Raw genomic sequence first — 66259 nt, forward strand, 5'->3', positions numbered from 1 at the left:
GCTCCTATATAAGTAGATCCATCTAGTAGCTCTTTCCTTGGGTTTTGTTTAGATTAAAAGTTCGCCATAGCTGTAACTTCGCGTACTTCGTTTGTGTTCAACGACCAGACCAAGACGCCACATAACCCCATCTTGATCAATAAAGATTTCATTTTATATTCGCAATATCCAGATTGCAACCTCAGTTTGTTACTTGTTTTTCGTTTGCTCGCAGGAAATAGACCCTCGTGGTCAGGTTGATCGTGCTCCGGTGTGGTCAATAACCTCTCGGAGTTGGTTTAGCGATTGCTAAGGCGCGACGTCCTCGCACGTACGTAGTCGGATCATTTGAGTCTACTCCTCCAAAACAATAATCACCATCTCATCGAAAGATGGGACACATTTGCCTCTATCAAGTGGTATCAGTTTTTAGGTTGCTCGGTGAGAATTTCCAGTTTTCCCTAGATTAGATTTATTTTCTTACCTATTGTCCAAGAAAAGCCACAAAAAAAGTTAGATCTATTCGTCCATTGTCCTAGCCAGTCTGAGCCTTTGCAATTTTCTTGTCATTGTTTGCATTGTTGAATTATCGGTTGCATCGCCGTGTCGAGTTGCTGGTCTTAGTGTCTAGTTCCTTTAGAGTTTCGAGTTCTGTTCACATTAGTCACGCCGCCGCTGCATCGTTATCCCTTCCGCTGTCCACCATCACATCCATCAATTTCCACCACGTGCTATACACTGTTCATTGTCATAATCATAGTTGAGGTCGTTCACATCTTCGCTTGATCCAATCCGCATCTTATCTAGTTTGTCTAGGAAAGAGGGAGAGAGAAAAAAAGGCAGAGAGAAAAAAAGAGAAAAAGGTTAAAAAAATTCAGAGAAAAAAATGATAGAAAGAAAAAGAAAAAAGTGAGAGAGAAAAAAGAGAAGAAAAAAACACAAAATTCAGATCTATCTAGACTCAATCTCGTACCTGAATTCGGATTGGAATCTGTTTTGTGCAGTGTTCAATAAAACAGGCATCTTTTTCATACGAAGCCGATTTGGCTCCGCAAATACTCAAACTAAAGCTAGCGACAAGCCGCATCTAAATAGTTGCACAAGCACGTTCAATATTTGACAGCTCAAAATCGGCTTCTAAATAGGTCTTTTTGCCCTCTGAAGTTCCCGAACATAGCTTGTTCTAGTTTTTCAAGCCAGTTTTAGAATTTTTTGACTCCTCATATCAACTCAGAATTTAGTGATTCTTTTTGCGTTTGAAATCTTGAGTCAGTGCCATTATTTTGTAAAATTATCAAAAAATTGGAACAAACTTTACAGATGAAAGTTGGAGAGAAAGTTGTTGATATATCCTGCTTGGCAGTTATTTCACATCATTATCTTTACTGCTATTGTGATATTCACTTTTATCTTGCTGCCCAGAGCTACTTCATATCATTTATTGATGCTAGTTGTGCTACACCGTGACCTCATTAGTGTTCTAGGCTCGCGTTCTAGTCTGGTCTAGCCTAGGACCAGCACAGTACCGTCGTTGAGCGTTTATTCAACATTGCATCTCTAAATTGATTATTGCTAATCTTTTGCTACCATATATAGCCAACCCAGTGCCACATATTTCTACAACGTGTATACTTACGTTCTCCTGGCAATCGCTTTACTCAATCTTCAGAGTTATTTGACACAGTTGGTTGCCTGTCACCACCTGCTGCATGGTAAGAACTTGTAAGATATTGATATTTGCTATATACTGTAAGCGTTTTACCACCACATCCTAGTAGTTCATAGGAACATTATTCTCGGATTTTGTTTCTTGTTTTCTACTAACTATGGCAGGTTTCGGAGTTGTTAGTTCTTGGGCTTCATCGATCGTGGAAGATTTGCCACCACCTAAGAAAATACAACAACCGTCACAAGAGGGGCAACAACATCAGAATGCACATAATCAGGTTAATGTTTTCATGCCACCATTTATTGGTCATTTTAGGCCTGATTTATATATTGAATGGGAATACGAAATAAATGCTATATTTGCTTCCCATAGTTTCGATGAGCGTGGAAAATTTCAAGCTGCGGTTAGTACTTTCAGTAGCTTTGCTTTAGTTTGGTGGAGTGAATATTGTCAGTTAAACCCTGATTTTATACCTACTACTTGGGATGATTTAAAACTTGTCATGAGAGATAGATTCGTTGATGTTTATTATACTCATGACATGATTAAAAAATTAAAACATTTAAAACAAGGCACTGACACGGTAAAAAATATTATGAAGATTTACAAACTCCATTGTTGCACTCATTTTTAGAAGAAAGTGAAGAAGATTTTATGGATAGATTTTGGGGAGGATTAACCCGTGATATTCAAGAGATACTAATTGATGAAGAGCGTTATCCTATGGACCATTTGTTTCATCTTGCTTGCAAAGCTGAACAGGAAATAAAACAATGTGTTGCCACAATGAGAACAAGCACACGGTGCACATTCCAAGTGTTGATACAGATGTTTCTTCAACTACTAGGCGTACTATGACAACCACATCCGTTGTTGCGAGGACTACATCATCTCCACCATGTGACACATTAACACCGAGAGTGCCTACATCATCTGAGTTGATCATAAGAGGTAATGACAAAGGTATAGATTTTCCACTTTCACATGAGAATGATGCATGCCTAGTTAACTTGAATACATCATGTGTTGATTTACCTATTGATTTTGGCACACCACCTATTTTAGAGAATTGTGTTACTGTCATGAATGCGTCATGTGATCAAACAACTAAAATACCAACAATTCTGAGTGCACCCATTGAATTAACTTTTGATGCAAAAGAACCAATGTTTAATCATTTTGATATGACCTCTAATCTTGGTGATGATTCTGTGACTAATGACTTATTGCATGTTTGCTTATTTAAGCATGTTGTAGCATTTAAATTTGATACAAGTAAGGTTTATTCACCAATGTTAGGATACTTTAATGATGAACATTGTGAACCTTTTGAAATGAATAAGAATTTCGCTTATATGTGCAAACTGAGTTGCAATATTTTTATGCCGTCTACTTCTTGTGATAATATTTTGGATTAGATTTTATGAACTATGAAGGTTACTCATGTATACGTGTGTCATGTGTGCAAAAACCAAGGGAAGTAAAAATGGATGACATATACATATACAACATGTACACCTTGTCTCTTTTGTTAGCCACATTTCAGATTAAGCAACGTCGACGACGGCTTTGTTTTCAATAAGGGGAGGATGATGAGGACATGACTACCTTGGTGAAAGCACAAGTGCTCCCTGGGTGGTTTTGGTAATTAATGTCAACATATCTCGTGTTGGACTAACACTTTTACCTAGTATGTTTCAGATAAGTTCAATAATGAAGTGGCATGGACTAAAGGATGTGGAACCCCTTCAAGATGCTAAGGACAAAGGATTGGCTCAAGCTTCAAGCACAAGACTCTACATTTTCTTTTTAGTGATCCAAGATCACATTGAGTCTATAGGAAAAGCCAATACTATCAAGAGGGGATGAGGTGTTGCTTAATGGCTTACTTGCTCAAAGTGCTTAGTGATATGCTCCAAAGCCCTCAACTACTTTCTCACATCCACATATGTCCTAAACCAAAAGTCTAACTCGGCCCCACCGATTCTTTCTATCCGGCGCCACCGAGTTCAGATGTCTTAGCCACTGCCACAAACCCTAGGCAAATCGGTCTCACCGATAGGGATCTCGGTCTCACAGAGATGGGATTGTAATCTCTCTTTTTATGTCCATTACAAAAATCGGTCTCACCGAGTTTGAGCAATCGGTACTACCGAGATTACAATGCAAACTCTCTGGTTAACTTATTACCAAAATCGGTCCCACCGAGTTTGTGTAATCGGTCCTACCGAGTTTGCCTGACCAACTCTCTAGTTAGCTTATTACCAAAATCGGTCTTACCGAGTTTGTGTAATCGGTCTCACCGAGATTACATTATGCCCTAACCCTAACCATATCGGTCCTACCGAGTTGCATGTCGGTCCCACCGAAAATCCTAACGGTCACTAGATTTGCTGAATCGGTCAGACCGAGTTTCTCAATTCGGTCCCACCGAGATTGGTAAATTGTGTGTAATGGTTAGATTTTGTGTGGAGTCTATATATACCCCTCCACCTCCTCTTCATTCATGGAGAGAGCCATCAGAACGAACCTACACTTGCAACTTACAGTTTTTGAGAGAGAACCACCTACTCATGTGTTGAGACCAAGATATTCCATTCCTACCATATGAATCTTGATCTCTAGCCTTCCCCAAGTTGCTTTCCACTCAAATCTTCTTTCCACCAAATCCAAATCCTGTGAGAGAGAGTTGAGTGTTGGGGAGACTATCATTTGAAGCACAAGAGCAAGGAGTTCATCATCAACACACCATTTGTTACTTCTTGGAGAGTGGTGTCTCCTAGATTGGCAAGGTGTCACTTGGGAGCCTCCAACAAGATTGTGGAGTTGAACCAAGGAGTTTGTAAGGGCAAGGAGATCGCCTACTTCGTGAAGATCTATCGCTAGTGAGGCAAGTCCTTCGTGGGCGATGGACATGGTGGGATAGACAAGGTTGCTTCTTCGTGGACCCTTCTTGGGTGGAGCCCTCAGTGGACTTGCGTAGCCGTTACCCTTCGTGGGTTGAAGTCTCCATCAACGTGGATGTACGATAGCACCACCTATCGGAACCACGGCTCAAAAATCACCGTGTCTCCAAATTGTGTTTGATCTCTACAAACCCTTCCCTTTAAATTCTTGCAAGTTGCATGCTTTACTTACCGCTGCTCATATACTCTTTGCATGCTTGCTTGATATGTATTGTGATTGTTAAACTTGTGCCAAAACTCCACTTAAACTTAAAGAATTTAAAAACTACTACTTTTAGCACCTAGTGTCTAATCACCCCCCTCCCTCTAGACACCTCTTTTCGATCCTTTCAATTGGTATCAGAGCTTTGGTCTCTATTGCTTTGGTTTAATCACCATTGGAGGAAGATGGATGAGTCTACTTTGGGGAGTCTTAGACATAGAGTGCCTATACTTGATGGGGAGCATTTTCATCAGTGGAAAAATGAGATGCTTGTGATTTTCAATCAATATCATTTGAACAAGTACATCGCTAGCCCTTGTGCACCTCATATTGATCCTATGCATCCTACCCTTGATGAGTCAATTGACATGATCACAAATCTTAGAACTGTTAATCTTATCACTAGAGGCTTTCCTAGAAACTTGACTAGAAACTTGCCTACTCTTGAGTGTGCCTACACTATATGAAAATTTCTTGAGGAACGATTTCCGGACTATTCCTTAAAAAATCTAGATGAAATTCTCCACAAGTCTATTGCCTTGAGTAAGATGAATTCCAGTGATCCTATGTTTGGTGATTGTCTATTTGAACTTACAAATCTTATGCGTGCCAAACGAAATGTTGGAATCATTAGCGATATTATTTCCAAAGCTATTAAAATTCATAAACAAGACCATTGTCAAACTCACTCTAACGAATCACCCTCTCTAGGATTTGATCCACCACATGACAATGATGAACATGGATACTATGATGAGGATGATGATAGTGACTTTGATCTTGATGATGCAATGAGACACTTTGGTCTTATGGCAAATCTTCGGGGATATATGGCAGGAGGAAAGGAATCGGTTCTTGATAGTGGGTGTACCAATCACATGACCGGAGATAAAGACATGTTTTGTGAGCTTGCTGAAAACGATGGTCCTCAAAAGTATGTCATTTTCGGTGACAACTCAAAGGGTAAGGTGGTTGGCCTCGGTAAGTTGGCCATCTCACATGATAGCTCCATTCAAAATGTTATGCTCGTTGAATCTCTTGGCTACAACTTACTTTCAGTATCTAGACTTGCTGATTTTGGTTTCAATGTCCTATTCACTGAAGTAGATTGCCAAGTGTTTCGTAGAGATAATCATAAAATGGTCTTTACCGGTATACATAGAGGTGATCTTTACATTGTTGATTTCACTAAAAAGGCTCAACCTAGAACTTGCTTTATTGCTAAATCTTCTAAAGGTTGGTTATGGCATAGACGATTAGGTCATGTTGGTATGTGAAACCTTGACAAGATTATTAAAGGAAATCATATCCTTGGTGTTAACAATGTCATATTTGATAAGGATAGACTTTGCAACGCTTGTCAAGCAGGTAAGCAGGTTGGAGGAAGGCATCCCGTGAAGAACATCATGACCACAAGGAGGCCACTCGAGCTATTTCACATAGATCTTTTTGGTCCAACACTTACAAGAGTCTCGGTGGAAATTGTTTTGGTCTAGTTATAGTTGATGATTTTTCAAGATTTACGTGGGTGTTATTTCTTGATGACAAATTGCAGGTCCAAAAGATCTTCAAAAACTTCGCTAGGAAGGCCCAAAATCAATTTGAAGTGAAGATCAAGAAGGTTCGCAGCGACAACGGAACGGAGTTCAAGAACGCAAATGTGGACACCTTTCTTGACAAAGAAGGGATTTCACATGAGTTCTCGGCTACGTACACACCTCAACAAAATGGAGTTGTTGAGAGGAAGAACCGGACGCTCATCGAAATGGCGTGAACGATGCTTGATGAGTACAAGACGCCGAAGCACTTTTGGGCAGAAGCGGTTGAGACAGCTTGTCATGCAACAAATCGCTTGTATCTTCACAAGCTACTCGGCAAGACGGCATACGAGCTCCTCACCGGTAACAAACCCCAAGTTGGATACTTTCGAGTATTCGGCTCAAAGTGCTACATTCTTGATAAGCATCGTCGTTCTAAATTTGCTCCTAAGTCTCATGAAGGTTTCCTACTTGGTTATGGCTCAAACTCTCACACTTACCGTGTCTACAACAATTTTACCCGAAAGGTTGAAGAGATGGTAGATGTGAAGTTTGATGAATCTAACGGCTCGCAAGTAGAGCAATTGCCAATTGATGTAGGAGACAAAGACCCCTCAGAAGCAATCCAAGACTTGTCTATTGGCACGTCCAACGGAGGTGAAGGAGAGTACCTCGTCCGTCCAAGTGGAAGCTTCTACCTCACGACAAGGTGAACCAAGAATTGACATGGAAGCATCCACAAGTGGGACACACCAAGATGAAGAAAACGAGGAATTACACCAAGAACGTCAACAACCTCCTTATCCACCGCGACAAGAGAACGACAACACCAACAATGAAGAAGGCCAAGAAGAAGAACAAGATGAAGAAGATGTTCAACCAAGACCCAAGCAAAAGCTTTCACGAGTTCGAGCAAGAATTGCTAAAGACCATCCCGTCGAGCAAATTTACAATGATATCCAAACCGGGAGAATCACTCGCTCAAAAATGCGTTTAGCTAACTTTTGTGAACACTATTCATTCATCTCTAGCATTGAACCTATGAAGGTTGAAGAAGCATTGGAAGATCCGGATTGGATAAATGCTATGCATGAAGAGCTACACAACTTTGAGAGAAATCAAGTGTGGACATTGGTTGAGAAGCCCGACAACAACCACAACATCATCGGTACCAAATGGGTGTTTCGCAACAAGCAAGATGAAGATGGACAAGTAGTTCGCAACAAAGCACGTCTCGTCGCCCAAGGCTACACACAAGTCGAAGGTATGGACTATGGTGAGACTTATGCTCCCGTTGCTAGACTTGAGTCCATTCGCATCTTACTTGCCTATGCTAATCACCATGATATCACCTTATACCAAATGGACATTAAAAGTGCTTTTCTGAATGGTGAAATAGAGGAGGAAGTTTATGTCAAACAACCTCCCGGCTTTGTTAATCCTAAGAAACCTAATCATGTTTACAAACTGCACAAAGCTCTTTATGGTCTTAAACAAGCTCCTAGAGCTTGGTATAAATGCTTAACCAAGTTCCTTATTGAAAAAGGCTTTGAAATTGGAAAAATTGATTATACACTTTTTACTAAGAGGGTCAATGGAGAACTATTTGTATGCCAAATTTATGTCCATGATATTTTATTTGGATCAACTAACCCTCATTTTAGTGAGAAGTTTGGAAAGCTAATGTCGGAGAAATTTGAGATGTCTATGATGAGTGAACTCAAATTCTTTTTGGTTTGCAAATCAAGCAAACTAAGGAAGGTACCTTCGTTTCTCAAACAAAGTACACCAAGGACTTATTCAAGAAGTTCAATATGCAAGAATGCAAAGGTATGACTACACCCATGCCTACTAGTGGACATCTTGATTTGACAAAAGATGGTGAACCGGTCGATCAAACGGTTTATCGCTCTGTGATTGGTTCCTTGTTATATCTATGTGCTTCACGTCTCAATATCATGCTAAGTGTGTGCATGTGTGCACGATATCAAGCTGCTCCTAAAGAATGTCATCTTAAGGCCGTGAAAAGGATAGTGAGATACTTAATTCATACACCAAATTTTGGCATTTGGTATCCTAAGAGGGCCTCTTTCGATCTTGTTGGCTACTCCGACTCGGACTATGCCGGTGACAAGGTTGATAGAAAGTCCACTTCGGGCACTTGTCAATTCCTTGGTAGATCTCTTGTGTCTTGGTCTTCCAAGAAACAAAACTCGGTATCCTTATCCACTGCCGAAGCGGAATACATTGCCGCTGGTTCATGTTGTGCTCAATTACTTTGGATGACCCAAACTCTTAAAGACTATGGGATATATGTGAAACATGTTCCATTACTTTGTGACAATGAGAGTGCTATCAAGATTGCTCACAATCCCGTGCAACATTCTCGAACTAAGCATATTGAAGTTCGTCATCATTTCATTCGAGATCATGTTGCCAAAGGGGACATTAATCTTAAGCATGTTCGCACCGAAAAGCAATTAGCGGATATATTCACTAAACCACTTGATGAGAAAGTGTGTTGCAGGTTAAGAGGTGAATTGAACATCATTGATGCTTCAAACTTGGAGTAGGAACTCCATTTGATACATGCAAGGCATGAGCCTATGACTAATCCTTGACATTTCTCTTATGATGACTATCTTATGTCTTGGATATATTTGCACCTTGCATGTTATCTAACCCTTGTAGGTACTTGGATGAATCTAAGTCTATGAGATTGCAACTCACTCACATCTTGAGCAATCTCTACATCACCAAGTCTCTACACAACGGTGGTTGAATACAAGGAAGCATGGAACCATTCAAATATATCCTTTGACAAATTCTATGTTGAAATTCATGATTGTTATTTTGGATACATAAGTGCTCTTCCTTGCAAAAACTAACCCATGTAGGTAGATGAACTCAAATTCCAAGTGGTGCTCCCAAATCTTGATGAGCTACATCAACCTTGAGCAACCCACACAAGTTCAACTACATGATCATGATCAACACCACCACCCAAGGTATGTTATTCCATCTTAGAGAAGCTTTACTCCAAGACATGAGTCAAAGCAACTCGACAAGATGTGAATACATCAAGAAGCTTAAACGAAAAATGGTAACCCCATTTTGAGCTTAAACTATGAGTATGACCTATGATCAAGTGATCTCACTTGACTCCTAAGTCAATATACTCTAACATAGGTGACTTTGTCGTCGACCATTTCTAGATGAAGTTCTCTTGTGTTCTTTTCTGTGCTCTTGCATTTGTCTCATGCATATACATTTCCCCTTTCAAAAAAAATTCATCTAGATTTCATTTCTTTTCTTTTTTGTTCTGCATTCCCTACATCAAATTCATTGCAAATCATTCGGTTAATTCCTTGCAAATCCTTGTGAGATCTTACTTGTCTAGTGAGCTGAGGTGACAGGTGTTTTCTTTGTGATGAACTCGGTCACACCAGTTTATTGTTTTCGGACCAACCGAATTCCTTCGGTGCAACCGAAGCATACTACTCGGTGCCACCGATTTCACTACAAGAAAGACATTTTGCCATTTATTCCTGTATTACTTTTGATCCAGCTCCACTTAATGCATCTTGTCCTCTACCAGCATCACAGTTTTCTTGCTGCTTTGATCTATGACTCGAGGACCAAACCCATGTGACAACAAATCCAGAAGACCCTTCTTGGAAATTGATGTCAAAGGGGGAGAGAGATCACATCAAAACTTTATCTATAGAGAGAGATCACATCAATACTTTATCATATCTCTAGGGGGAGAGAATACTCAAAAGGGAGAGTAATTTTCAAGGATCCCAGATGTTTAGTGTTCAAGAGGAGAGATGTTACATGTCTTCTAAATGGGAAAGACATGTTCATATGTGCTCATTTGCATTAGCTGATTTTCTGTTCCGTATCTTCTCCCAATATCCCATGCCAGATTCAGGGGGAGCAAGACTTCTAAGGGAAAGAATCTTTAAATTCATTGCACATCTGTACCTTTGGGGACATGTCGATATCCAATGTGGTACTCAGTACTCATTCTCTACATGTCATCCCAGTCTTGGTACTCTTGTGGTTGCTTTCGTTTGCTCTGGCTAGTAGGTGTATCTGTGTTGTCTAACCTTATTTTCATAGGTTCATCCCATCCTAAGCCAACTCAAGACCACAAAGTAAGTATATGCATCACAATCATGTGTATGAGGAATTCTTGCTGATGTACATACTGTTTGCAAGAAGGACTCATGAGCATAAAGGTACATTTCCCATATTCACGCCTTTTGGCTCTGATGCATATAGCCAAGATACATGTAACTCATTGCCTACTCTATCATGGTTATGCTCTCACATGCTTCTATATTCCATATTCACATGATTGCATACATGTAGTGGGAGCCTATGCATGTTACATATCTTTCCAAAGCTTTACTTGCTATTCTCTATATCTCTATCTAAAGATTTGATGTATGTTGTCATCAATTACCAAAAAGGGGGAGATTGAAAGCAGAAGTGCTCCCTGGGTGGTTTTGGTAATTAATGTCAACATATCTCGTGTTGGACTAACACTTTTACCTAGTATGTTTCAGATAAGTTCAACAATGAAGTGGCATGGACTAAAGGATGTGGAACCCCTTCAAGATGCTAAGGACAAAGGATTGGCTCAAGCTTCAAGCACAAGACTCTACATTTTCTATTTTAGTGATCCAAGATCACATTGAGTCTATAGGAAAAGCCAATACTATCAAGAGGGGATGAGGTGTTGCTTAATGGCTTACTTGCTCAAAGTGCTTAGTGATATGCTCCAAAGCCCTCAACTACTTTCTCACATCCACATATGTCCTAAACCAAAAGTCTAACTCGGCCCCACCGATTCTTTCCATCTGGCGCCACCAAGTTCAGATGTCTTAGCCACTGCCACATACCCTAGGCAAATCGGTCTCACCGATAGGGATCTCGGTCTCACCGAGATGGGATTGTAATCTCTCTGTGTATGTCCATTACCAAAATCGGTCTCACCGAGTTTGAGCAATCGGTACTACCAAGATTACAATGCAAACTCTCTCGTTAACTTATTACCAAAATCGGTCCCACCGAGTTTGTGTAATCGGTCCTACCGAGTTTGCCTGACCAACTCTCTAGTTAGATTATTACCAAAATCGGTCTTACCGAGTTTGTGTAATCGGTCTCACCGAGATTATGTTATGCCCTAACCCTAACCATATTGGTCCTACCGAGTTGCATGTCGGTCCCACCAAAAATCCTAACGGTCACTAGATTTGCAGAATCAGTCAGACCGAGTTTCTCAATTCGGTCCTACCGAGATTGGTAAATTGTTTGTAACGGTTAGATTTTGTGTGGAGGCTATATATACCCCTCCACCTCCTCTTCATTCATGGAGAGAGCCATCAGAATGAACCTACACTTCCAACTTACATTTTTTGAGAGAGAACCACCTACTCATGTGTTGAGACCAAGATATTCCATTCCTACCATATGAATCTTGATCTCTAGCCTTCCCCAAGTTGCTTTCCACTCAAATCTTCTTTCCACCAAATCCAAATCCCGTGAGAGAGAGTTGAGTGTTGGGGAGACTATCATTTGAAGCACAAGAGCAAGGAGCTCATCATCAACACACCATTTGTTACTTCTTGGAGAGTGGTGTCTCCTAGATTGTCTAGGTGTCACTTGGGAGCCTCCGACAAGATTGTGGAGTTTAACCAAGGAGTTTGTAAGGGCAAGGAGATCGCCTACTTCGTGAAGATCTACCGCTAGTGAGGCAAGTCCTTCGTGGGCGACGGCCATGCTGGGATAGACAAGGTTGCTTCTTCGTGGACCCTTCTTGGGTGGAGCCCTCCGTGGACTCGCGCAGCCGTTGCCCTTCGTGGGTTGAAGTCTCCATCAACGTGGATGTACGATAGCACCACCTATCGGAACCATGGCTCAAAAATCACCGTGTCTTCAAATTGCGTTTGATCTCTCCAAACCCTTCCCTTTACATTGTTGCAAGTTGCATGCTTTACTATCCGCTGCTCATATACTCTTTGCATGCTTGCTTGATATGTATTGTGATTGTTAAACTTGTGCCAAAACTCCACTTAAACTTAAAGAATTTAAAAACTGCTACATTTAGCACCTAGTGTCTAATCACCCCCCCCCCTCTAGACACCTCTTCTCGATCCTTTCACTTGGATATGACCAAAAGTATTGCATACATGTATATTTGTGAGGTGATTTCTAATTCAAACTATGCAATAATTTATTTATGTCATCCAGGACAAAAATACTTCACAAACTTTTGTGTCGTGTCTAATTGCAGGTGTATGGGACATTCGTACAATCCACACATGAAGATAAGAGGAAAATATATGTTTATGTGTTGTTCAAAAAGTCCTCTCACGTCAATTTTGGGACAAAAGAAGATGGAGTCAAAGTCTCTCACGTTCTGGATTCAGATTCGGACTCCACAGACATACCTAACTCAAAACGCCAAGAACTCTTTCATACGGACTCCAAATTGGGTGATTCGTTTTTTGTTGGAAAGTAGATTTCGTGCACTTTCCAACCCAAAGGGAATCACCTTAAAATCCATCCAGAGCGTTGAGTTATCGATGAAACAATCTGACGCTGCAGCAGAATCCGAGTCAAACTACAAGTCCAAAGGTGTTGCATCACCTCCACTTGGGCCCATGAGCCTTGTATGACCTAGGGTTAGTTTTAGGCTGCCTTGGGACGTCCTCCCACCTCCTTGGCCGCCAACTCTTGCTCCTATATAAGTAGATCCATCTAGTAGCTTTTTCCTTGGGTTTTGTTTAGATTAAAAGTTCGCCATAGCTGCAACTTCGTGTACTTCATTTGTGTTCAACGATCAGACAAAGACGTCACAGAACTCCATCTTAATAAGTAAAGCTTTTATCTTATATTCGCAATATCCAGATTGCAATCTCAGTTTCTTGCTTGTTCTTCGTTTGCTCGTAGGAAATAGACCCTTGTGGTCAGGTTGATCGTGCTCCGGCGTGGCCAATAACCTCTCGGAGTTGGTTTAGCGATTGCTAAGGTGCGACGTCCTCGCACGTACGTAGTCGGATCGTCAAAGTCTACTCCTCCAAAACGATAATCACCATCTCATCGAAAGACGGGACACCTTTGCCTCTATTAAGTGGTATCAGTTTTCAGTTTGCTCGGTGAGAATTTCCAGTTATCCCTAGATTCGATTTATTTTCTTACCTATTGTCCAAGAAAAAACCACAAAAAAGTTAGATTTATTCCTTCTTTGTCCTAGCTAGTCTGAGCCTTTGCAATTTTCTTTTGATTGTTTGCATTATTGAATTATCGGTTGCCTCGCCATGTTGAGTTGCTGGTCTTAGTGTCTAGTTCCTTTAGAGTTTCGAGTTTTGTTCACATTAGTCACGCCGCCGCTGCATTATTATCCCTTCCACTGTCCACCATACCATCCATCAATTTCCACCATGTGCTACGCACTGTTCATTGTCATAATCGTAGTTGAGGTCATTCATATCTTCGCCTGATCCAATCTGCATCTTACCTAGTTTGTCTTGGAAAGAGGGACAAAAAAAGATAGAAAAAAGAGAGAGAAAAAAGAGAAAGAAAAAGAAAGAAAAAAAGAAAGAAAAAAAGAAAAAAGAAGAAAAAAGAAAAAGAAAAAAATGTGAGAAAAAAAAGAGAGAGGAAAAAAAATCTGATCTATCTAGAATCAATCTTGTACCTGAATTCAGATTGAAATCTGTTTTGCGCACTGTTCAGTAAAACAGGTGTATCTTCCTCATACAAAGTCCGTTTTGGCTCCATGAGTACTCAAATTAAAGCTAGCAACAAGCCGTATCTAAATAGTTGTGGAAGCTTGTTTAATATTTGACACCACAAAATCGGCTTCTAAAAAGGTCTTTTTGCCCTCCAAAGTTTCTAAACACAGATTGTTCCAGTTTTTCAGGTCAGTTTTAGAATTTTTTGACTCCTCATATCAAATCGAAATTGGATGCTTCTTTTTGCGTTTGAAAGCTTGAGTTAGTGCCATTATTGAGAACAATTATCAGAAAATTGGCACAGAATTTTCTGGAGGAAAGTTGGAGAGAAAGTTGTTAGTATATCCTGCTTAGTAGTTGTTTCACATCATTATCTTTATGGCCGTTGTGATCTTCACTTATATCTTGTTGTCCAGAGCTACTTTGTATCCTTTATTGATGCTAGTCGTGCTACGCCGTGACCTCATTAGTATTCTAGGCTCGCGCCTCTAGTCCAGTCTAGCCTAGGACCAGCACAGTACCGTCGTTGAGCGTTTATTCAACATTGCATCTCTGAATTGATTTTTGCTAATCTTTTGCTACCAAATATTTAAGCCTTCCAAACTCCACATATTTCTACACCGTGTATATGTACGTTCCCCTGGCAATCACTTTACTCAATCTTCGGAGTTATTTGATACTGTTGGTTGCCTGTTACCACCTGCTGCATGGTAAGAACTTGTAAGATATTGATATTTGCTATACTGTGAGCGTTTTACCACCACATCCTAGTAGTTCATAGGAACATTATTCTCGGATTTTGTTTCTTGTTTTCTACTAACTATGGCAGGTTTCGGAGTTGTTAGTTCTTGGGCTTCATCGATCGTGGGAGATTTTCCATCATCTAAGAAAATACAACAACCGTCACAAGAGGAGCAACAACATCAAAATGCACATGAGGTTAATGTTTCCATGCCACCATTTACGGGTTTCTTTAGGCTTGATTTATATATTGAATGGGAGTACGAAGTAAATGCTATATTTGCTTCCCACACTTTTGATGAGCATGGAAAATTTCAAGTTGTGGTTAGTACTTTCAGTAGCTTCACTTTAGTTTGGTGGAGTGAATATTGTCGGTTAAACCCTGATTATATACCTACTACTTGGGATGGTTTAAAACATGTCATGAGAGATAGATTCGTCGATGTTTATTATACTTGTGGCATGATTAAAAAATTAAAACATTTAAAACAAGGTAGTGACACCGTAACAAAATATTATGATGATTTACAAACTACCTTGTTGCACTCATTTTTAGAAGAAAGTGAAGAAGATTTTATGGATAGATTTTGGGAAGGATTAAACCATGATATTCGGGAGATACTAATTCCTGAAGAGTGTTATCCTATGGACCATTTGTTTCGTCTTGCTTGCAAAGCTGAACGGGAAATAAAACAAAGTGTTGCCCATAAGGAGAACAAGCGCACGGTGCACATTCCAACTATTGATACAGATGTTTTTTCAACTACTAGGCGTACTATGACAACCACATCTGTTGTTGCAAGGACTACATCATCTCCACCATGTGACACATCACCATCGAGGGTGCCTGCATCATTTGAGTTGGTCATAAGAGGTAATGACAAAGGTACATATTTTCCACTTTTCACATGAGAATGATGCATGCCTAGTTAACTTGAATAGATCATGTGTTGAGTTATCTATTGATTTAAGCACACCACTTATTTTAGAGACTCGTGTTACTGTCATGAATGCGTCATGTGATCAAACAACTGAAATATCGACAATTTTGAGTGCACCCATTAAATTAATTGTTGATGCAAAAGAACTAATGTTTAATCATTTTGATATGACCTCTAATCTTGGTGATAATTCTGTGTCAAATGACTTATTTCATCATCCTCCCCTTCTTGAAAACAAAGCCGTCCTCGGCGTTGATGATGAGGACATGACTACCTTGGATACGACCAAAAATATTGCATACATGCATATTTGTCAGGTGATTTCTAATGCAAACTATTCAATAATCTATTTATGTTATCCAGAACAAAAATACTTCACACACTTTTGTGTTTTGTCTAATTGCAGGTGTATGGGACATTTGTACAATCCACATATGAAGATAAGGGAAAAGGAGAAGTTTATGTTGTGTTCAAAAAGTCCTCTCACGTCACTTTTGGGCCAAGAGAAGATAGAGTCCAAGTCTTTCACGTTCTGGATTCAGATTCGGACTGCACAGACATACCTGACTTAAAACGCCAACAACTTTTTCATACGGACTCCGAATTGGGTGATTCTTTTTTTGTTGGAAACTAGATTTCGTGCTCTTTCCAATCCAATTGGATTCACCTTCAAATTCGTCCGGAGCGTTGAGTTACGGACGAAACAATCTGACGTTGCAGCAGAATCCGAGTCAAACTACAAGCCCAAAGGTGTTGCATCACCTCCACTTGGGCCCATGAGCCTTGTACGACCTAGGGTTAGTTTTAGGCTGCCTTGGGACGTTCTCCCACCTCCTTGGCCGCCACCCCTTACTCCTATATAAGTAGATCCATCTAGTAGCTTTTTCCTTGGGATTTGTTTAGTTAAAAGTTAGCCATTGCAACTTCGTGTACTTCGTTTGTGTCCAACGACCAGACCAAGACCGCTTCCGGATCCCCAACATTATAAATACTTCATATATATTTGCGATAGTCATATTGCTTTATCATATTCTTGCTTGTTCTTCGATTGCTTGCAGGAATAGACCTTCGTGGTCAGGCTGACCGTGCTTCCAGCATCGTCAGTAACCTCAGGAGATTGGTTTAGTGGTTGCTAAGGAGCAACGTCGTGCACGTTTGTAGTCGGATCGTCAAAGTCGTCTCCACCAAATCGATAGTTATCATCTCATCGAAAGATCGGGACACCCTCACCTCTATCAAGTGGTATCAGTTTTCAGGTTGCTCGGTGAGAATTTCCAGTTTTCCTAGATTAGATTTATTTTCTTACCTATTGTCCAAGAAAAAGCCACAAAAAAGATTTAGATCTATTCATCCTTGGTCCAAGCCAGTCTGAGCCTTTGCAATTTTCTTTTCATTGCTTGCATAGTTGAATTATCGGTTGCATCGTCGTGTTGAGTTGCTGGTCTTAGTGTCTAGTTTGTTTAGAGTTTCGAGTTCTGTTCACATTAGTCACGCCACCGCTGCATCATTATCTCTTCCGCTGTCCACCACCCATCCATCAATTTCCACCACGTGCTACCCACCATTCATTGTCATAATAATAGTTGAGATCGTTCACATCTTCGCTTGATCCAATCTGCATCTTATCTAGTTTGTTTAGGAAAGAGGGAGAAAAAAAGAGAGAGAAAAAAACGAGAAAAAAAAAGTCAGAGAAAAAAAGGAGAAATTTTTTTTAAAAAAAATCGGCACAAACTTTTTCAGAGGAAAGTTGGAGACAAAGTTGTTGATATATCCTGCTTGGCTGTTGTTTCACATCATTATCTTTACTGTCGTTGTGATCTTCACTTATATCTTGCTGTCCAGAGCTACTTAGTATCCTTCATTGATGCTAGTTGTGCTACGACGTGACCTCATTAGTGTTCTAGGCTCGCGTCTCTAGTTCGGTCTAGCCTAGGACCAGCACAGTACCTCGTTGAGCGTTTATTCGACATTGCATCTCTAAATTGATTATTGCTAATATTTTGCTACCATATATAGCCAACCCAGCTCCACATATTTCTACACCGTGTATACGTACGTTCCCCTGGCAATCGCTTTACACAATCTTCAGAGTTATTTGACACCGTTGGTTGCCTGTCACCACCTGTTGCTTGGTAAGAATTTGTAAGATATTGATATTTGCTTTACTGTGAGCGCTTTACCACCACACCCTAGTAGTTCATAGGAACATTATTCTTGAATTTTGTTTGTTGTTTCTACTAATCATGACAGGTTCCGAAGATAGAAGTTCTTGGACGACGGACACATCTTCACCATCACGAGAGTTGGGACAACACACACAAGCACATGGTCAGGTTATCTTTTTACCGTCATTTGAGGGTAGATTTAATCCTACTACATATCTAGCTTGGGAGCTTGAAGTAGAACAAGTTTTTAGTCACCATGACTTTTCTGAACTTGAGCGAGTGCGAGCAGCCACTAGAGCATTTACTGATTTTGCTTCTGTTTGGTGGAGTGTACATTGTAAGAAAAACATTGATAACCAACCCACAACTTGGAAAGTTTTGAAAGCTGTAATGAGACAACAATTTTTCCCTCCTTATTATCGTCGTGAATTGCTTCGCAAATTTGAACAATTTAAACAAGGCAACAACACTGTTCATGCTTACTACCAAGAGTTCAAATCTTATATGCATCATTGTGACATAGAAGAATCTGAGAATGATACAATGAATAGATTTTTTGGTGGTTTGAACCATGATATTCAGGCAAGATTTCAGTATATTCCTCGTTGCATTACTGGTATGTATGTCCGTGCTTGTACCTTTGAGAGACAGATAAAGGAGGATGCATTAGGTGACTACAACAACTACTATAGTTCATGCTCGCCAACGCCGGTGGGTTCCTCCATCATTGCACCTCGGATTATGAGCGCGGCATCATCTCAAGGGTATGGTACATTGTCAACGTCCGTACCTACATCAGCTACATCTTTGCCACAAGGTAACAGTAAAGGTATTGATGATATAACTTCACATGAGAATGATGCATGCCTAGTTAACTTGAATGCGTCATGTATTGAGTTACCTGTTGATTTGAGCACACCACCTATTTTAGAGAATCTTGTTACTGTCATGAATGCGTCATGTGATCAAACAACTGAAATATCAATAATTTTGAGTGCACCCATTGAATTAACTGTTGATGCAAAAGAACTAATGTTTAATCATTTTGATATGGCCTCCAATCTTGGTGATGATTCTGTGTCCAATGACTTATTGCATGTTTGCTTATTTAAGCATGTTGTAGCATGTAAATTTGATGCAAGTAAGGTTTAGAGACTCGTGTTACTGTCATGAATGCGTCATGTGATCAAACAACTGAAATATCGACAATTTTGAGTGCACCCATTAAATTAATTGTTGATGCAAAAGAACTAATGTTTAATCATTTTGATATGACCTCTAATCTTGGTGATAATTCTGTGTCAAATGACTTATTTCATGTTTGCTTATTTAAGCATGTTTTAGCATGTAAATTTGATTCAAGTAAGATTTATTCACCAATGTTGGGATGGTTTAATGATGAACATTGTCAATCCTTTGATATGAATAAGAGCTTCACTTCTTGCAATATTTTCATTCCTTCTAATATTTGTGATAATATTTTGGCTTTAATTTTATGAACTATGAAAGTTATTCATGTATACATGTGTCATATGTGCAAAAATTAAGGGAGGTAAAAATGGATGACATGTACATATACAACATGTACACCTCGTCTCTTTTGTTAGCCACATTTCATATTAAGCAACGCCGAGGACGGCTTTGTTTTCAAGAAGGGGAGGATGATGAAGACATGACTACCTTGGATATGACCAAACATATTGCATATATGTATATTTGTGAGGTGATTTCTAATGCAAACTATGCAATAATTTATTTATGTCATCCAGGACAAAAATACTTCACAAACTTTTGTGCCATATCTAATTGCAGGTGTATGGGACATTAGTACAATCCACATATGAAGATAAGGGAGAAAGAGATGTATACTTGTTGTTCAAAAAGTTCTCTCACGTCACTTTTGACCCAAGAGAAGATAGAGTCCAAGTCTCTCATGCTCTGGATTCGGATTCGGACTGCACAGACATACCTGACTCAAAACATCAATAACTTTTTCATCCGGACTCCGAATTGGGTGATTCTTTTTTTTGTTGGAAACTAGATTTCGTGCACTTTCCAATCCAATTGGATTCACCTTCAAATTTGTTCCGAGCGCTGAGTTATGGATGAAACAATCTGATGATGCAGCACAATCCGAGTCAAACTACAAGTCCAAAGGTGTTACGTCACCTCCACTTGGGCCCATTGGCCTTGTACGACCTAGGGTTAGTTTTAGGATGCCTTGGGATGTCCTCCCACCTCCTTGGCCGTCCCTCTTGCTCATATATAAGTAGATCCATCTAGTAGCTTTTTCTTTGGGATTTGTTTAGTTAAAAGTTAGCCAATGCAACTTCTTGTACTTCGTTTGTGTCCAACGACTAGACCAAGACCACTTTCGGATCCCCACCATTATCAATACTTCATCCATACTCGCAATATTCAGATTGATTTATCATACTCTTGCTTGTTCTTCGATTGCTTGCAGGAATAGACCTCCATGGTCAGGTTGATCGTGCTCCGGTGTGGTCAATAACCTCTCGGGGTTGGTTTAGCGATTGCATGTTTGTAGTCAGATCGTCAAAGTCGACTCCACCAAATCAATAGTTATCATCTCATCAAAAGATCGGGACACCTCTGCCTCTATCAAGTGGTATCAGAGCATGAGGACATTATATATATGGAGGGGAGCGCCACACAGACATACACAACATTGTCTTAGCCGTGTGTGGTGCCCCCGTCCACCGTTTACTCCCTCGGTCATATTTTCGTAGTGCTTAGGTGAAGCCCTGCGGAGATCACATCACCGTCATCATGCATGTCATGCTGCCAGAACTCATCTACTACCTCACCGTCTTGCTGGATCAAGAAGGCGGATGACGTCACCAAGCTAAACGTGTCCCGAACGCAGAGGTGTCGTCTGCTCGGTACTAGATTGGTTGGAGCACGAAGAAAGTTCAACTACATCAACCGCGTTGTGAAATGCTTCTGCTTATGATCTACGAGGGTACGTAGACATACTCTCCCCCTCTCGTTGATATGCATCTCCATTGATAGATCTTTGTGTGTGCGTATATTTTTTGTTTTCCATGAAATGTTTCCCAACAGCCGCCACGGGCCCGGCCGGCTCCGCTGGTCCGGCTCTTGGCGTGAGGACCCGCGCTCGGGACGGTGTGCATCGTCAAAGCACGTGCTACTCTTCCGACGAGTATGTGTGCGATGTGTCGACATCTACGCCATCACCCATCCCCACCTCCGCTCGCGCTAGCCTTCAGGATCCCAACTGGCTCGCAGTGATGCAGGAGGAGTTTGACGCCTTGCAGCGCAACCATGTGGCATCTTGTTCCGTGACCCCCTCGTGCCAATCATCACTGGCAAGTGGGTGTTCCGCCACAAGACACGCCCGAACGATTCTCTTGAGCGCTACAAGGCTCGATAGGTGGTTCATGGTTTTCGGCAACGTGCTGGAGTGGACTTCACCGACACTTTCACTCCGGTACCAAGCACGATCCACACCGTGCTTCAGTTGGCGATCTCGCGAGCCTGGCTTTCGCTTTAGTTGGATGTCTCCAATGCCTTCTTGCATTGTCATCTTGTCGAGTGGGTGTTATGTGATCAGCCCACTGGCTTCATCGACGCCGAGCATCCAGACTTCGTGTGCTTGCTCTCTCGTTCTCGTTACGGGTTGAAGTAGGCGCCACGGGCTTGGTACCAACGTATCACCGCCTTCCTGCAGTCTCTGGGCTTTCAGTCCACTCGCTCTGATGCCTCACTCTTTGTGTATCATCAGGGATCTGACATTGCATATATGTTGCTCTACGTCGACGACATCATCCTCATGGCGTCTGCCCCCGAGCTCCTTCAGCGGACCATGGCTCGTCTTCGTGATGAGTTCACCCTCAAGGACTTGGGGCCTCTACACTACTTCCTCGGCATTGAGGTGGTTCGTCGGGCTGACGACTTCTTTCTGCATCAGCAGAAGTACGCCCACGAGCTTCTGGAGCACGCTGGTATGCTTAACTACAAATCGGCACCCACTCCTGTCGACATGAAGGCGAAGGTCTCTACCCTGGAGGGGTCTCTCGCGTCCGATGCAGTGTTTTATCGCTCCATTGTTGGTGCCTTACAGTACCTGACGCTGACACGCCCGGACCTGCAGTACGTTGTCCAGCAGGTGTGCCTCCACATGCACTCCCCGCGGGACTCTCATTGGACCTTGGTGAAGTGTATTCGTCGTTACATACGCGACACTATGTCCTTGGGACTCACCCTGACGGCCTCCACCTCCACCGACCTCGTCGCCTACTTAGACGCCGATTGGGCAGGCTGCCCCGACACCCGACGCTCTACGTCCGGCTATTGCGTCTACCTTGGGCCCTCGTTGATCTCTTGGTCATCCAAGCGACAGCCCACGGTCTCCCGCTCCAGCGCTGAGGCAGAGTATCGGGCCGTGGCGGAATGCTCTTGGATCCATCAGCTGCTCCAGGAGTTGCTTTGTGATGTTCACCAGGCCACACTTGTCTACTATGACAATGTCAGCACGGTCTACCTCTCCGCCAACCCGGTGCACCATTATCGTACGGAGCATATTGAGATTCATATTCACTTTGTTCTTGAGTTGCACTTGGCCGTGTTCGAATTCTCCAAGTTCCGATGACGCAACAGTTTGCTGACGTGATGACTAAGGGATTACCTATTCCCGTCTGCGGGGAGTTTCGGTCCAGTCTCTGTGTCTCCGACGACTCTTCGACTAGGGGGGTGTTGAATATATGTGTTGCATGTATATGTGTATATCCTGGCCCACCTCCTAGTCTTGTATAGTTGAGGTTGTGGCTCACTTGTACTCTTTATATACGTGCACCTACACCTGATCAATACATCAAGTATTGCATTGCCAAACCGTTCTCCTACAGAATATATATATGGGTGTATGCTCTTCATATTTGTTCATACTTATGTTGTAGCTAGTGTAGGCGCTGGATGAAGGTTCATTTCCTTCCAGGAAGTGGATCCTCTAACATTAAGGAGGGAAGTCACCTAAGCTACAGTGTAATCTAGTGTAAAACAAAGAAGGAAAGTCGGGATCACTGTAGCGAATAATGTATCTATCTACTGTAGCATGTTATGTACGTGGTTACTGTTCAGGTAAATTAATTTTAAATTAATTTTATTGCATCGGAATTTTGTTTGTATGTAATTTTTGTAAATGTATATAGTAGATTTGTAATTTGCAAATTAATTCAAATTACTTTAGCCTTAATCATATGGATATGAAGGAGGAAAGTTAGGAACTTGTAGCTTAGGTGACTTCTCTTCTTCATGTTAGAGAATCCACTTCCCTCCTTCCATGCTTCTTCTGGCTGAAGTAAATCATGGTCCATTAGACGAGTATTAAGTTATGCAAACATTTGGGATCATCCGAAGGACCGCAGCACGGCATCAACCGCTTTGTTCGCTTGACGCGTGTCCTGGTGGGACCCATGGTAGTTCCATCCTCACCTTATCCCCGTCATCAAGAATAGCTCAACCATTCTTCACCTTGACCGCACGCAGCGGCCTCTCCACATCCCGCGAGGCCAACCACCACATCCACTCCTTCAGGCGCATCATCCTCTTGCTCGCCGGTGAGCTCCGTCATGACACACATTTCCCCCGGATGCAGCATGTGAGCCAAGGCGCAGCTCCCTGTGCATCCCTCATCGAGATCCACATCAAGTCGTCCACGACGCCATTGCTGCAAAAGAGGCCCATCTTCTGCAACGTGTGAGCGGTGTGCTACTCTGACATGCTTCTGCAACAATGGATGGGGTGCTACTCCGGCATCTTTCTGCTCTATTGTGGTGAGCGGCGACGTGCTCAGCGCAAAAGGGATTTTGTTGCGGTCACAACAGAGCCCAAGTTTCGATTGCAATAACTGCAACACAAGCGGTGTTGCGATGGCGCCAACGGCGAGCGGTAGCTGATTTTGGGGATATTGTTGCGATTGCACCAAAGGCTTTATTTCAGAAGGAAGAAAACGATTCGGATATATTGCAAAGAGAAGGGGGAAACGGCTCGGAGCGATTGCAACAGGACTCTTGTTACAGAGAAGCGAGCGCGACACTAGACTTGTTGCAAAGGCTGATGCTGCACGTGGGATAGATCGGACGGCTAACATTAGCATCCGAGGGACGCGTAGCGCTGCGCCTTAAGTTAGCAGCACAAACTGCATGAAGAAAAAAAAAACGCAAGGACCACGGTCCCTGTACATATACGTTGCGTTACGTGCCCAGCCTAGCTGCTAGGAGTACTTGTACGTATACGTTGCGGTCCCTTGGATCGGACGGACGACGCAAGCCCTCCTGCGCCGTGCCGTGCGAGACTTGAAGCGTGAGCGTGTGAGCTCACGCATGGACCAGCCTAGCCGCTACTCGCAGCACTGCTCACTGATTGATTCAACGACACAAGTCAAATGTCGATCGAGCGCAGTGCAGCACTGCACCAGCAGATCCATTTGTTCTGTCCGTAGTATAAGTAGGAGTAGAGTGAGCACGTACACCGCCATGGGAATGGAATATATGATGCGCTCGTACGCGTACCGCCGTATATATGTACCAGGCTTGAACTTTGATGAAGAGCGGCCACTCCACATTAACTTCAGGGATATATAACCAGGAAGGTACGCAGTACAGCTCAAGCTCGAGAGAGCTTCAGCTAGATCCTGTTTCTCTCTGCGTTTTTGACGAACTCCATCCGAGCATGCATACATTACAGATAGCTTAATAACTGTAAACTGTACGGCATGAGGCGAGATGAGACGATCGGTAGATCTCGGCGTGCAGTTCAACTTCAATCACCGCGTGCTCTCCCTCTCCTGGGGTTTGGCGCGTGCATGAGCTGGCTGCTAGTCCCCAGCCCCAGTCCCAGGGCAGGCCACCGCTGCTGCACGAGCCGGCGCGCAGGTCGCCGTGGTCGACGTCCCGGCGGATCGAGATGCGGCGATCGCGCCGAAAAGGCGAGCACACGTCCTGCGCCAGAGCGCGGACCCGGGCGCGCGCCGGCGCCTTCCGGGCCGGCTACGTCCTCGGCCAGACGCTCTGGCATGGCAGCTAGCCACAGTAATCACGTCGATCAGTTCACACATGGACGGCAGGAGGAGCAGGAGCTCCAGCCAGCTGCGCGTGGTCCAGTGGCGCTCGCGTCGAGCTGTTTGACTCGGCCCTAAGCCGAAGATCCTACGCGCGGTTTCCATCTGCCTCCTCCTCCGGAGAGCACAGTTTTCTTTTTCTTGTGAGTTGGGGAGTACACTCTGTTGGTTTCTCTCCCGGGCAGGCATGGCATGTAGATGCGGGAGTACCATTGGGCTGGCGAATTTACGAGCCGTGTGCCAGCTCGTGTCGTGTCGGGCCCCTGCCCGAGGACCGGTACCACGCACCGGCAGGGGGCGTGCGCGTACGCGCAGCGTGCACGCGGTGCGGTCCGTCGTCCGGCGACGCGACGGAGCGAGGAGGCGCGCGTAGGGCAGGCAGGGTGGAAAACTGTCCCGGACGGCCCAACATCGGATGCTCCTCCAGCCCGACGTAGCGTCGTCATGCACAGCACTGTTGGTGGTGCGCTGGTGGACCGTACGATCGACCTAAGAATCCCACCGCCCCACGATCGAGACCGCCTGCTCGGGACGATCTGACTGGTGAGGTTACCCGTTCCTGTGCCTGATACGGATAGTCCACTCCACGAAGCGCGGGGCCCCGCTCGTTTGTCTTGCGCGCGCGCGAGAGCCCCCTTTTCCGGAAGGCGTTTCGAGGTTAGGGTTTCTCGTGGAAACCAAACGAACGCCAGATCCGGTCCAACGAGGAGCGTGTGTGTGCGCGCTCTGTGTTGTGGCTGTGCATGCCCACACCCCCAACGAGCAGCATCATCATCCACGACTGTGTTGTACCGTTTCCTCGTCGGCAACAACAAGAACAAGAAAAGTAGCACCGCAATCGCGTCCACAAAAGTCATGTAGTAGCATCAAAGCAAACAGTAACCAGGAACAGGAGGAAATAAAACGCCATCACGCCATATCGAGCGTGGCGTCAACTCATCACTTAATAATCTGCAGGGCGCCGGAATGTGGCCAGTGGTACGTAGTAGTAGTAGTAATGGCTAGCTTCGCATCCATGGGTTGACCTCTCCAGGCAATCATGCATGCGGTGCGGTGTTGCAGACGAACCAACGTTGACAGGCTACCTGCTTTGCTTTGCTTTGCTTGCAAATAATTATCCTCCTCTGGAACGGACGAGATAGTGGCGCAGTGATCGACTCAACTGGTGGCTTGGTTTTCCTGGGAGTTGACGTAGGCGAGGAACCTGCCGAGCTGGCGGTTGTAGGCGCAGGGGCGCTCCAGGTGGAGCAGGTGCCCGGCCTTGGGGATGCCCTGCAGGTAGCAGTTCTCGCCCAGCTGCCTGCAAATGCAGATGCACCGTCAGCTTTGTTTAGCCGAGTTAATTTGCTCATGGTCATAGTCCTACTAGCAATTTTTTTCATGTATGCATGAACTGGAATGCGTGTGCGTAGAAGCTTACTCTTTCATCTTCTTGGCCAGCTCTATGTCGAAAAGCTTGTCCTCCTCGCCCCAGATCAGCATTATCTTCTGCAACCACGCCAGCAATTCAGTTTTATTTTCAGAAAAGAATAGTTCCATGCTTTTTTATGGATAAACCAAATTCAGCAGCATTTCTTCCTCGAAAAAACCAAATTCAGCGCTAGGTTGCACAAGCAGCAAGTGGTGGCCTAGCTTAGTTTTTTTTTAGACATGCCAAGCTTAGATTAAGGGCCCAAGTACTCGGCCCATCTCAGTTTTAGAGCCCACGAGCAGCACAGATTTAAAGCCCATAACCGAGCATTACCGAAGAAACCCTCCTTGGAATAGAGACCATTATTACCTCAAAAAAAATGGAATAGAGACCATTAGTTTCTCAAAAAAAAAAAAAGGAATAGAGACCATTTTGTTCTTCTAACAAAAACTGAACAGACCATTTTGCATGCCAACAAACACGGACGCAGTTGGTTTCAAACAAGAGAAAACACGGACGCAGTCCCTAAAGAAATGGAGCTAACAGTCATTCCTATCTTCAGTCCCTGACTGCCAGTAAGTCACAAGCATTGCCCATACATATATGTACTTGGTCAACGGTAGGTTGCCTAACGGGAGCAAAGTCGCTAATTACAGAGGCAACTCATTGATATAGTGACATGCTTAAAGAAAAGTTTGCATGGTTCCTAGATGAGCAGAAACTGCCATGCCATGCATATAAAGCTGTGATGATGGTGCCATATTTGCAATTTGGCAGTCACGCTCACTAGAAACTAGGCAACTGCTTTCGTTTCAGTCAGGCCTTTGTAAGACAGGTTTGGTGAACAGAACAATATAGGTAGGAGTGTTATTAAGTAGGTGTTGCTTGGTTTGACTTAAACAAAGGCACTGCTTACTTACCTGCTGGAAAGTCGGTATCTTTGCATCCATGTTGCTGTCTAGCAACCCCTGCAGCAGCTCCAGCCTCTCCTTCCTATTCGTGAACATCGCCTACTCATCACCAAAGCAAAACACATGTACGTGCATTAGTTAACCACCCAAATTACGCCAACCAACACTGCATTTCCCAGACAAACAGAAAACACTATGTGTGTTATTTCTAAACATGAGAAATTTCAAGTTACAACAATTCAAGAAAATCAGCATTTAATTAATAAGAAAGAAAAGGAACTACTACTATGTCAATTCCAAAAATTAGCATTCACATTTACTAATAAACAGTTCCAAATTACTTAACATTAGAGTTCTAGACATAGGTGTGCTAACTTGATTACCTTGAGGTAGTCCTTGTACATCCTGTCCGGGAACCACATCTTCCGGTACATGGAGACGGAGAAGAGCGCTTTGAGCCCCTGGAGCGTCTCCGGCATGAGCAGCTCCGCGGAGGACCCTGCGCCGAGCCGCTCCATGGTCTCCCTGTTCACGGCGTCCGTCATGGCCACCACGGACCCGGACACGGCCAGCGACCGCACCAGGTCCGGCCGCGCCTCCGCCAGCTTGAACGCCACCATGCCACCGTAGCTGAACCCGACCACGTCGCAGCGCGCCACGCCGAGCCGCGCCAGCGCCGCCGCCACGCACCGCGCCTGGAACTCCGGGGTCCGGTCGGCGCTGTCCGTCGTGGACGACTTGCCGAAGAAGAGCAGGTCCGGGATGTACACGTTGTAGCGCGACACCAGCACGCCGAAGTTGAACTGGAACGTCACGTTGCCCTCGGCGGCGAAGCCGTGGATGAGGACCACGTTGGGCTTGGACTCGGGGCCCTTCCTCCTGCTCCCACGACGGCCGCCTGATGGCTTCTTGGCGGCGGCGGCGTCTTCCCCTGCGGCGACGGCGGCGCTGGCATCGTGCGGGCTGATGGTGGTTCCTTTCTTGCCGGCGTGGTGCTTGGGAGCCCAGACGTGCATGGTTGTGCCCGGCTCCAGCTCGACGTCGATGGGGCGGAGCCCGGCCAGCCTCATCATCCCCGTCAGCAGCGGCTTCTGCGCCTCGATCAAGTTCACCATCTTCCCTGTGACCTTGCCGTGCCTACGTGCGTGGGCGGCTGTAGTGTGCTAGCACGTGCACGTTGCGGCTCAAGTGTTTGAACTCGGAGCAGTGGCCGGGCTTGTATTAGTAGGGGGGACGCCGGAGGAGCAGGGGTCAGCTGTGACCTGTGAGAACGCGACGACGGGCGTTGTAACGACCGGTGACGTCGACGGCGGCTACTGACGGCGACCGGCCTGAGGACGGGTGGGAGTTGGGTGGCGATCGTGGGAGGGATAGGGCAGCAGCAAGAAGCGATCCAACGGGAACAGAGAAGGAACAGGGGGCGGGTTTAGTGGGGTTTAGTGATCTACCACAATCCACACATGCGCGTACGTTTAGCTTCGATTGGTGGCTTGGCGCAACAAACCCATCCTACTACTGTGACGCGCCGGCTGCTTCTCAAGCATTTCTCCACACTTTGGACATAATTTTTTTAGGACCCAATAACTGTCGCTCGATCGCCATCGCCAAGGAGCTGAGCAGCTCCTAGCGACCCTTTCTGGCCGTTTGCCAGGGGGCAGGCCAGGGCGAGCCCCGATTGACCCAAAAAAGACCAATTAAACAGTTTTTTTGTTTGAAAAATGCCACGTTAAACTTTAAAACGAAAAAAGTCGAGTGATCTGACATTTTTGACATGCTAAACTTTAAAACTGCCATCTTCTAGATATAAATGACATTGGCCAAAAAATACGCACAAATTTATAAAAATGGCACGTTTTGAAAAATTACTAAAATTGTCATGCTACTTTATAAAAACTGCCATCCTCTAGATAAGATTTTTGTTTCTTTAAGACAAACTTTCGATCTATTCATAATCTGTCACGATAGTACAAAGAACACCATATATAAGTAACAAAAAACTATAACCAGATCTATGGACCAACTAGCGATGATTACAAACGTTGGAATAAACTAAAGACGCGTTGTCCTCATCCACTTTTGTGATAGTAACAAAAAGCTATAACCATATCTAGAGTTATTTACCCAAAACCACCACACTTGGGGCTAGGGTAACAACTTGATACCAGATTTGAGCCAAGTCACAAAGAACCACCAGTTATGAGCCTAATGCGTAACGCGGAGCACTGATGCTGGAATTTGGTCGCCAAAACAGCAAAACCGACAGGTGGGTCCCGCCTGTCGGGCCGACGTGGCAAAGACTAATCCAAGTCAAAGTTTGACCCGCTGAGGTGGACGGGGGACCCATCAGTCAGCCACTCATCCTCTTATGCTCCTTTTATCTTCTTCTTCCTCCTCTGTTACTCTGCCCTGCGATGGCTGATTCGGAGCAGAGGCAAGCATGCGGGCGCGTCGGCGGGAGATGGACTTCGAGAGGAAAGGGAGGAGACGCGGAAGGGCCCGCCGGCGGCGGCCGCGCCGGCAGTAAGATGCTAGGGTGTCCAGCAGCGTTGACGGCGGCGAGCTGCGCGGTGGCGGAGCTCGGGCTTGCATGAGCGCCGAGTTACAGCTTGCAAGCGAGCGAGCTAAGCAGCTAGATGGCATCGTTGGAGCTCCATGGTCTCAGTATAGTGCTCACGCATAATCAATTTGTGCTCAAACAACGACGGCAGAGAGGCACGACGGCCGGAGCTCTCCGGCATGGCGAAGGAATTAGTTACCGAACAAATTCGACAACGGGAGAAAGGGGTAAAAGGAGAGGAGCTCATGGCGATTCAGGTGAGCAGGCCGGCGAGGTCAGGGGTGCTCTGAAGGTGTTGAATTCGACGGCAACGGCCGGCGGCTCCGAGGTTGAAGACGCGGTCGATTCGGTCGTTCTGCGGCTTCTTCGCTTGTTTTTGTCGTCAAGGATGACCAGAGTGACGAGGCAAAGCTCTAGGACACCATGTCTCGGCGAAACTATGGTGGTGACCACGCTAGTGCGGAGCGGCGTCGACAGCCAGCTATCGGACGGCAGCGGGAAGGGGGCTGGAGGATGGGAGCGAGCTCCACACGAAGGGAAAGAGAGAGGAGGATCTGGACGCCGAGCTAGGCTACGCCTAGCTTGAGAAAGGGCTCGGCTGCCATGGCCATGGACCTCCCAGTTCGCATGGGCTCGACCGCTCACAAGCTGCTCGATGCAATGCTCCATAGAAATAAAGATGGGATGAAGATGACCATGTAGTCAACGACAGGCGGGGCCTGCATCTCATCTGCCACCTCAGCTGGTCAATGTTTTTTTTTGTGCTTGGTCTTTGCCACGTCAGCTCGCCAGGTGGGACCCACCTGTCGGTTTTGCTGTTTTCGCGATCAAATTCCAGCATCAGTGCTCTGCGTTACGCATTAGGCGCAGTTTCGGTGGTTTTTTGTGACCTGGCTCAAATCTGGTACCAAACTGTTACCCTAACCCCAAGTGTGGTGATTTTGAGTAAATAACTCCCATATCTATGGACCAAATTGTCATGTTAATGGACATGCAAACCTATCACAAAATTCACGGGTTCGGGTTTGACCCGCACCTCGTGTAAGAGGGCAATGGGTAAACCTTAGGTCCGTTCCTCTTTTCTCTGATGCATGGTGCCGTGGACGACTTGGGGACTGGTGTGGAGAGGAGAGCAACGGTTAATGGTAGAGAAGGTGGAAGACAACAACGTGCTCTTCTTCGATGCACTCAGGAGCGACTGCCTCCCACATGTTCCGGCGGCCGGTGGCTTGCATGACCAATGGTGCGGAAGACTGAGACCTGTGTGGAGAGGAGGACTGGAGAGAAACCGGCAGGGCTGCGTGTCATCGTGCTCTACTCCAGCGAGCATGTTCTTGAAATCTTGCGGCGAAGTTGGCTTTGTTCAGTTGTTCTGCATGTGGTGCAGTCGACCCTAGGGTCATACGGTTTTGTTCCGGTTGGATCCTATAAAATAGGGTCTAGTATATTATACATGTACACGTACACATATATGTATGTAATTGTAATCTGATTATCTATATATTGAAACGTGGGGCTGGATGTCAACCACCCACGCAAAACCAACCCTTCTTTTAACTGACCCTACATGTTTTGTGAGCCACCAGGTTACCCTTCTGATAACAATACACATGTGCGGTCCAACCAGTCAAACCGAACCAGACCATCTTCCGAGGAGTCGGGCAAACATTGTTGTAGTAGAGAGTCGGTAATTCGTCATACTAAGACCCATACATGAACATCAACCAGAACAATAACCGTTGTTGATAAAGGGAAGCATAGATTGGAAAGATCTAAGCACACGAAAGAAGATTGGATTCAATAAGATCCACTGAAGACCAACACGTCGGAGACACTCCTCGACACATCTTCAACGACGTTAGATGCACCATCAAGACAAAAATTCAGATGTGGGAGCTATTATTCCTACTAGGTGAGACATCACCGATGCCACACATCCTCAACCAAGACACTGAACCAAATAAATACCGAAGTCTTCCACACCACCACGACTCAAAGACCATCAAAGATGGGGTGGACCGACAGTGGTGCCGACGGAAGGAGGGGAAAACCTAATCATCTAGGGGTCCTAGGAGGAGAAAACAGTTTAGGGTCGATTGAAAAAGTCTCCGACACTCTTCGGATATACTCCATCCGTCCGAAAATACTTGTCATCACAATGAATAAAAGGGGATGTATCTAGATGTATTTCAATTTTAGATACATCCTTTTTTTGTCCATTTTGATGACAAGTATTTTTGGACGGAGGGAGTAGTTAATTCCAAACGGAATGAAAAAAAAAATCATCCAACTGCAACTTCATCGTTTTGTTATGTCATATGAACGATATGAGAATTCGTTTGAATAATTGTACATTTTTAAAGGTAGTCCTTTCGTTTAACTGGATTGTGGATACATCATCATCATAACTTTGGGCCGGAGAAATCACGTTTCACCACGTACGGCGCCATCCAGCCGTACCAGTACGCGAACGCCGCGATGGACACCGCCGCAGCGACCCCGACCGTGGCGTGCCGCGCATAGGTAGGCCTGTCGCCGGCGGCGAGCCCACCACGACGCACCCCCTTCCGGCGGCTCTCCTCATCGGCGAACTCGAGGCCGCAGCTCTCGAGTTCGGCGGCCACGTCCGCGATCGCCGCCCCGCGGCGCACGGCGCTCGCCATCGCCTCGTTCTCCTCCCGGCTCCCCCCTTCGATGAAGGCCCCGGCGACGCGGCCTCGGCTGACCCAGCACGCGCCGAACTTTGGCTTTCCGGCGGCCCCGGACGGCGAGAAGTCCCCGAAGTGGACGGCTTCTCCGGTGTTGTCGCCGTAGAACTGCCAGGACAGGGCGAAGACCCTGGAGTAGAAGTACGGCAGGTAGCCGAAGGGTTTCCCCTCCTCCGCGGCGCCGCCGGATGGCTCCAGGATCGCCTCGATGGCCCGCCGCGCTGTCCTGCGCGCGCAGTCGACGTGCTCGAACCGGCGCACGTCGCCGCCCAGGAGCGCGACGGGGAACGCGGCCACGTCGCCCAAGGCGTACACGGCGGCGTCGCTCGTCTGCATCCGCCCGTTCACCTTGATCCCGCCCCTCTCCATGGCCAGCTGGCCGTCGAAGAGGCCGGTGTTGGCGCGAGCGCCGATGCCGACGACCACCATATCCGCGGGAAGGCGCCTGCCGTCTCGCAGGATCGTCGCAGCCACCTGCGCATGCAAAATCGTTACTGGACGCTGAGTTCAGTTCAGTTTACACCCTACCAGCAGCCCGAGTGTAGCTGATCCACAAATTCCCCTGCAAAAAGTTTGATCTACTCCTACATATGATGGCAAGGAGCTGACCTTCCCATCTGAGACCTCCAAGGATTTAACCGCAGTTCCTTTGACGAAAACAACCCCTTTTGCAGCGTAGTACTTCTCGTAAAATTCAGCAATCTTCGGTGTAAAAAGACGACCCACTGCACAGCACAAATCGCACGCAGCTCACATTCAGATCATGGTGAAAATACAATGGGGTGAGTACTCTCTTAGCGTCCTAACAGTATCGACGTAGAAAATTCAGAGTTCCAATCGAGCTTCAGATAAGTTACTAGCATGCCACAGACAACTTACTGCAGTGTTTTCCCGGAAAGACCATGGTGACCTTGATCTCATTGGCAACCAAAGCCGCCGCGCACTCCATTCCTATGTAACCACCACCGATGACAACGGCGTTTCCGCCATGGCATGATCTCATCGCCCCCACCATTTTATCGGCATCCTCGAGGCTGCGCAGGTAGCACACGTTGGCCGCATCCGAACCGCGAACCCCAAATTCCTCCAGCTCCGAGGCCTACATACATATATGTCAAGAACCAAATATTCTAGATCGATCTTGGACGCTTGGTTCGGAATTTTCCCAAGCAAACACGCAGGGTATTGGAGAGTGCTTAGTTTGAATGTAACAGAGGTATGGGCACAAATATAGATAGATGTTTACGTACCCGGGCACCTGTTGCTACGATGAGGGTTTTGTAGCTGATGGTCTCCCCGGTGTCCGTGAGCAGCGTCTTCTGCCGGACATCGGCGGAGATCACCCTCGTCGCAAGAACAAGTTCGATGCCTGGTCAGGCAGCAGAGACGCATGATCAGTTATGCTGAACAGGACCTAGATAACGAGATCGACCGGACTAGTACTAGATCAAATGGAAGTGCAGATATATAGAAGCATTATATACATACATACCGTGATCTTTGTACCATTTTTCCGTGAGCACCTCATCATTAGCACCAGCGCAGGTATGAAACGCTGGGAGACGAGCAGCGCCTGCGAATAGCAGAGTGGTTTTTGTTATTCCCCCGGGGAAATAGCAGAGTGATTAAAAATAACGACCGGGGATCGGAAGAGATACAGAGAGAGAAGATGGACATGCGGGTACCTTGTGGGAGCAGATAGCCCTTGCTCAGTGCAGGGCGTTCGTAAGGAGCGACCTGCCAATCCAAGAGTGGCAGCTCAATAAAGGATGAACACGCGCAGCCGTTCATCGACGTACTCTGTATGAAATGAACTTGACAGAATTGTTAAAGCTACAGAAGGGAGATGATATGTACGGCCTCGTCGGAGATGATGCAGAACTCGCCGGGGGAGGAGCCGGCGCGGCGGCGGACGAACTCGAGCGCCGCGTAGCCCGCGGCCACGCCGCCGCCCAGGATCACGTACGCGAACGCGCGGCCCATTTCTGCTCCGCGCTATATATATTATCTTTAACTTCTATATCAATCAGCAGCAAAGCTATCTCGGTATCTGCCTGGTTCGTAGCTGCTCGCCATGGACCAGTGGACGGCCGTGCTTAAGTAGCCCAGGTAGCTTGTTCTTGACTTGCGAGGAGGAGATCGAGTGGGGACATGGCGGGAAACAAATGCCTTGCCCTTGCTCTTCCTCACACTCCTACCATGGCCCATGGGACCACTGGCCACTGCCATCTTCTTTGCCCTTGCAACCAAGGAAAATGTCGCAGAGAATTCTTCTCGGTGAAGGCAAGGTGCGCTTTCTGCTCTGCTCTTCGGGTGCGTTTTGGCTGCCACGACAGCGTAATGAGAGTTGCAGCAGCGTGCCGCCGGCGTACTAGCATTTGGTCAGATGGCCATGGGCTTGCAACTTGCAGGCGTTCTCAGCCATCGTTGCAGAAACTGGACATGGTTCAAAGACATCAGCAGCCCAGCAACTGCGAAGAAATTTATGGATTTCATCAGGTGGGAAAAGGATGGCTCTCCAGATTTCGTAACATCATTTCATTCCATTTAACAATATACGATGGTATTTCTATACTTGTTTACAGTATGAGACAAAATTACACTTTCGTACAGGTTTTTATACAGGATTCCCTCCGAGTAACCGTAAGCAATGGCACACACAGACCTTCCTCCTCCGTCCTTCCATCAGCTCACCACCTGCGGCGCTTCCTGCCGTACCAATAACCGAATGCGGAGATCGACACTGCCGCAACAACCCCCGCCGTCGCATACCACACGAAAGTGGGCTTCTCGCCGAGGGTAACCCCGCTGTCAGGCACGTCTTTCTTGCTTTCCTGGATGGCAAACGCCAGGCCTTGTCTTTCAAGTTCAGGCATGTCTAAGACCTTGGTTTTACGCCGGACAACCATCGATAACGCCTCGTAGTCGTCTCGGTTCCCACCTTCCAGGAACGCACCCGTGATCTGGCCCTTACTGACCCAGTATGCGCCGAACCTCGGGCTGTTGCTCGTGAAGTCGCCGTAGTGAATTACTTCTCCGACATTGTCTCCGTAGAACTGCCAGGACAGTGTGAAGACTCTGGAGTAGAAGAATGGCAGGTAATCGACGTCCCTGGTTTTGGAAGGCTCCAGGATGGCCGCGACAGCATGCCTGGCGGTTCTACGAGCCGAGTCAACATGCTCAAGCCGTCGGATATCACCGTCAAAGAGCTTGATAGGGAACGCGGCAACATCACCGACAGCATACACGGAGCTGTCGCTGGTTTGCATTTGCCCGTTTACCTTTATGCCGCCTTTCTCCATCAGCAGCTGACCTTCAAAAAGGCTGGTATTTGCACGGATCCCAATACCAACTACTACCATATCAGCAGGAAGGTGGTTACCATCTCTTAAGATTACCGAAGTCACCTGTAAATATACAGTAACCCTCTTACTTTGACAGTCATTGTCAGCAAATAAAGGAAGTCGCTTAAGTAACGCTAGACTATTCAAACTAGATGGGCATGGAGTGTATACTTCAAAAAATAGAGCTAATAGTCACTAGACGATTCGAACTGGACAGACATGGAGAATACACTTTAAATAGTACAGCTAATAGTGGTTGGCATTGATTGGTCTCAAAACACCATATTCAATAATAAAATAGCAGGAATTGTTGAACCTTGTTAGGGTCAACATGCTCATTGTTGACAAAGCATGCTGTTGAAAAACCAAGCCATTTTTCTCTCCAAGAATGCACTATCTCTAATCATATAGGGCTTCCCTTAAGAAAAGGGTGTTCAAAGGGCATCCAGTTCCTGTATCAAATATTCTTCTTTCCCACTGGGTACTCAGGTTCAAATACCTAATCCTTTTATTTTGTTTACTTGCTTCAATACGACTCTCAGAACACAAGTTTTCATCGAAGTATGACAAGAGATGATAAACTAGATACGGAATTACCACTAGATGTACATCGGTTTCCAAGCTATATGTCAATATTGAACAGGGCCTACACAATGATACAGAAGATACAAGCAACTCTCCCCTAAATGGTCAAATCCCAGTTAGTTCTTTGCCTAGAAATTGACCAGGATTCTCTTCAATTGCTACTGAGATTGCTTTTAGGTGAATGAATGAATATGACTGTGATTTCAACAGCTACCCCATACTCCCAAGCCAAGAACCTCTATCAGCCACCGGATATGACTGCCAGGAAAAGTAATTCTGAACCTTGAGTCTTTTTAACACAGTGTAGAGTTACTAGCCACCAACTGCAAAGTACACCCAGTTTGGAATAGAAACTCACCTTCCCTGTTGAGTCTTTTTCAAAGGATGTAAGCACAGTTCCTTTGGTAAAAGTAACTCCTTTCAAAGTGTAGTAGCTTTCATAATAGTCTGCAATTTTTTCTGTAAATAGCCGACCCACTGCAGAAAAACAAATCAAGGTCATATACAGATCAGCAAAATGGGTCTTTACAGCATATCATGGGAGCCCTAAATCCTAAGATAACAAGTCAAACAAAAAATCAAGGGACAAAACATATTACTTACTGCAGTGTTTTTCAGGGAAGACCATGGTTACTTTTATCTTGTTAGTAACCAATGCTGCTGCACATTCCATTCCTATGTAGCCACCACCGATGACAACAGCATTTCCACCAGAACATGAGCTCATCGCATTCACTAATTTATCTGCGTCTTCAAGATTGCGCAAATAACATATGTTTGCAGCATCTGAACCGCTTATTCCAAACTCTTCCAGCTTCAAAGCCTATGTCATGTACAGAGACAGACAAAAATGAATCAAATATATAATAATTGAAAATGAGACAAGATAGACTTCAAGAAGTATAAATAAGTCCATACCCGAGCACCTGTTGCAATTATAAGTGTCTTATAGCTGATAGTTTCTCCAGTGGCTGTAAGCAATGTCTTCCGTCTCACATCAGCAGATATCACTCTTGTTCCAAGAACAAGTTCAATACCTACTCGCATAAAGTTAGTACATATGTCGTGCCGATGTAGGCATACACATTACAGACAATAACAACTGGATCATAAAACTATTTTTATTGAATCGAAGAACCAATAAAAATACCATATATTTTAGCAGATCTTTTTTTCGAGGATATCTGTGTCGTGGCTTTAGTTCAAATTTGAACAAATTTGAACTAACGCCACGAAGCTTATTTTGGGACAACGGGAGTATGGTGTTTACCAGGAACTCTAATGAACTATCTCATTTCGCAATATGCATACATGCGATGAAAATTAGAACGAAGTGGAAAACCAAAAGCTAAACAAACCTACCTTGTTCCTTGTACCATTTAGTCGTCAGTAACTCATCATTAGCTCCAACACAAGTATGGAATTTTGGAAGACGAGAAGGATCTGTAAATTTCACAGGAATTAAAAACAGTTAGCAAGACTAACAGGCTGCGCATCAAATGCAGGGAGACAGGATACATTAGCAAATACCATGGTAAGAAAACAATGTGAAACATAGTGTTAACAGTAGCATGATGAATTAATCACACTATTTTGAAAGTGTGAAACTGTCTATCAATGTGTCATAAAACTACCTTTCTAGGATGTAGCTATAATCATTTTTTAGTGAAAGAAGGGAGGTAATATTTCAAAATTTTAAAACAGTGAAATTAATCACAATTGATATTATATATAAGAGGTAAGGTGGAATGCTAGGTGGGTTATTGATACTTTTAAGTGTGTGAGAAATGTACCTTCTGGGAGTAAATAGCCTTTGCTTAATGCAGGGCGTTCATAAGGAGCGACCTGGCAAGATACGAAAGAGATCATCAAGAGAAATACACGTTCAATGATAGAATCACAGGGCATGAACTGAGTGATAATTGTTCCACAAGCAAAAAACAACAACATATCATCCCTGTTTGTTTTTAATTCCCCCGCCCCCCCTGGTTTGCCACCACCTTTTGACATCTTCCATGGAAAAACAAAATCAACTATGTCAAATCACCATATGGACTATTGCTCATTACAGCTGAATCTTAAGATCACACAGAGAAATTTGGCATTCCTTTCTTGCTCCTTGAAGGGAAATTCCTACAAACTAGGCACAAAATGCATAGTTGGAACATACATGATTCCTTAGAGGTCAGACAGAGGATCAAAACTAACCCATTTTCCCCCATTGCTACCTCAGTCGCCATTTTTCAGTTACCGAACTGCAGTGCAGGCTACTATGTGTGTCCCTAAATAGCACCCTGCTAGGGTCGTGACAAAATTATCCAGGCAAATCAAGGCTCTAATAAGCCATACATCGTCTCGAAGGCAACAAAACGTAAGCATTCCTGGCTTGTCGGCTGAAGCAACCACAAATAAATCCTTCCTAATACAGTTGGAAGCGCAAGAAACCCACCAATCCGAAGCACCGGTGGCGCCGTCCTATCCACTGACGGACAACTACGACTCGATTACAGAGGGAGTTCTGAAGCTGACAAAATACTACAGGAGGGGACCGAACTCGGGACGGGGAAGGGAGCGCTCACGGCCTCTTCGGAGATGATGCAGAGCTCGCCGCGGGAGTAGCCGCCGCGGCGGGCGAACTCGAGCGCCGCGTAGCCCGCGGCCACGCCGCCGCCAAGGACGACGTACACGAACGCGCGCCCCATCCTGCCTGCGTCTACTGGGCTGCTTCTCCTCCTCCTCGGTCCCTAGATGCGGGCCATGGCGCGGCCTCTCTGCTCCGCTTGTGGCGAGTCAGTGTGTAGGGGGGGTTGGGGATGACGAAATGACGTCCACCTGCGTTGCGTCTCCACCTCACCCCACCGCTGCGGGGCCCAGTGGGTCCGCTCTGTGTGTGTGTCGTGTTATCTTCCCCTCGCGTTCAAGCAAAGATGGATGGGCTTCCATTAATGTGGAGCGTGGAATTTCCTGGTGTTTGTTTTAAAAGTTTTCGTGTGGATTGAGAATTTCTGGAAGGAAAATGTAGGAGCAACTATTCATTTTTTTGAGACGGTGGGAGCAACTGCTTTCTCCGTCTCTGTGTACAGGGCATCTGTGTACAGGGCATGCGCGTAGTTCTAGATTATCGATTTGACTAGCCAAATATGCGTTCTATTTTATTAAAAGTATATCATTGGATTCTCAGGAAGATGTAGTTTCTAAACATATATTTTTCATCATATATAATACAAATTTAGCTAGTTAAATTGTTGACCTAGAACTACATGCATGCCTTATAAACTAAGACAGAGGGAGTAGTTGACGGATACCCTTCGGGGATTCCCAGCGGACATCATAGGAAGCGCCTAACGCACCATGTGTCATTTGCTTGACGCTCTGGCGGAAGAAAGTTTTTTAATCGGGCTTGCTGAAACTCAATTGACTGAGACTTAACAAAGTCTCAGTCGACCTTGCAGCATTTTGTCCCATCATTTGCATTATTTTTTTCTGCCGGTTGCAGCATCCGTCTTGCTGGTTGTAGCATGTCGTTCCTCGTCGATTGTAGCACTTCCTCCCACCGGTTCCAACATTCTCCTTTTACGATTGTAGCATTTTTAGTCAAAATGGTTGTAGCATATGTTGTTGTTGTTTGCGGTACTGTCACAACATTTTTTGTTGCTGTTTGCAGCATCCAGCCATGCCGCTTGCAGCACCGTAACTACGCTGACTTCACTTGACTGAGTTCTAGTCACACCTTTTTTTTATTTTCTACATGCATTTTTATTTTTGATTTTGTTTGGTTGTTTAGGTTTCTAAAAAAATCTTTTTGTTTTGTTTTCCCCGCGTGTGGCTTCCTCATGAATAGTGTTGTGCTTCCTAAAAAATTGAAAATGTATAGTTGGCTTCTCAAAAAAATAAAAATAAAATAACAGTTTTGCTTCCGCGAGAAGCTCAACTAGCGGTGATTCTTGTAAAGTGAAAAGCACAGTTGTGGTTCCTGAAAAGTGAAAAGCAGCTTTACGATAAATTGTGCTTCGCAAGTTGGTGCTTCCTGAAAAGCGAAAACACATGTTTCTTAAAAAAAAGTGAAAAAATATATCTGTGCTTCTTGGTGTTTTTTCGGTTTTCATTTTTATGTTTTTGGTTTTTCCTCGGTATCTGTTTTGGTTTTTTATTTCTAGGCTTTCCGGGAATAAAAGCTCGTCCAAACCTATTCTCAACCATCGTCGCGACCTCTCGAAGCCGGTCCTCCATGTCCTCGACTTGGATCTCCGGCAGCGGAACTGCAAAAGACAGTACAAGGAGCCCGTTACGACATCTGGAGGCCTCCGAAGTCATCTTACACTCAAGACAAAAAGATAGAACACATACCTTTGGCAACGGCCTCCAGGCCGCGGCACTGTTGTGCCTCAGCAAGCCAAGTAGCACTCTCCACGCCGTCCCTCCGGAGTAGGGCAATCTAATGTTTGGCCTCCTAGGCCGCCTTAGCCTGCTCTGATGCCTTCTTCTTCGCGCGTCCAAGTCACGCTGAATGATACGTCTCCAACGTATCTATAATTTATGAAGTATTCATGCAGTTATATTATCATTCTTGAATGTTTTACAATCATTTTATAGCAACTTTATATCATTTTTTTGGGACTAACCTATTGACCCAGTGCCCAGTGCTAGTTGTTGTTTTTTTGCTTGTTTTTACATCGCAGGAAATCAATATCAAACGGAGTCCAAACACTGCGAAACTTTTTGTGGATTTTTTATCGACCAGAAGACATCTAGTGGGCCAGAGAAGCACCTAGGGAGGGGGTGCCCCGAGGGGGGCACAACCCACTAGGGCGCGCCTGGAGGCCCAGGCGTGCCCAGGTGGGTTGTGCCCACCTCGGTGGCCTCCCGCATCGCTCTTCGCCCTATAAATTCTCAAATATTCCAAAAACCCTCGGGGTAACCCTAGATCAGAAGTTCCGCCGCCGCAAGACTCTGTAGCCACGAGAAACCAATCTAGACCTTGTTCCGGCACTCCGCCGGAGGGAGGAATAATCACCGGTGGCCATCTTCATCATCCCGATGGCCACCACGATGAGGAGGGAGTAGTCCACCTTCAGGGCTGAGGGTTGAAGGAAATATGCCCTAGAGGCAATAATAAAGTTATTATTTATTTCCTTATATCATGATAAATGTTTATTATTCATGCTAGAATTGTATTAACCGGAAACATAATACATGTGTGAATACATAGACAAACATAGTGTCACTAGTATGCCTCTACTTGACTAGCTCGTTGATCAAAGATGGTTGTGTTTCCTAGCCATAGACATGAGTTGTCATTTGATTAACGGGATCACATCATTAGGAGAATGATGTGATTGACTTGACCCATTCCGTTAGCTTAGCACTTGATCGTTTAGTATGTTGCTATTGCTTTCTTCATGACTTATACATGTTCCAATGACTATGAGATTATGCAACTGCCGTTTACCGGAGGAACATTTTGTGTGCTACCAAACATCACAACATAACTGGGTGATTATAAAGGAGCTCTACAGGTGTCTCCAAAGGTACATGTTGAGTTGGCATATTTCGAGATTAGGATTTGTCACTCCGATTGTCGGAGAGGTATCTCTGGGCCCTCTTGGTAATGCACATGACTATAAGCCTTGCAAGCAATGTAGCTAATGAGTTAGTTGCAGGATGATGCATTACGTAACGAGTAAAGAGACTTGCCGATAACGAGATTGAACTAGGTATTGAGATACCGACGATCGAATCTCGGGCAAGTAACATACCGATGACAAAGGGAACAATGTATGTAGTTATGCGGTTTGACCGATAAAGATCTTCGTAGAATATGTGGGAACCAATATGAGCATCCAGGTTCCGCTATCGGTTATTGATAGGAAACGAGTCTCGGTCATGTCTACATAGTTCTCGAACCCGTAGGGTCCGCACGCTTAAAGTTCGGTGACGATCGGTATTATGAGTTTTTGTATTTTGATGTACCGAAGGTAGTTCGGAGTCCTGGATGTGATCATGGACATGACGAGGAGTCTCGAAATGGTCGAGACATAAAGATCGATATATTGGATGACTATGTTCGGACACTGGAAGTGTTTCGGGAGGTTTCGGACATATACCGGAGTACCGGGAGGGGTCACCGGACCCCCCGTGGGGTTTAGTGGGCCTAATGGGCCCTAGTGGAGAAGAGGAGGGGTGGCCAGGGCAGGCTGCGCCCCCCTCTCCCTCTATTCCGAATAGGACAAGGAGGGGGGCGGCGCCCCTGTTGGGGAACGTAGCAATAATTCAAAATTTTCTATGCATCACCAAGATCAATCTATGGAGATTCTAGCAACAAGAGAGGGAGAGGATGAGTGTATCTTCATACCCTTGAAGATCGTGATGCGGAAGGGTTACAAGAACACGGTTGGTGGAGTCGTACATGCAGCGATTCAGATCGCGGTCGATTCTGATCTAAGCGCCGGACGGACGGCGCCTCCGCGTTCAACACGTGTACAGCCCGGGGACGTCTCCTCCTTCTTGATCTAGCAAGGGGAGAGGAGAAGTTGAGAGAAAACTCTAGCAGCACGACGGCGTGGTGGCGATGGAGCTCGTGGTTCTCCGGCAGGGCTTCGCCAAGCACTACGGAGGAGGAGGTGTTGGAGGAGGGAGGGGCTGCGCCAGGGGAAGGGTGCGGCTGCCCTCTCTCTCCCTCACTATATATAGGGGGAAGGGGGTGGAGGAGGTGCCCTAGGGTTCCCTAGGGGATGGGTGGCGGCCACAGGGGAAACCCTAGATGGGTTTGGGCGCCCCCACCCCTAGGAAACTTGCCCCCAAGCCAGGAGGGGCGGCTTCCCTAGGGGAGGCGCCCCCACCTCTCCATGTTACGTGAGAGGGGTTGGAAGGGGCGCACAACCCCATAGTGGGCTGGTGTGCCCCCTTCCCTTGGCCCATAAGGCCCCCCAACGCTTGCCGGGGCCTCCGAAACACCGTTCGGTCACGCTGGTCGTCACCCGGTACTCCCAGAACAATTCCGGACTCCAATACCCTTCGTCCAATATATTAATCTTCACCTCCGGACCATTCCGGAACTCCTCGTGACGTCCGAGATCACATCCGGGACTCCGAACTACCTTCGGTAACCACATACTATTTCCCATAACAACTCTAGCGTCACCAAACCTTAAGTGTGTAGACCCTACGGGTTCGGGAACCATGCAGACATGACCGAGGCGTTCTCCGGCCAATAACCAACAGGGGGATCTGGATACCCATGTTGACTCCCACATGTTCCACGATGATCTCATCGGATGAACCACGATGTCGGGGATTCAATCAATCCCGTATATAATTCCCTTTGTCTATCGGTATGTTACTTGCCCGAGATTCGATCGTCGGTATCCCAATACCTCGCTCAATCTCGTTACCGGCAAGTCACTTTACTCGTTCCGTGATGCATGATTCCGTGACTAACTACTTAGTCACATTGAGCTCATTATGATGATGCATTACCGAGTGGGCCCAGAGATACCTCTCCGTCATACGGAGTGACAAATCCCAATCTTGATTCGTGCCAACCCAACAGACACTTTCGGAGATACCTGTAGTGCACCTTTATAGGCACCCAGTTACGTTGTGACGTTTGGTACACCCAAAGCATTCCTACGGTATCCGGGAGCTGCACAATCTCATGGTCTAAGGAAATGATACTTGACATTTAGAAAAGCTCTTAGCAAACGAACTACACAATCTTGTGCTATGAGGATTGGGTCTTGTCCATCACATCATTCTCCTAATGATGTGATCCTGTTATCAATGAAATCCAATGTCCATGGTCAGGAAACCATAACCATCTATTGATCAACGAGCTAGTCAACTAGAGGCTCACTAGGGACATGTTGTGGTCTATGTATTCACACATGTATTATGGTTTCTAGTTAATACAATTATAGCATGAACAATAGACAATTATCATGAACAAGAAAATATAATAATAACCATTTTATTATTGCCTCTAGGGTATATTTCCAACAGTCTCCCACTTGCACTAGAGTCAATAATCTAGTTCACATCACTATGTGATTGCAATGAATTCAACTCCCATGGGGTTTGATCATGTCTCACTTGTGAGAGAGGTTATTAATCAACGGGTCTGAACCTTTCAGATCTGTGTGTGCTTTACCAATCTCTATGTCATCTTCTAGATGCAGCTATCACGCGCTACTTGGAGCTGTTCCAAATAACTGCTCTACTATACGAATCCGGTTCACTACTTAGAGTCATCCGGATTAGTGTCAAAGTTTGCATCGGCGTAACCCTTTACGATGAACTCTTTTACCACCTCCATAATCGAGAAAATTCCTTAGTCCACTAGTTACTAAGGATAACCTTGACCGTTGTCATGTGATCCATTCCTGGATCACATTTGTACCCCTTGACTGACTCATGGCAAGGCACACTTCAGGTGCGGTACACAGCATAGCATACTGTAGAGCCTACGTCTAAAGCATAGGGGACGACCTTCGTCCTTTCTATCTCTTCTGCTGTGGTCAGGTCTTGAGTCTTACTCAATACTCACACCTTATAACACAGCCAAGAACTCCTTCTTTGCCGATCTATTTTGAACTCCTTCAAAATCTTGTCACGGTATGTGTTCATTTGAAAGTACTATTAAGCGTTTTTTATCTATCCTTGTAGATCTTGATGCTCGATGTTCAAGTAGCTTAATCCAGGTTTTCCATTGAAAACCACTTTTCAAATAACCCTATATGCTTTCCAGAAATTCTACATCATTTCCGATCAACAATATGTCAACAACATATACTCATCAGAAATTCTATAGTGTTCCCACTCACTTCTTTGGAAATACAAGTTCCTCATAAACTTTGTATAAACCAAAAATCTTTGATCATCTCATCAAAGCGTATATTCCAACTCCAGGATGCTTACTCCAGTCCTTAGAAGGATTGCTGGAGCTTTGCATACTTGTTAGCATCTTTCAGGATTGTCAAAACCTTCTGGTGTATCACATACAACCTTTACTCAAGAAAATCGTCGAGGAAACAATGTTTTGACATCCTATCTGCAAGATTTCATAAATAATGCAGTAACTGCTAATATAATTCCAACAGACTCTTAGCATTGCTACGAGTGAGAAAGTCTCATCGTAGTCAACTCCTTGAACTTGTCAGAGAACATCTTAACGACAAGTCAAGCTTTCTTAATGGTGACACTTACCATCATTGTCCGTCTTCCTTCTAAAATCCATCTGTACCCAACAGCCTTACGACCATCAAGTAGTTCTTCCAAAGTCTATACTTTGTTTTCATACATGGATCCTTTCTCGGATTTTATGGCCTCGAGCCATTCGTTGGAATCTGGGCCCACCATCGCTTCTCCATAGCTCGTAGGTTCGTTGTTGTCTAGCAACATGACCTTCAACACAGGATTACATACCACTCTGAAGTAGTATGTATCCTTGTCAACCTACGAGTTTTTGGTAGTGACTTGATCCGAAGTTTCATGATCAATATCATCAGCTTCCACTTCAATTGGTGTAGGCGCCACAAGAACAACTTCCTGTGCCCTGCTACACACTAGTTGAAGTGATGGTTCAATAACCCCATCAAGTCTCCACCATCCTCCCACTCAATTCTTTCGAGAGAAACTTTTCCTCGAGAAAGGACCCGATTCTAGAAACAATCCCTTTTGCTTCCGGAACAGAGAAAGGAGGTATACCCAACTGTTTTTGGGTGTCCTATGAAGATGCATTTATCCGCTTTGGGTTCGAGCTTATCAGCCTGAAACTTTTTCACATAAGCGTCGCAGCCCCAAACTTTTAAGAAACGACAACTTAGGTTTCTCTAAACCATAGTTCATATGGTGTCGTCTCAACGTAATTGCGTGGTACCCTATTTAAAGTGAATGCGGTTGTCTCTAATGCCTAACCCATAAATAATAGTGGTCATTCGATAAGAGACATCATGGTATGCACCATACCCAATAGGGTGCAGTTATGATGTTCGGACACACCATCACACTATGGTGTTCCAGGCGGCGTTAGTCGTGAAACAATTTCCACAATGTCTTAATTGTGTGCCAAACTCGTAACTCGGATATTCATGTCTATGATCATATCATAGACATTTTATCCTCTTGTCACGATGATCTTCAACTTCACTCTGAAATTACTTGAACCTTTCAATAATTCAAACTTGTGTTTCGAGGCCATCTCCTCCGGATCTTCAGAGGCAATCCTTTTCTTTCCCAAGTTGGGGGAATTGTCGATTCCTCCCTTCCTGGCAGCCTCCTTTGTGGAGGCGGTAGCTCCTTGGTTCCCCTCTTCGCCCTCTGCCGAAAGCATAATCTCCAGCATCCTGGTTAACACGGGATCCGGCACGGTCTCGGGCAGGGGGGCTGGACAGCTGATAAGCTTCGCCTTCGCTATCCACTCCTGTTCAAAGGATAGCTCTGTTAAAGGGCAATGTTATGATGAAAGTACTGATGGCGTGTCCAAATATGGGGCTACTTACTTGAGCATCCGGGCGATTGCAGCTCAGACCCGCGTCCTCGGACAAGTCCGGACACCTTGCTTGTGATCCGAAGAAAAATTTGTACATCTCCACGGGCGCCGCACCCATAAAATGTTGGAGGACTCGCGGTCCCTCCGGATTAAATTCCCACAGGCGGAGAGGGTGGCGTTTGCAGGGCAGCGTGCGGCGAATCAGCATAACTTGCGCCACTACGGTCAAGTTAATATCTCTTTCTAGGAGATCTCGAATGCGGTCCTGCAGAAGGGGCACGTCTTTGGACGGCCCCCAGATAATCCCTTCATTGACCCATGATGCTCACCATGGTGGGGGACCCGAGCGAAAAACAGGTGGCGCCACCCATTTGGAGCCCCTCGGGGCTGTGATGTAAAACCAGTCCCATTGCCATAAGCCAAACTCCTCTTGAAAAGAGCCCTCGGGCCATGGAGCGTCGGCCATCTTGCTTATGATAGCTCCTCCGCACTCAGCATGCTGCCCCTCGATCATCTTTGGTTCCACCTTGAAGGTTCTAAGCCACAATCCGAAGTGAGGGGTAATATGGAGGAAGGCCTCACACACGACAATGAATGATGAGATTTGGAGGATGGACTCCAGATCTAAGTCGTGGAATTCCAGCCCGTAATAAAACAGTAGCCCCCTCACGAAGGGATCAATCGGGAAGCCTAGCCCCCGAAGGAAGTGAGATGTGAACACCATGCTCTCACCGGGCTGGGGAGTGGGAATGGCCTACCCTTGAGCAGGTAGCCTATGCGAGATTTCGCCGGTTAGATACCTGGCATCTCTCAGCTTTCGCACGTCTTCTTCCGTAACGGAGGAAGGCATCCACCGGCCTTGAAGGTCGGAGCCGGACATCGTCGAAGGTCCGAAGTGCCTAAAACTAGAGCTTTGGGTGTTGGAACTCAAGGCGAGGGGCGGATTCGATTGGATTGAAAAGAAAGGAGTCGAGCCTTGGTCTCTTTATAAAGGAGTTGAATACCAAGAGCCCTCCCCGTAACCGTTTGGGACTCGCTTTCAATTAGGGAGTCATACCAAAAGGCACGGTTGGGTTACCCACGCCCGTATTGATGAGAATCCCGGAATAAGGGGACGCGATCTCTGCTTTGACAAGACGTGCCAAGGAAACCGCCTCGCTAAACGCGCTAAGGTGGAACAGTAAAACGATTCGAATAAAGGCCTGGCCGTGGCGTGATGTCACGCTGCAGAATACGTCAGCAGATTAGATTGGTGCAGATATTATTCTCTCTATGGTGGTATGTGGAACTTATTTTGCAGAGCCGGACACTATCCTTGTGTTCAACATCTTCTATGAAGTATTCGGAGGAGGAACCCGCCTTGCAATGCCGAAGACAATTTGCGCGCCGGACTCGTCGTCATTGAAGCCTGGTTCAGGGGCTACTGAGGGAGTCCTGGATTAGGGGGTGTCCGGATGGCTGGACTATGACCTTTGGCTGGACTCCCGGACTATGAAGATACAAGATTGAAGACTTCGTCCCGTGTCTGGATGGGACTTTCCTTGGCGTGGAAGGCAAGCTTGGTGATACGATGTGAAGATCTCCTCCCATTGTAACCGACTCTGTGTAACCCTAGCCCTCTCCGGTGTCTATATAAACCGGAGAGTTTTAGTCCGTAGGACGAACAACAATCATACCATAGGCTAGCTTCTAGGGTTTAGCCTCTCTAATCTCGTGGTAGATCAACTCTTGTACTACCCATATCATCAATATTAATCAAGCAGGAGTAGGGTTTTACCTCCATCGAGAGGGCCCGAACCTGGGTAAAAACATCGTGTCCCTTGTCTCCTGTTACCATCCGCCTAGACGCACAGTTCGGGACCCCCTACCCGAGATCCGCCGGTTTTGACACCAACAGAAACCCTAGATGGGTTTGGGCGCCCCCACCCCTAGGAAACTTGCCCCGCAAGCCGGGAGGGGCGGTTGCCCTAGGGGAGGCGCCCCCACCTCTCCATGTTACATGAGAGGGGTTGGGAGGGGCGCACAGCCCCTTAGTGGGCTGGTGTGCCCCCTCCCCTTGGCCCATAAGGCCCCCCAACACTTGCCGGGGCCTCCGAAACACCTTTCGGTCACGCTGGTCGTCACACGGTACTCCTAGAACAATTCCTGACTCCAATACCCTTCGTCCAATATATCGATCTTCACCTCCGGACCATTTCGGAACTCCTCATGACGTCCGGGATCACATCCGGGACTCTGAACTACCTTGGGTAACCACATACTATTTCCCATAAGAACTCTAGCGTCACCGAACCTTTAGTGTGTAGACCCTACGGGTTCGGGAACCATGAAGACATGACCGAGATGTTCTCCGGCCAATAACCAACAGCGGGATTTGGATACCCATGTTGACTCCCACATGTTCCACGATGATCTCATCGGATGAACCACGATGTCGGGGATTCAATCAATCCCGTATACAATTCCCTTTGTCTATCAGTATGTTACTTGCCCGAGATTCGATCGTCGGTATCCCAATACCTCGCTCAATGTCGTTACCGGCAAGTCACTTTACTTGTTCTGTAATGCATGATCCTGTGACTAACTACTTAGTCACATTGAGCTCATTATGATGATGCATTACCGAGTGGGCCCAGAGATACCTCTCCGTCATACGGAGTGACAAATCCCAATCTCGATTCGTGCCAACCCAACAGACACTTTCGGAGATACCTGTAGTGCACCTTTATAGGCACCCAGTTACGTTCTGACGTTTGGTACACCCAAAGCATTCCTACGGTATCCGGGAGTCGCACAATCTCATGGTCTAAGGAAATGATACTTGACATTTAGAAAAGCTCTTAGCAAACGAACTACACAATCTTGTGCTATGAGGATTGGGTCTTGTCCATCACATCATTCTCCTAATGATGTGATCCTGTTATCAATGAAATCCAATGTCCATGGTTAGGAAACCATAACCATCTATTGATCAACGAGCTAGTCAACTAGAGGCTCACTAGGGACATGTTGCGGTCTATGTATTCACACATGTATTACGGTTTCCAGTTAATACAATTATAGCATGAACAATAGACAATTATCATGAACAAGGAAATATAATAATAACCATTTTATTATTGCCTCTAGGGCATATTTCCAACAACCCCCCTTTCCTTCCTCTCCTCTCTCCCTTCCTTCCCCTCTCCTACTCCAACAAGGAAAGGAGGAGTCCTACTCCCGGTGGGAGTAGGACTCCCCCTTGGCGCGCCCTCCTCCTTGGTCGGTCGCCTCCCCCCTTGCTCCTTTATATACAGGGGCAGGGGGGCACCTCTAGACACAAGAATTGATCTCTTGATCTCTTAGCCGTGTGCGGTGCCCCCCTCCACCATATTCCACCTTGGTAATATCGTAGCAGTGCTTAGGCGAAGCCCTGCTTCGGTAGCATCATCGACACCGTCATCACACCGTCGTGTTGATGGAACTCTCCCGCAAAGCTCTGCTAGATCGGAGTTCGTGGAACGTCATCGAGCTGAACATGTGCTGAACTTGGAGGTGTCGTACGTTCGGTAGTTGATCGGTCGGATCGTGAAGACGCACGACTACATCAACCTTGTTGTGCTAACGCTTCTGCTTTCGGTCTACGAGGGTACGTGGACAACACTCTCCCCTCTCGTTGTTATGCATCACCATGATCTTGCGTGTGCGTAGGAATTTTTTTGAAATTACTACGTTCCCCAACAGTGGCATCCGAGCCAGGTTTTATGCGTAGATGTTATATGCACGAGTAGAACACAAGTGAGTTGTGGGCGATACAAGTCATACTGTTTACCAACATGTCATATTTTGGTTCAGCGGTATTGTTGGATGAAGCGGCCCGGACCGACATTACGCGTACGCTTATGCGAGACTGGTTCTACCGACGTGCTTTGCACATAGGTGGCTAGCGGGTGTCAGTTTCTCCAACTTTAGTTGAACCAAGTGTGGCTACGCCCGGTCCTTAAGAAGGTTAAAACAACACTAACTTGACGAACTATCGTTGTGGTTTTGATGCGTAGGTAAGAACGGTTCTTGCTTAGCCCGTAGCAGCCACGTAAAACTTGCAACAACAAAGTAGAGGACGTCTAACTTGTTTTTGTAGGGCATGTTGTGATGTGATATGGTCAAGACATGATGCTAAATTTTATTGTATGATATGATCATGTTTTGTAACAAAGTTATCGGCAACTGGCAGGAGCCATATGGTTGTCGCTTTATTGTATGCAATGCAATCATCCTATAATTGCTTTACTTTATCACTAAGCAGTAGCGATAGTCATAGAAGCAATAGTTGGCGAGACGACAATGATGCTACGATGGAGATCAAGGTGTCACGCCGGTGACGATGGTGGTCATGACGATGCTTCGGAGATGGAGATCACAAGCACAAGATGATGATGGCCATGTCATGTCACTTATATTGATTGTATGTGATGTTTATCCTTTATGCATCTTATTTTTCTTGATTGACGGTAGCATTATAAGATGACCTCTTACTAAATTTCAAGGTATAAGTGTTCTCCCTGAGTATGCACCGTTGCGAAAGTTCTTTGTGCTGAGACACCACGTGATGATCGGGTGTGATAAGCTCTACGTTCAAATACAACGGGTGTAAGAGAGTTTTACACACATAGAATACTCAGGTTAAACTTGACGAGCCTAGCATATATAGATATGGCCTCGGAACACTGAGACCGAAAGGTCGAGCGTGAATCATATAGTAGATATGATCAACATAGTGATGTTCACCATTGAAAACTACTCCATCTCACGTGATGATCGGACATGGTTTAGTTGATTTGGATCACGTGATCACTTAGATGATTAGAGGGATGTCTATCTAAGTGGGAGTTATTAAGTAATATGATTAATTGAACTTAAATTTATCATGAACTTAGTACCTGATAGTATTTTGCTTGTCTATGTTTGTTGTAGATAGATGGCCCGTGCTGTTGTTCCATTGAATTTTAATGTGTTCCTTGAGAAATCTAAGTTGAAAGATGATGGTAGCAATTACACGGACTGGGTCCGTAACTTGAGGATTATCCTCTTTGCAGCATAGAAGAATTACGTCCTGGAAGCACCGCTGGGTTCCAGGCCTGCTGCAGATGCAACTGACGACGTTAAGGATGTCTGGCAGAGCAAAGCTGATGAGTACTCGATAGTTCATTGTGCCATGCTTTACGACTTAGAATCGGGACTTCAACGATGTTTTGAACGTCATGGAGCATATGAGATGTTCCAGGAGTTGAATTTAATATTTCAAGCAAATGCCTGGATTGAGAGATATGAAGTCTCCAATAAGTTCTATAGCTGCAAGATGGAGGAGAATAATTCTGTCAGTGAACATATACTCAAAACGTCTGGGTATAATAATCACTTGATTCAACTGGGAGTTAATCTTCCTGATGATAGTGTCATTGACAGAATTCTTCAATCACTGCCACCAAGCTACAAGAGCTTCATGATGAACTATAATATGCAAGGGATGAACAAGACTATTCCCGAGCTCTTCACGATGCTAAAAGCCGCGGAGGTAGAAATCAAGAAGGAGCATCAAGTGTTGATGGTCAACAAGACCACCAGTTTCAAGAAAAAGGGTAAAGGGAAGAAGAAGGGGAACTTCAAGAAGAACGGGAAGCAAGTTGCCGCTCAACAGAGAAACCTAAGTCTGGACCTAAGCCTGAGACTGAGTGCATCTACTGCAAAGGGACTGGTCACTAGAAGTGGAACTGCCCCAAGTATTTGGCGGATAAGAAGGATGGCAAGGTGATGTCTACTACACAACCTTCTTCTTGTAGACGTTGTTGGGCCTGCAAGTGCACAGGTTTGTAGGGCAGTAGCAAATTTCCCTCAAGTGGATGACCTAAGGTTTATCAATCCGTAGGAGGTGCAGGATGAAGATGGTCTCTCTCAAGCAACCCTGCAACCAAATAACGAAGAGTCTCTTGTGTCCCCAACACACCCAATACAATGGCAAATTGTATAGGTGCACTAGTTCGGCGAAGAGATGGTGATACAATTGCAAAATAGAGAGTAGATAAAGGTATTTGTAATCTGAAATAATAAAAACAGAAAGGTAAGAAGTGGTAAAAGTGAGCGTAAACGGTATTGCAATGGTAGGAAACAAGGCCTAGGGTTCATACTTTCACTAGTGCAAGTTCTCTCAACAATAATAACATAGATAGATCATATAACAAGCCCTCAACATGCAACAAAGAGTCACTCCAAAGCCACTAATAGCAGAGAACAAACGTAGAGATTATGGTAGGGTACGAAACCACCTCAAAGTTATTCTTTCGGATCGATCTATAAAAGAGTTTGTACTAGAATAACACCTTAAGACACAAATCAACCAAAACCCTAATGTCACCTAGATACTCCATTGTCACCTCAAGTATCCGTGGGCATGATTATACGATATGCGTCACACAATCTCAGATTCATCCAACCAACATAAAAGTACTTCAAAGAGTGCCCCAAAGCTACTACCGGAGAGTCAAGAACGTGTGCCAACCCCTATGCATAGGTTTCCAATGTCACGAAACCCGCAAGTTGATCACCAAAACATACATCAAGTGGATCAATAGAATAACCCATTGTCACCACGGTTATCCCACGCAAGACATACATCAAGTGTTCTCATAAAAGACTCAATCCGATAAGATAACTTCAAAGGGGAAACTCAATTCATCACAAGAGAGTAGAGGCGGAGAAACATCATAAGATCCAACTACAATAACAAAGCTCGGGATACATCAAGATCGTGCCATAGAGGGAACACGAGAGAGAACACGAGAGAGAGAGAGATCAAACACATAGCAACTGGTACATACCCTCAGCCCCGAGGGTGAACTACTCCCTCCTCGTCATGGATAGCACCGGGATGATGAAGATGGCCACCGGTGATGGGTTCCCCCTCCGGCAGGGTGCCGGAACGGGCTCCCGAGAGGTTTTTGGTGGCTACAGAGGCTTGTGGCAGCGGAACTCCCGATCTATCTTCTGTTCTGGAAGTTTTAGGGTACGTAGGTATATATGGGTGCAAGGGGTACGTCGGTGGAGCTTCGGGGGGCCCACGAGGCAGGGGGCGCGCCCTAGGGGGGTGGGCGTGCCCCCTACCCTCGTGAGCACCTCCCTTCTTTCCTGACGTGCACTCCAAGTCCATCGGGTGGGTTTCCTTCCAAAAATAACTTCTCCAGTTGATTTCGTTCCGTTTTGACTCCATCTGATATTCCTTTTCCTTGAAACACTGAAATAGGCATAAAACGACAAATCTGGGCTGGGCCTCCGGTTAATAGGTTAGTCCCAAAAATAATATAAAGGTGGATAATAAAGCCCAATATTGCCTAAAACAGTAGATAAAGTAGCATGGAGCAATCAAAAATTATAGATACGTTGGAGAAGTATCAAGCATCCCCAAGCTTAATTCCTGCTCGTCCTCGAGTAGGTAAATGATAAAAAAGAATTTTTGATGCGGAGTGATACTTTGGCATAATTTCAATGTAAATCTTCTTAATTGTGGTATGAATATTCAGATCCGAAAGATTCAAGACAAAAGTTCATATTGACATAAAAATAATAATACTTCAAGCATACTAACTAAGCAATTATGTCTTCTCAAAATAACATGGCCAAAGAAATTTATCCCTACAAAATCATATAGTTTGGCTGTTGCTCTATCTTCATCACATAAAGTATTTAATCATGCACAACCCCGATGACAAGCCAATCAATTGTTTCATACTTTAATAATCTCAAACTCTTTCAACTTCCACGCAATACATGAGCGTGAGCCATGGACATAGCACTATATGTGGAATAGAATGGTGGTTGTGGAGAAGACAAAAAAGGAGAAGATAGTCTCACATCAACTAGGCGTATCAACGGGCTATGGAGATGCCCATTAATAGATATCAATGTGAGTGAGTAGGGATTGCCATGCAACGGATGCACTAGAGCTATAAGTATATGAAAGCTCAACAAAAGAAACTAAGTGGGTGTGCATCCAACTCGCTTGCTCATGAAGACCTAGGGCACTTTTGAGGAAGCCCATCATTGGAATATACAAGCCAAGTTCTATAATGAAAAATTCCCACTAGTATATGGAAGTGATATCATAGGAGACTCTCTATCATGAAGATCATGGTGCTACTTTGAAGCACAAGTGTGGTAAAAGGATAGTAGCATTATCCCTTCTCTCTTTTTTCTCTCATTTTTTATATATATATTTTTGTTTGGGCCTTCTCTCTTTTTTATGGCCTCTTTTTTTTCTTTTTTTTCTTTTTTGTCCGGAGTCTCATCCCGACTTGTGGGGGAATCATAGTCTCCATCATCCTTTCCTCATTGGGACAATGCTCTAAAAATGACGATCATCACACTTTTATTTTTCTTACAACTCAACAAACAAAGTATGACTCTATATGAATGCCTCCAGCGGTGTACCGGGATATGCAATGACTCAAGAGTGACATGTATGAAAGAATTATGAACGGTGGCTTTGCCACAAATACGATGTCAACTACATGATCATGCTAGCAATATGATGGAGCGTGTCATAATAAACGGAACGGTGGAAAGTTGCATGGCAATATATCTCGGAATGGCTATGGTAATGCCATAACAGGTAGGTATGGTGGCTGTTTTGAGGAAGGTATATGGTGGGTGTATAATACCGGCGAAAGGTGCGCGATATTAGAAAGGCTAGCAATGGTGGAAGGATGAGAGTGCGTATAATCCATGGACTCAACATTAGTCATAAAGAAATCATATACTTATTGCAAAAATCTACAAGTTATCAAAAACCAAAGCACTACGCGCATGCTCCTAGGGGGATAGATTGGTAGGAAAAGACCATCGCTCGTCCCCGACCGCCACTCATAAGGAAGACAATCAGTAAATAAAATTGTGCTCCAACTTCATCACAAAGCGGTTCACCATACGTGCATGCTACGAGAATCACAAACTTCAACACAAGCTTTCTTTAAATTCATAATCACCCAACTAGCATCACTTTGTATTATCACCTCCATATCTCAAAAGAATTATCAAGCATCAAACTTATCTTAGTATTCAACGCACTCAAAATAAAGTTTCACATACCTTGAATACCAAGTATATTAATGTTAAGCAAATTACCATGCTATTAAAGACTCTCAAAATAATCTAAGTGAAGCATGAGAGATCAATAGTTTCTTTAAAACAAATCCACCACTGTGCTCTAAAAGATCTAAGTGAAGTACTAGAGCAATAAAAAAAACTACTCCGAAAGATATAAGTGAAGATCAATGAGTAATCGAATAATTATGCAACTATGTGAAGACTCTCCCATTTAATAATTTCAGATCTTGATACTTTATTCAAACAGCAAGCAAAGCTAAAGAAAACTACATTGCAAGGATAGCACAACTCATGTGAAGCCAAGCTTAGATGCTTGAGACTTCTTGAAATATTATCTTGGGGTGCCTTGGGCATCCCCAAGCTTGAACTTTTGTGTCTCCTTAATTCCTCTCGTATCATGGTTTCTTTTTATCAAAAAGCTTCATTCACAACAAACTCAACAAGAACTCGTGAGATAGGTTAGTATAAACCAATGCAAAACCTTATCATTTTCTACTGTAGCAAATCACTAAAATTATTATTCAACATTGCATACTAAATGCCTCTGCATATTTAATATCCTATCATCAAATAGAATCATTAAACAAGCAAACATATGCAAACAATGCAACTATAACAGCAATCTGCCAAAACATTACAGTCTGTAAAGAATGCAAGAGTATCAATACTTCCCTGACTCCAAAAATTATGAACGAAAATTCCCACTGTAATAAATTTATCAGAGCTTAATATGCAAAAAGAGTCAATGTTATACCATTCTCTGACATTTCTAGGGAATTTTTGCAACAGCAGTAAACTTTCTGTTTTCAAACAGCAACTTGTATACAAGCAAAATAGGCATGGCAAAGGCTATCCTTGACACTTTTATTGAACCTAAAGAAGCAAAACATTATTCTAACAAACAGCAAGCAAAAACTAACAAAAGAAATTGACGCTCCAAGCAAAACACATATCATGTGGTGAATAAAAATATAGCTCCAAGTAAAGTTACCGATGAACAAAGACGAAAGAGGGGATGCCTTCCGGGGCATCCCCAAGCTTAGGCTCTTGGTTGTCCTTGAATATTACCTTGGGGTGCCTTGGACATCCCCAAGATTAGGCTCTTGCCACTCCTTATTCCATAGTCCATCGAATCTTTACCCAAAACTTGAAAACTTCAACCACACAAAACTCAACACAAAACTCGTAAGCTCCGTTAGTATAAGAAAATAAAACCACCACTTAGGTACTGTAATTAACTCATTCTAAATTCATATTGGTGTAATATCTACTGTATTCTAACTTCTCTATGGTTCATACCACTCAATACTAGCCATAGATGCATCAAAATAAGCAAACAACACATAGAAAACAGAATCTGTCAAAAACAGAACAGTCTGTAGTAATCTGTATAAAACGTATATTTATGGAACCCCAAAAATTATGAAATAAATTTCTGGACTGAGAAATTTGTCTATTAATCACCTGCAAAAAGAATCAACCTAAAAGCACTCTCCAGTAAACAATGGCAGCTAAACTCGTGAGCGCTAAAGTTTCTGTTTTTCACAGCAAGATCACATAAACTTCACCCAAGTCCTCCCAAAGGTTCTACTTGGCACTTTATTGAAACAAAAGATATAAAACATGATTACTACAGTATCATAATCACGTGGACACACAAAAAAGAGTAAGGGTAAATATTGGGTTGTATCCCAACAAGAGCTTTTCTTTAATGCCTTTCTAGCTAGGCATGATGATGACAATGATGCTCACATAAAAGATAAGAATTGAAACATAACGGGAGCATCATGAAGAATATGACTAGCACATTTAAGTCTAACCCACTTCCTATGCATAGGGATTTTGTGAGCAAACAACTTATGGGAACAATAATCAACTAGCATAGGAAGGCAAAACAAGCATAACTTCAAAACTTTAAGCACATAGAGAGGAAACTTGACATTATTGCAATTCCTACAAGCATATATTCCTGCCTCATAATAATTTTCAGTAGCATCATGAATGAATTCAACAATATAACCAGCACCTAAAGCATTCTTTTCATAATCTACAAGCATAGAAAATTTACTACTCTCCACATAAGCAAATTTCTTCTCATTCGGAATAGTAGTGAGAGCAAACTCAACAAAATAACTATCATGTGATTGAAAATTAAGATCGAGATGACACGTTTCATGGTTATCATTAGTATTTAAAGCATACGTGTCATCACAATAATCATCATAGATAGGCGGCATGCTTTCATCATAGTAAATTTGCTCATCAAAGCTTGGGGGACAAAAAATATCATCTCCATCAAACATAGCTTCCCCAAGCTTGTGGCTTTGCATATCATTAGCATCATGGGTATTCAGGGAATTCATACTAACAACATTGCAATCATGCTCATCATTCACATATTTTATGCCAAGCATTCTATGTAATTCTTCTTCTAGCACTTGAGCACAATTTTCCTTTCCATCATTCTCACGAAAGATATTAAAAAGACGAAGCGTATGAGACAAACTCAATTCCATTTTTTTTGTAGTTTTCTTTATAAACTAAACTAGTGATAAAACAAGAAACAAAAAGATTCGATTGCAAGATCTAAAGATATACCTTCAAGCGGTAACCTCCCCGGCAACGGTGCCAGAAAAGAGCTTGATGTCTACTACACAACCTTCTTCTTGTAGACGTTGTTGGGCCTGCAAGTGCACAGGTTTGTAGGACAGTAGCAAATTTCCCTCAAGTGGATGACCTAAGGTTTATCAATCCGTAGTAGGCATAGGATGAAGATGGTCTCTCTCAAGCAACTCTGCAACCAAATAACAAAGAGTCTCTTGTGTCCCCAACACACCCAATACAATGGCAAATTGTATAGGTGCACTAGTTCGGCGAAGAGATGGTGATACAAGTGCAAAATAGATAGTAGATAAAGGTATTTGTAATCTGAAATAATTAAAACAGCAAGGTAACAAGTGGTAAAAGTGAGCGTAAACGGTATTGCAATGGTAGGAAACAAGGCCTAGGGTTCATACTTTCACTAGTGCAAGTTCTCTCAACAATAATAACATAGATAGATCATATAACAAGCCCTCAACATGCAACAAAGAGTCACTCCAAAGCCACTAATAGCGGAGAACAAACGTAGAGATTATGGTAGGATACGAAACCACCTCAAAGTTATTCTTTCGGATCGATCTATAAAAGAGTTCGTACTAGAATAACACCTTAAGACACAAATCAACCAAAACCATAATGTCACCTAGATACTCCATTGTCACCTCAAGTATCCGTGGGCATGATTATACGATATGCGTCACACAATCTCAGATTCATCCAACCAACATAAAAGTACTTCAAAGAGTGCCCCAAAGCTACTACCGGAGAGTCAAGAACGTGTGCCAACCCCTATGCATAGGTTTCCAATGTCACGAAACCTGCAAGTTGATCACCAAAACATACATCAAGAGGATCAATAGAATAACCCATTGTCACCACGGTTATCCCACGCAAGACATACATCAAGTGTTCTCATAAAAGACTCAATCCGATAAGATAACTTCAAAGGGGAAACTCAATTCATCACAAGAGAGTAGAGGGGGAGAAACATCATAAGATCCAACTACAATAGCAAAGCTCGGGATACATCAAGATCGCGCCATAGAGGGAACACGAGAGAGAACACGAGAGAGAGAGATCAAACACATAGCAACTGGTACATACCCTCAGCCCCGAGGGTGAACTACTCCCTCCTCGTCATGGATAGCGCCGGGATGATGAAGATGGCCACCGGTGATGGGTTCCCCCTCCAGCAGGGTGCCGGAACGGGCTCCCGAGAGGTTTTTGGTGGCTACAGAGGCTTGCGGCGGCGGAACTCCCGGTCTATCTTCTGCTCTGGAAGTTTAAGGGTACGTAGGTATATATGGGTGCAAGGGGTACGTCGGTGGAGCTTCGGGGGCCCCATGAGGCAGGGGGGCGCGCCCCAGGGGGGTGGGCGCGCCCCTACCCTCTTGAGCACCTCCCTTCTTTCCTAACGTGCACTCCAAGTCCATCGGGTGGCTTTCCTTCCAAAAATAACTTCTCTAGTTGATTTCGTTCCGTTTTGACTCCGTCTGATATTCCTTTTTCCTCGAAACACTGAAATAGGCATAAAATAGCAAATTTGGGTTGGGCCTCCGGTTAATAGGTTAGTCCCAAAAATAATATAAAAGTGGATAATAAAGCCCAATATTGCCTAAAACAGTAGATAAAGTAGCATGGAGCAATCAAAAATTATAGATACGTTGGAGACGTATCACAAGGTGAACAAAGGTATATGTGATATACATGTTATTGATGTGTACCTTACTAATGCTCACAGTAGCACCTGGGTATTTGATACTGGTTCTGTTGCTAATATTTGCAACTCGAAACAGGGACTACGGATTAAGCGAAGATTGGCTAAGGACGAGGTGACGATGCTCGTGGGAAATGGTTCCAAAGTCGATGTGATCGCGGTCGGCACGCTACCTCTACATCTACCTTCGGGATTAATTTTAGACCTGAATAATTGTTATTTGGTGCCAGCGTTAAGCATGAACATTATATTTGGATCTTGTTTGATGCGAGACGGTTATTCATTTAAAGCAGATAATAATGGTTGTTCTATTTATATGAGTAATATCTTTTATGGTCATGCACCCTTGAAGAGTGGTCTATTTTTATTGAATCTCGATAGTAGTGATACACATATTCATAATGTTGAAACCAAAAGATGCAGACTTGATAATTATAGTGCAACTTATTTGTGGCACTGCCATTTAGGTCATATTGGTGTAAAGCGCATGAAGAAACTCCATACTGATGGACTTTTGGAATCACTTGATTATGAATCACTTGGTACTTGTGAACCATGCCCCATGGGCAAGATGACTAAAATGCCATTCTCCGGAACTATGGAGCGTGCAACAGATTTATTGGAAATCATACATACTGATGTATGTGGTCCGATGAATATTGAGGCTCGCGGCGGGTATCATTATTTTCTCACCTTTACTGATGATTTAAGCAGATATGGGTATATCTACTTAATGAAACATAAGTCTGAAAGATTTGAAAAGTTCAAAGAATTTCAGAGTGAAGTGGAAAATCATCGTAACAAGAAAATAAAGTTTCTACAATCTGATCATGGAGGAGAATATTTGAGTTACGAGTTTGGTCTACATTTGAAAAATGCGGAATAGTTTCGCAACTCACGCCACCCGGAACACCAGAACGTAATGGTGTGTCTGAACATCGTAATCGTACTTTACTAGATATGGTGCGATCAATGATTTCTCTTACTGATTTACCGCTATCGTTTTGGGGTTATGCTTTAGAGACGGCTGCATTCACGTTAAATAGGGCACCATCAAAATCCGTTGAGATGATGCCTTATGAACTGTGGTTTGGCAAGAAACCAAAGTTGTCATTTCTTAAAGTTTGGGGCTGTGATGCTTATGTGAAAAAACTTCAACCTGATAAGCTCGAACCCAAATCGGAGAAATGTGTCTTCGTAGGATAATCAAAGGAGACTATTGGGTACACCTTCTATCATAGATCCGAAGGCAAGACTTTTGTTGCTAAATTTGGATCCTTTCTAGAGAAGGAGTTTATCTCGAAAGAAGTGAGTGGGAGGAAAGTAGAACTTGATGAGGTAACTGTACCTGCTCCCTTATTGGTAAGTAGTTCATCACAGAAACTGGTTCATGTGACATCTACGCCAATTAGTGAGGAAGTTAATGATATTGATCATGAAACTTCAGATCAAGTTACTACCGAACCTCGTAGGTCAACCAGAGTGAGATCCGCACCAGAGTGGTACGGTAATCCTATTCTGGAGGTCATGTTACTTGACCATGGTGAACTACAAACTATGAGGAAGCGATGATGAGCCCAAATTCCGCAAAATGGCTTGAGGCCATGAAATCTGAGATGGGATCCATGTATGAGAACAAAGTATGGACTTTGGTTGACTTGCCCGATGATCGGCAAGCCATTGAAAATAAATGGATCTTCAAGAAGAAGACTGACGCTGATGGTAATGTTACTGTCTACAAAGCTCGACTTGTTGCGAAAGGTTTTCGACAAGTTCAAGGGCTTGACAACGATGAGACTTTCTCACCCGTAGCGATGCTTAAGTCTGTCCAAATCATGTTAGCAATTGCCGCATTTTATGATTATGAAATATGGCAAACGGATGTCAAAACTGCATTCCTGAATGGATTTCTAGAAGAAGAGTTGTATATGATGCAACTAGAAGGTTTTGTCGATCCAAAAGGTGCTAACAAAGTGCGCAAGCTCCAGTGATCCATTTATGGACTGGTGCAAGCCTCTCGGAGTTTGAATAAACGCTTTGATAGTGTGATCAAAGCATATGGTTTTTTACAGACTTTTGGAGAACCCTATATTTACAAGAAAGTGAGTGGGAGCTCTGTAACATTTCTGATATTATATGTAGACGACATATTGTTGATTGGAAATGATATATAATTTTTGGATAGCATAAAAGGATACTTGAATAAAAGTTTTTCGATGAAAGACCTCGGTGAAGCTGCTTATATATTGGGCATCAAGATCTATAGAGATAGATCAAGACGCTTAATTGGACTTTCACAAAGCACATACCTTGAGAAAGTTTTGAAAAAGTTCAAAATGCATCAAGCAAAGAAAGGGTTCTTGCCTGTATTACAAGGTGTGAAGTTCAGTCAGACTCAATGCCCGACCACTGCAGAAGATAGAAAGAAAATGAAAGATGTTCCTTATGCTTCAGCCATAGGCTCTATCATGTATGCAATGTCGTGTACCAGACCTGATGTGTGCCTTGCTATTAGTTTGGCAGGGAGGTACCAAAGTAATCCAGGAGTGGATCACTGGACAGCGGTCAAGAATAACCTGAAATACCTAAAAAGGACTAAGGATATGTTTCTCGTTTATGGAGGTGACAAAGAGCTAGTCATAAATGGTTACGTCGATGCAAGCTTTGACACTGATCCGGACGATTCTAAATCGCAAACCGGATATGTGTTTATATTGAATGGTGGAGCTGTCAGTTGGTGCAGTTCTAAACAAAGCGTCGTGGCGGGATCTACGTGTGAAGCAGAGTATATAGCTGCTTCGGAAGCAGCAAATGAAGGAGTCTGGATGAAGGAGTTCATATCCGATCTAGGTGTCATACCTAGTGCATCGGGTCCAATGAAAATCTTTTGTGACAATACTGGTGCAATTGCCTTGGCAAAGGAATCCAGATTTCACAAGAGAACCAAGCACATCAAGAGATGCTTCAATTCCATCTGGGACAAAGTCCAGGTGGGAGACATAGAGATTTGCAAGATACATACGGATCTGAATGTTGCAGACCCGTTGACTAAGCCTCTTCCACGAGCAAAACATGATCATCACCAAGGCTCCATGGGTGTTAGAATCATTACTGTGTAATCTAGATTATTGACTCTAGTGCAAGTGGGAGACTGAAGGAAATATTCCCTAGAGGCAATAATAAAGTTATTATTTATTTCCTTATATCATGATAAATGTTTATTATTCATGCTAGAATTGTATTAACCGAAAACATAATACATGTGTGAATACATAGACAAACATAGTGTCACTAGTATGCCTCTACTTGACTAGCTCATTGATCAAAGATGGTTGTGTTTCCTAGCCATAGACATGAGTTGTCATTTGATTAACGGGATCACATCATTAGGAGAATGATGTGATTGACTTGACCCATTCCGTTAGCTTAGCACTTGATCGTTTAGTATGTTGCTATTGCTTTCTTCATGACTTATACATGTTCCATTGACTATGAGATTATGCTACTCCCGTTTATCGGAGGAACACTTTGTGTGCTACCAAATGTCACAACGTAATTGGGTGATTATAAAGGAGCTCTAGAGGTGTCTCCAAAGGTACATGTTGAGTTGGTGTATTTCGAGATTAGGATTTGTCACTCCGATTGTCGGAGAGGTATCTCTGGGCCCTCTCGGTAATGCACATGAATATAAGCCTTGCAAGCAATGTAGCTAATGAGTTAGTTGCAGGATGATGCATTACGTAACGAGTAAGGAGACTTGCCAGTAACGAGATTGAACTAGGCATTGAGATACCGACGATCGAATCTCGGGCAAGTAACATACCAATGACAAAGGGAACAACGTATGTAGTTATGCGGTTTGACCGATAAAGATCTTCGTAGAATATGTGGGAACCAATATGAGCATCCAGGTTTCGCTATTGGTTATTGCTATGTCTTGAGCTTGCATTGGTTTTCCTTAAAGAGGAAAGGGTGATACAGCAATAGTAGCGTAAGTATTTCCCTCAGTTTTTGAGAACCATGGTATCAATCCAGTAGGAGGCTCCTCAAAAGTCACACGCACCTACACAAACAAACAAAGAACTCGCAACCAACGCAATAAAGGGGTTGTCAATCCCTTCACGACCACTTGCGAAAGTGAGATCTGATAGAGATAGTATGATAAGATAAATATATTTTTGGTATTTTATAATATAGATTGGAAAAGTAAAGATGCAAATAAAAGTAGATTGAAAGCTTATATGATAAAAGATAGACTCAGGTGCCATAGGTTTCACTAGTGGCTTCTCTCGAGATAGCATAAGTATTATGGTGGGTGAACAAATTACTGTCGAGCAATTGATAGAAAATTGAATAATTATGAGATTATCTAGGCATGATCATGTATATAGGCATCACATCCGTGACAAGTAGACCGACTCCTGCCTACATCTACTACCATTACTCCACACATCGACCGCTATCCAACATGCATCTAGAGTATTAAGTTCATAAAGAACAGAGTAACGCATTAAGAAAGATGACATGATGTAGAGGGATAAACTCATGCAATATGATATAAACCCCATCTTTTTATCCTCAATGGCAACAATACAATACGTGCCTTGCTGCCCCTGCTGTCACTGGGAAAGGACACCGCAAGATTGAACCCAAAGCTAAGCACTTCTCCCATTGTAAGAAAGATCAATCTAGTAGGCCAAACCAAACTGATAATTCGAAGAGACTTGCAAAGATAACTCAATCATACATAAAAGAATTCAGAGGAAATTCAAATATTTCTCATAGATAAACTTGATCATAAACCCACAATTCATTGGATCTCGACAAACACACCATAAAAAGAGTTACATCGAATAGATCTCCAAGAAGATCAAGGAGAACATGGTATTGAGATCCAAAAAGAGAGAAGAAGCCATCTAGCTAATAACTATGGACCCGAGGGTCTGTGATAAACTACTCACAACTCATCGGAGGGGCTATGGTGTTGATGTAGAAGCCCTCCGTGGTCGATTCCCCCTCCGGCGGAGCACCGGCGAAGGCTCCAAGATGGGATGTCGCGGATACAGAAGGTTATGGCGGTGGAATTAGGTTTTCATTGGCTCCCTTGATGTTCTTGGGGTATGTGGGTATATATAGGAGGAAGAAGTAGGTCGGTGGCCGCCCGAGGGGCCCACAAGATAGGGGGCGTGCCCTGTAGGGGTGGGCGCGCCCTCCACCCTCGTGGCCGCCTCGACTGCTTCTTGACTTGCACTCCAAGTCCTCTGGATCACGTTCGTTCCAAAAATCACGCTCCCAAATGTTTCATTCTGTTTGGACTCTGTTTGATATTCCTTTTCTTTGAAATACTGAAATAGGCAAAAAAGAAACAGCAATACGGGTTGGGCCTCCGGTTAGTAGGTTAGTCCCAAAAATGAAAATGTGTAAAGTAAAGCCCATAAACATCCAAAACGGGTAATATAATAGCATGGAACAATCAAAAATTATAGATACGTTGGAGACGTATCAGTTATTGACCGGAAATGAGTCCCGGTCATGTCTACATAGTTCTTGAACCCGTAGGGTCCGCACGCTTAAAGTTCGGTGATGATCGGTATTATGAGTTTTTGTGTTTTTGATGTACCGAAGGTAGTTTGGAGTCCCGGATGTGATCAAGGACATGACGAGGAGTCTCGAAATGGTCCAGACGTAAAGATCAATATATTGGATGACTATGTTCGGACATCGGAAGTGTTTCGGGAGGTTTCAGACATATA

The 66259-nt window shown here is 44.4% G+C and overlaps 3 protein-coding genes across 4 annotated transcripts; all 3 read right to left on the reverse strand.

Annotated features, from left to right (window-relative positions):
• Positions 1-25878: 25878 nt before the first annotated feature.
• LOC123134391 (putative aminoacrylate hydrolase RutD) lies at positions 25879-28819 on the reverse strand. Its single transcript, XM_044553652.1, has 4 exons — positions 27757-28819; positions 27383-27472; positions 26472-26539; positions 25879-26351 (listed from the first exon to the last, which is right to left on the reverse strand). The coding sequence occupies exons 1-4, from the start codon at positions 28486-28488 to the stop codon at positions 26210-26212; spliced, it is 1032 nt and encodes a 343-aa protein (XP_044409587.1). The 5' UTR covers positions 28489-28819; the 3' UTR covers positions 25879-26209.
• A 3408-nt stretch (positions 28820-32227) lies between these two features.
• LOC123137934 (monodehydroascorbate reductase 1, peroxisomal) lies at positions 32228-35064 on the reverse strand. Its single transcript, XM_044557830.1, has 7 exons — positions 34496-35064; positions 34324-34375; positions 34131-34211; positions 33889-34007; positions 33518-33737; positions 33248-33363; positions 32228-33112 (listed from the first exon to the last, which is right to left on the reverse strand). Exons 1-7 carry the CDS (start codon positions 34619-34621, stop codon positions 32333-32335), a joined length of 1494 nt encoding a protein of 497 aa, XP_044413765.1. The 5' UTR covers positions 34622-35064; the 3' UTR covers positions 32228-32332.
• Positions 35065-35155: 91 nt separating this feature from the next.
• LOC101290625 (monodehydroascorbate reductase 2, peroxisomal) lies at positions 35156-39451 on the reverse strand. Of its 2 annotated transcripts, none has more exons than XM_044557829.1 (7): positions 39147-39451; positions 38361-38412; positions 37930-38010; positions 37486-37604; positions 37171-37390; positions 36926-37044; positions 35156-36045 (listed from the first exon to the last, which is right to left on the reverse strand). In XM_044557829.1, exons 1-7 carry the CDS (start codon positions 39267-39269, stop codon positions 35329-35331), a joined length of 1431 nt encoding a protein of 476 aa, XP_044413764.1. In that variant the 5' UTR covers positions 39270-39451; the 3' UTR covers positions 35156-35328. The 2 variants fall into 2 exon arrangements, with proteins under 2 accessions (XP_044413764.1, XP_044413763.1); XM_044557828.1 differs by having other exon boundaries at positions 38361-38577; positions 39147-39446.
• Positions 39452-66259: the final 26808 nt, after the last annotated feature.

Source organism: Triticum aestivum, chromosome 6B (assembly GCF_018294505.1).
Source record: "Triticum aestivum cultivar Chinese Spring chromosome 6B, IWGSC CS RefSeq v2.1, whole genome shotgun sequence".
NCBI classification, from domain to species: domain Eukaryota; kingdom Viridiplantae; phylum Streptophyta; class Magnoliopsida; order Poales; family Poaceae; genus Triticum; species Triticum aestivum.

Excerpts from the sequence above, each read along its gene's own strand:
- LOC123134391 (XM_044553652.1), bottom strand. The coding sequence starts at position 28,488 with ATGGTGAACTTGATCGAGGCGCAGAAGCCGCTGCTGACGGGGATGATG. Across the intron at positions 27,473-27,756 it reads TGTACAAGGACTACCTCAAG|GCGATGTTCACGAATAGGAA; the intron begins GTAATCAAGTTA and ends GGTGATGAGTAG. Across the intron at positions 26,352-26,471 it reads CTGGCCAAGAAGATGAAAGA|GCAGCTGGGCGAGAACTGCT; the intron begins GTAAGCTTCTAC and ends CTGCATTTGCAG.
- LOC123137934 (XM_044557830.1), bottom strand. The coding sequence starts at position 34,621 with ATGGGCCGCGCGTTCGCGTACGTGATCCTGGGCGGCGGCGTGGCCGCG. Across the intron at positions 34,376-34,495 it reads GCATCATCTCCGACGAGGCC|GTCGCTCCTTACGAACGCCC; the intron begins GTACATATCATC and ends TTGGATTGGCAG. Across the intron at positions 34,008-34,130 it reads AAAATGGTACAAAGATCACG|GCATCGAACTTGTTCTTGCG; the intron begins GTATGTATGTAT and ends CTGCCTGACCAG.
- LOC101290625 (XM_044557828.1), bottom strand. The coding sequence starts at position 39,269 with ATGGGGCGCGCGTTCGTGTACGTCGTCCTTGGCGGCGGCGTGGCCGCG. Across the intron at positions 37,391-37,485 it reads TAATTGCAACAGGTGCTCGG|GCTTTGAAGCTGGAAGAGTT; the intron begins GTATGGACTTAT and ends TACATGACATAG. Across the intron at positions 36,046-36,925 it reads AAAAAGACTCAACAGGGAAG|GTGACTTCGGTAATCTTAAG; the intron begins GTGAGTTTCTAT and ends GTATATTTACAG.